Below are 72089 nucleotides of genomic sequence, written 5' to 3'. Positions count from 1 at the left end.
GTTTGATGAGTGTGAGGAGAGCTACTAAAATCTCAAGACTTTATTGACTACAATTCTTGTTTTAACCTTACTTAAGGAGAGTGTGGACTTCACAGTGTATTGTGATTCTTCCAAAGTTGGTTTAGGTGGAGTGTTGATGCAAAAAAGGGAAGGTAGTTACCTATGCTTCTAGACAGTTGAAGGCTCATGAGAAAAATCACCCCACTCATGATTTGGAATTAGCGGCAGTGGTGTTTGTGTTGAAGCTATGGTGACATTACTTGTATGGTGTGCATTGTGAGGTATTCACTGACCACCAGAGTCTTCGGCACATCTTTAGTCAGAGGGATTTGAAATTAAGACAGTGAAGATGGCTTGAGCTACAAAAGGACTATGACATGATTATCTTGTATCATTTGGGAAAGGCCAATGTAGTGGACGATGCTTTGAGTAGGAAGGCTCCCAGTATGGAGAGTCTCACAGCGATTAGTGTTGACAGGAGGCCCTTGTCTAGGGATGTTCAGAGGCTAGCCAATAGCTTCATCTGATTGCATATTTTTCAGGAGAGTGGAGGTTTTATTGCTAAATTAAGGCTCATGATTCACTAGTTGAGCAGCTTCGGGAGCAATAGTTTGATGATGACAAGTTATGTCTCATTCGATACAAGATGTTGAAGAGTGAAGCCAAGGAGGCTAGACTTGATTCGGATGGTGTTTTGAGGATTGAAGGAGGGATTTGTGTGCCCAAGGTTGGTGATCTAAATTAATTCTAGAAGAGGCTCATTGTTCTTGATATTCTATTCATTCAGGTGCACCAAAGATATATCATAACCTTAGCCAGTATTACTAGTGGTATGAGATGAAAAAGTATATCACAGAGTTTGTGTCCAAGTGTTTGACCTGCCAACAAGTCAAGCGTGAGCACCAGTCGCCTAGAGGTATGACTTAGAGGATACACATTTCTACTTGGAAGTGGAAGTGGATCACTATAGACTTTGTTGTGGGTTTGCCTACCACCGTCGGTGGTTGTTGATAGACTGACCAAGTCTACCTATTTCATTCTGGTTCAGGTGAAGTATATGACAGAGAAGCTGGCTAGTTGTACATCAGTCGAATTGTTCGGCTTCATAAGGTACCCGTATCTATTGTTTTGGATTGGGGTTCGTTGTTACTTTGTACTTTTGGAGGGCATTGCAGCATAGTTTGGGTACTAGGCTTGATATGAGTACAACTTTTTGCCCACAGACTGATGGGTAGTCTAAGATGGTGGTTTAGGTATTGGAGGATATGCTTCGAGCCTGTGTTATTGACTTTGGTGCTAGGTAGGATCAACATTTACCATTAGCGGAGTTTGCCTACAACAACAGTTATCACTTCAACATTCAGATGGCCTCATTCAGGGCATTGTATGGTAAGCAATGTTGATCTCCTATTAGGTAGTTCGATTTAGCTGAGATGGATATTTTAGACACAGAGTTGTTTAGAGATTCCATGGAGCAGATTTGTATGATTTTGGGTAGGCTCTTTACAACCCAGAGTAGGCAAAAAAGCTAAGCAAATAGGAGAGTTCAACCATTGGAGTTCATGGAGGGTGATTATGTTTGGCTCTGGGTGTCGCCCATTAAGGGCGTGATACGGTTGGAGAAGAAGGGCAAGCTTAGCCCTCGGTTCATTGGCCCATTTAAAATCTTGGTGCAAATGGGAGAGGTGGCTCATAGATTGGCCTTGCCACCAAGATTATCAGCGGTGCATCCTGTGTTTCATGTTTCCATGCTCTAGAAGTATGTTTTGGATGAGTCTCATAAGATCTTCCTTGAGTTGGTAGAATTGGGTCAAGATTTGACATTTGAGGAAGATCCCATAGTCTACTGGATAGGCAGGTTTGTAAGCTTAGAACCAAGGATATTAATTCAATAAAGATACACTAGGACACTATTCAGTCGAAGAGGCGACTTGGGAGTCGGAGGATGACATATGTGCCGATATCCCTAGCTTTTCGAGGTTCCAGGTACTTTCTTTTACTTTATGTTCGAGGACGAATATGATTTTTAGTGATGGATAACAGAATGATCCTTAAGGTTATTTTTGATAATTTATATAAAATGACCATTTTATCTCTCTTGATAGTGTCCTCGATTCATGTATGACCATAATTTGAAGTCGGCTTTGTGAAATTCTATGAAAAAAAGAGGTTTATGGAAAAAGTTGAGTTTTAGAAGCTTAAGTTGAGAAATAGTGGTTTTGGAGTCATTTAAACTTTCGAATCTCAGAATAAAATTCAGTTTTTTTTCATCAGCTCCGGAATATGGAATTTAGTCTGGAAGAGTTGACAAAATCGAATTTGGAATCATATTGAGGATTTGAAGTCCTAAGTTGGAAATGATTGAGTTTTTGTGTCTAGAGTTGACTTTGTTCAATATTCAGAGTTTGGGTATTCAAAATTGAATTCCGGTGACTCCATTGGTTTTTGGGGATAATTCTATGCCTAGGGAGAGTTTATGTGTATTTTTTGAAAGCTCCGAGGACATTTTGGTCTTTTTGAGGCTTAGAGTTAGTTTGGTTGTGACTTATTGTATTTCGGGTCAAAGAGACCTCTAATTCGAATTCCGAAAGTTCTATTGATTTTGGAACGTTGATATTAGTATGGTAGCATATATGGTTTTTTTGTACGAGATTTCGAACGAATTTTGAGGTTCAATTCGAAGACTTTTATGACTTGGTGAAATTTTGGGTCCCTGATATCTAGAGCCTTTGCTTTAGCGACCTCTGCTTTAGAGGAGACCCTTTGCTTGAAAGTTTTTGGCTTTGTAAAAGCGACCCTGATGTTATTTAAGCGAAGGTCGCGAAAGTGAATCCCACTTTGCTCTTACGACATCTGAAAGGGGTTTATCCAAGGTTTATGTTATTTCATCCATTTTGAGACCCAAGAGCATGAATAAGCAATTTTGTAGTAGATTTTCTTGGCTAATTGAATTGGGTAAGTGATCTTAACCTAAAACCTTCATTACCAATTAGTTATTTATGGATTTTAGCATCAAAACTATGATTTCCCCCCAACAATTATGGATTTTCTCAAGAACATGAACTTTTATGAAATTGGGGATTTTGAGTTATTTTTAACTCCATTTTAAATGGTTTTCTTTAATGGATTGCTAATGCGTTGGGAATTAATTTCATAAAAGAATCTCAAATTTAAACCCTATTTTCGGAATCAGATTTTTAGCTGTTTTGACCATTTTATCCGAATTTCATGATTTTGGTGTTTTCGCTTCGTAATTTGATTGTGAACCACTATTTGAATAGATTATGGTGTTTCTGGTTTAAATTTGAAGGGAAAGGCTCAAATACTTGATTGACCGGATATATCGATTAAGGTAAGTGAACTTCTAAAACTGTCACGACCCGAATTCAGGCCATAATGACGCCTACTATAACCCTCGAGTAGGCGAGCCAAGCCCAAGTGATACGGAAGTCAAATCTCAATTTAAGTAAATAAACAATAACATAAGAAGGAAGAAGCAAGACGAATATAACAAAAGAATTAGGGCTGAGGTATAGATATGTAAATACGATACAAAATATACAAAAGACTCGAAAGTGACCAAAAATAACAAACTGACACTGGACCAAACCTCGGACCTGGTGTCACCTATCCATGAGCTACTAAGTACAAAAGCTGATAATATACCTACAAAAATATACAATGCAAAACTGTCCAAAATACAAGATATAAGTCAGACCAAAAGAGGGAATGAAGCAAGTCTTTGAATGTCGAAAGCTCACAACAATCCGGATCTGGCACAACTACGGATGATCAGGCGCGCGTTGAGGGTGGCTCAAACTGGGAACTGCATCAAAAAGATATAACAGTGCAGTATGAATACCAAAAAATGGGGTACTCAATAGACATCATAGGCCGACCGAGCTCAGAAAGAATAAATATATAATAGGTAGCATGATGATACTAATAATAACAGAGAAGAAGCATACAACTACAGTTATGGGAAAAAAGGTATGGGAAGAATCATATAATAAACAAGTAAATCTCAGCCAAACAGGTAATCATATTAATAATCTCAACCCACAACAATAACCGAGGAATGCATCAATATAAAATAGTAGATACAGATCAATATTTCTTCAAAAGTATCAAGGGGAGCCTGGAATTCACACCTCGAATTTCTCAATAATAATAATAATATTAGTAACTCAAATATGTATCAATGGTCTGCCCGAAATTTATGTCTCGAGCTTCTCAATAATAGTAGTAATAAAAATAACCCAAAATATATATCAATGGGCAACCCGAAATATGTATCAATGGGCCACCCGAAATGCACACCTCAAGCTTCTCCATATAAAATTCCCTAAATAGAATATCGCCGATATTTCTTTAATAAAATCCTTACCCTTATTCATCAACCAAAAATCTTAATCTCATTATTTTGTTTTTTCTTTAAAAAAGGTTTTCAATACCGATACGGCAAATCAATACAAGTAGTATGTCAAAATCATATATCATTCAAGCCGACTAGAAAATCCATCAAGAATCATAAACCTGAGACTCTGGTGTACCAAAAGCACGACTTTGGGCCCAAAATTTCAATATCAAAAGCAAACAAGGCATAAGTATAAGCCAAAAAATCACAACAAAAGGCAATCGAAACCAAACAAGTCAAACCACAGCATCCTAAGTTCAACCACCTAGAAGCAAGTTTTAAGGATTCTAAATGATGCAACAAGTCAAGAAATTGCCTAGACTAAGGCTTCAACGACAAACCCCAAAATAGTCACTAACGATGATCATCGACTCCAAATGCTCAATAGAATATCGATCCCTAAATCACCAACCTAATCACACATTACACCTAAAATATATTAATTCTAACCAAGCCAAGTCTAACAAGAGCAAGTCATAACCTACCTCAAAGTTGAAATCGCACACGAACCACTAAACTTGAGTTTTTCCCTTCCAGGCCTCTTCTGAACGATGCCACTCTTTCAAATTATCGAAGAACACATCAAAATAAAGTCAACAATACCTATATTGCTATAATTAAACGAAACTAAAATTGAGTCAGAATTTGACATTGGGACCCACGTACAAAATAAAAAAACCAACTCTGTCATAAGGTTTCAAATAACTCAAGAAACTTGTGCCCCAAAAATGGGCACATTCTAACCACCGAAAGAGCTGAAACAACCCCACAAATTTTCAAGCCCTAAAATAGTCAAAAATACAAGTAAGCAACGAATTTACCCGAAACTTACAAGGTTTCTAGGATGAGGAAGGGTCCCAGAACATTCCCACAAGAATCTTGAACTCACTGGATTAAGAATCATTGAAATTGGTCAAGAATTGCTCTCAAAATGGAGTTTGATATGTGGGAAATGAAAGGAAAAGGGGGTGGCAACAGGTCTTAAAATACCTCACTGCCAGGCCCCATTTAGCCTTCGCGAACGCAGAGACAAACTCCACTAACGCAGAGGTTAGTCATCTCACCTACCATGAATGCGGAGAACAAACACTTAAACCTCCGCGAACGCAGAGAATAAGAAGCTTGACCTCCGCGAACGTGGCAAGGGGTGCGCGAACGTGGAGAGAAAAATTCAGGTGCACCAGCAGCTGTGCTGGTGCATTTCACTAAGGGGAAAAAGTCCCTTAACGGGGGCTTAAAACTCGTTCGGAATTCCATTGACACAAACGAACTATGCTACCTAACTGGAAATGGCGTTCCAGACTCAAGGAATCGACGAATTTCCCAATGAAGGTCATTTCAACGAAATGTTAACCAAAGTCAGAGAATTTCAAACAAAACACTTAAATAGCCTGTTTGGATTGACTTATTTTTAAGCAGCTTATAAGTTGAAAACTGCTCATAAGTTATATAAAAAAAATAGGTGCAGACCAACTTTTTTTTTTGACTTATAAACTGTTTTCAACTTATAAACTACTTAAAATAAGTTCATCCAAATAAAATCAAATATTTATTGGGGCTTATTTTAAGCACACAATGACTTTAAGTTGGCCGGCCAAACACTCAAAAAACACTGAAAACAGCTTATAAGTCAATCCAAACGGCCTCAAAATGCACAAATGGCCAAAACCTCATTCCGATCACCTTGGGAACCAAACCAAAGATCATTCTAAATCAAACTTGGCGTTTCAAAGCTAATCGCGTTAACAGAATATCTAAACGTTCTGGAACTAATCGCGCTAACGAAATATTCATCCGGAGCTAATCGCACAAACAAAGCCTAAGCATAAACCAAAAAATTCACAACAAAAGACAACTGAAACTAAATAATTCAAACCACGGCATCTTAAGTTCAACCACCTAGAAGAAAGTTCTAAGGATTCTAAATGATACAACAAGTCAAGAAATCGCCTAGACTAAGGCTTCAATGACTAAATTCCCAAACTAGTCAATAACAATGATCATCGACTCCAAATTCTCAATAGAATATCGACCCCTAAATCACCAACCTAATCACATATTACTACCTAAAATATATCAATTCAAACCAAGCCAAGTCTAATAAGAGCAATCCATGACCTACCTCAAAGCTGAAATCGTACACGAACCGCTAAACTTGAGTTTTTCCCTTCTGGGCCGCCTCAAATTATCTAAGAACACATCAAAACAAACCCACTCATATTACTATAATTATAATGGAACTAAAATTGGGTCAAAATTCAATATTGAGACCCGCACACGAAATCAAAAAATCAACTTCATCATAAGTTTCCAAATAACTCAAGAAACTTGTTCCCAAAAATGGGCATATTCCAAGCACCAAAAGAGCTAAAACAATTCCACCAATTTCAAGCCCTAGAATAGTAAAAAATGCAAGGAAACAATGAATTTATGCAAGACTTACAAGGTTTTCAGGATGAGGAACGGTGTCGGAATGTTTCCACAAGAATCTCCAACTCACCGGAATAAAAATTATTGAAATTGATCAAGAATCGCTCTCAAAAATGGAATTTGATATATGGGAAATGAGAGGAAAAGGGGAGGGCAACAGGTCTTAAAAGACCTCACTGCCAGGCATCATTTGGCCTTCGCAAATGCAGAGACAAACTCCGTGAACACAGAGGTCAGTCAGCTGACTTTCCGCAAACGTGGGGAACAAACACTTAAACCTCCGCGAACTCGGAGAATAAAATGCTTAACATCCGCAAACACGGCCAAAGGCCCGCGAACGTGAAGAGAAAAATCAAGGTGCACCAGCAACTTTGCTGCTGCATTTCACTAAGGGGAAAAAGTCCCTCAATGAGAGCTCGAAACTCGTTCAAAATCCCAATGACACAAACAAACTATCCTACCCAACTGAAAAACGGTGTTCAGGACTCAATGAATGTTGACGAAAGTCAAAGAATTTCAAACAAAACACTTAAAATGCATAAACGGCCAAAAACTTATTTCGATCACCTTGGAAATCGAACAAAAGGTCGTTCTAGATCAAACTTAGCATTTCGGAGCTAACTGCGCTGACAAAATTTTCATCCGAGCGCGTTTACTCAAAATGTTGACTAAAGTCAACCCTTGGCCAAAACTTAAAGTTAAAATGGCAAAATCACCTAAACTCAAAATGAAGAATCTAAAATCCAAACCAACCTTCCTTCTAGACTAAAATGAACCTTTCGGAGCTAATTGAACCGTGGGAATTCTCATACGATGCCTGAATCTCCAGATGTTGACTAAAGTCAACTCTTTCAAACCTTAAGCCTCAAAAATGGCCAAACCACCCCAAAACTAAATTAAACACCTTAGGAAGCATGTCACGCATCCCAACATCACATAAGAGCTATAAATAAATTATGAGAAGGGATAAAATAGTAAAAACATGCAAAAACACAAAAATAACCTTGGAGGTCATTACAAAAACCCCAAAAATCTTGTAGATTACTTGAACTTGCTTTCGTATATGTGTTAGGGTAAAATGGAAATAAGGTTTGGGATGATAATTGTTTGAATTGTGCCTAATGAAATATTAGGATAATTAAAAAGACTTGTGTGCTATGATTTGATCCGATATGTGAACTTCTTGACTTGAAATTGACATAAACTTGATGAAATTCTATGATAGCGTAAATAAGATTATGAATTGATGATGAAATTTTCATTTGTTCATTGTTGATCATGGAAATTGACTTAGATATACTTGATCACCGATTGATCCTAAGCGTTATAAAAGGGGTATTGAAATAGAGACTTGATGACTTATATTATGTAAATGATGTAATTGCTTATGTTGATATATTATTGATAGTGTGACGTGAATTGCATCGATATGAATTGCGTTGTGACTGTTAGTGTAACATCCCCTAAAAACGTTGTATACGATGTTTCAATTTTTGCCTAAACATGATACAGCCTCTGTATTTTGGTCATAACTTTTCATAGAAATATCCAAATTGAGTGATTCAAATTTCTGAGTAACCACAAGATCATTACCTACAACTTTTATGAAGACCATATTTTAAGATTCGGAGGTTAAGTAGGTCAAATAAATTAATCTTTGTAAGGTAGGATGCTGTTACGGAAATGAGTGTTTATAGAAGAAAAATCATATCTCACTGTAGGTTTATCCAAATTGGTTGATTCTTGAACGATATGAAACTAGACTTCCATATCTACAATTCTTATGAAGACACCAAATCCTAATAAGGAATTTATCTTATTCAAACGCAGCTTCCAAAAAGAGTATTCTGTCAAAGATAACTCATTTCACCTACCATAGAAAGATCTAGATACATTTGACATCACTCATGACATAAATTGTCCTCCATTTAACATCATCCATGACATCAATATATTCCACTAAATTTTCAGATTTTTATTTATAATTATTTTATTTATTGTTAGGTCATCTTTCCCACCTATAAATACCCACCTTATTTCCTCATTTTATTCATCAAGCTTTCTCAAGCAAATCTTCTCTCTATACACATTCTCAAATATAGTTTTAGTTCTTAGTAGTGAAGAAATACTATTCCGGTGATTCATATATTCCGGGTAGTACACAAAACGTTCCGGCAAGGAGAGAAGCTAGGACTCAAGAGTGTTCATTAAGTCTTCCGGTACCAACTAAAGCTTCGGTTTCCAGGTATGTAAGGCTTCAATGAGAGTATTCCTTCCACTCTCATGTCTAAATTATTTTGATTATATGATAAATTATAGTTATTTTCTTTAAGCTTTACTCTAAGTTATGTTGGTGTTTATCCATGAGTTATTCCATTCATATAGTCCAAAAACTCTTTCAATTAAGTCTCTTGATTTCAAATAATATTTTCTTATAGTAATTCTTATTTTTACTTAATAGTATGAATTATGGTTAAATTAATGATTATTGATCTATTTTGATGCAATATAATTTCATATATATGAATTGATAGTTTGCAAGTAATTCCTCTATTTATCTATTTAAAGGTTCTTGAAATTCATGGTGGGTTGTTTAAAGCATGATTTTTAATTAATGAATTTTAAAGTATTTATGTATATTTAATTACATACATATTTGCAAGTTGAAGTGATTTGAACCCACCTAGTTTTACTATATTTTTAATAAAGTTTGACTTGAAAGCTTTGACTCCAAATAAATGTTTATGAAAGAAAAATCTATGATCAAAAAGGGAGTCTTATGAAATGAAAGAATGATGAAATAATATGAATGATGAATTCTTTATGCAATAAGGACAATTCTTGCATATTTGAATTATCAAATGTTTTAATGAGCTATTCTACCGAATATGATGTTTGAATTCTCAAGTTATATGCTATGAATATTTTGAAGTATTAAACTATTCCGTGGGATTGACTTAGCACCGAATGAGGCATTGAGGTGGGATTCGGTAAGGGAATCCTAGTAGCAACCCCTTGTCTCATTAACTATGTGCCAACATAGGAGCCCTTGTAGGCTTAGGCTAATGGATCCATAAATAGCCCTTAAAGTTAAAGTTAAAGAAATGAATGAAGTTGACGGAGTTCTACCTGGCAAGTAGTCTCCCCGGCCAACGTAGGGGGTTATGTTGGATTCCATGTAATAGCTCGCATGGTCTTAAATGTCGGTTATGGTTAGCTTCCCACAAAATGAATGTTTTAAAGGATATCCATATGATTTATTATGCATGTATTACATTATGTTCCATATTACATAAATGTTATAATATTTTCTCAATGTTCATGCATCCTTACATACTTAGTACATTCAAAGTACTAACGCATACTCTTTTGCCTACATGATATCACCATGTAGGGATCGGTGCTCCTCCTCGTTCTCCTCCACGTGGCTAGTTGATATTCCATCGAAGACTACTTTTGGTGAGTTCCCATGTTCCGGGAACAATACTCCTTTGTCTTTCTAGCTTATGATATGTTAAGATATTTTATTATGGCATTTCTTCTATTATGATTGAGGGTGAGCTAGGAACTTGTCTTAGCCCCATTAAATCTAATAGTTAGAGGTATTGTTGGACATATGTAAGTTGAAGATTTATTATTATGATTTCCGCTTGTCTATTTATCATCATTACCTATGAAAGGCTAAAAGAATGCTAAGAGGCTTGTTTGAGGTACTTTCGGGTTCCTCATTCGCCATGTCACGTCTAGGCCCTAGGCTTGGGTCGTGACAGTTAGCCCTATCATTTTTTCAATATATGTGTGAACATACTTATTTGCATTGGTTCTGAAATATTATGATAAGACTCGATTGATACTATGCCGATAAAAAATGGTTTTGGCGGATTGATACTTATGCCGATGGAAAATGATTCCGGTGTATTTGTATTTAAAGGAAAATAGGCATCGGGCCACACGTCCGTAGAGGGAGTTATTTATGAGAGAGATGGGATTGGGCCACAAGTTCGTGGTGGATACATGGTCCCTGTAAGATCCCCGTGGGTTCCAATCTGTTATACAATAGATCTATATTATTAGGATAGACATGCATAATCTTACGTAACATCACATTGCATTTCAACTTATCTGTCATCGTGAAATTGTGTATATACCCCTGTGTTCTGATATTGATCTATTTGAGGCTGATATGACTTATGTGGTGATGATGATGAGTTATTGTTGGTCTATTTGCTATATGAACTGTGTAGAGTAGATTGGGTTGATTTTCGTGCATGTTGTAGTTGAGGAGGTTTACTTGGGATGAAAGGAGTTTTAGTTGTTAGATTTATCTGATTTTCTTAGTTGGCTTGTTGAGTACCATGTTGTTTAGTACTCACTTCTTTTTATCTATATAAGTGTAGGTCCCGAGTCCGAAAAGTGACTTGTTTTCATTTCTTTTCATCTGAGGCCGAATAAAGGAGGCTGAGAGCTAGTTGTTCGTCGCCGACGATCCCTTGGTTCTTTTTTGTTATACTTTGTTCTATTCGAGTGACAAAGATATTGAAACTTGTATTACTTCTATTTCACAATATTTAGAAGCTTGTGCATGTGACAATCAGTCTTGGGGATGTTTTAATTGATTAAAACTCCCGCTTTTGTTTATTTATTTTTCTATTTAAACTGTTTACGCTTTATTTTTTGTTTGTATTGGATTTTAGGTTGACTTGTCCGATGGAAAAAGATAAGTGCCATTACATCCAGATTCGGACCGTGTAAAATATAAAAAGGCGATACTTGGAGAATCTGGAAGATGAAAAACTTCATGAAAAAGCAGTGCTTAGAGAATCTGGAAGTTTTTCATCTAAAAGATTGAATATGTAAAGGCAATTTTTCATCTTGGAGAATCTGGAAGATGAGAAACTTTTACTGGATCACAGCAATCAGATGAAATTAGAGAAAGCACCCATGGATGACAACACAATAAAACGGTGGCCACACAACACGTGAAATAAGATGAAAGTAGAAAAATAAATTGCAATGACCAAAATACCATCAGCTAATAAAAAATTATCACAAGCACACATGTTGATATCAAGGAGCTTACTCACTCTTCTACTATAGTAGAAAAGAAATATTTAACTCAATTAATGAATTCTAAGAAATAAAGTATATTTTTTTGAAAAAAATTGGCATATCAATAATTTCATTAGCGAAAATTAAAAACTCTATACAAAAAATGAATATAAAATAAGACACAGAAGAGGAACTCAAATAGTTAATGCAATTAATATTAAAATGATATTTATTTAATATAATTATATTTTATAATATTTTATAAAAGATTGTTTTGTACTTATAAATCTAATATGATAATTTAAAATAAGATCTTATTACTCGTAGCTTACGTAATTTTGTGATAATTCGTCACTAATTTATTATTAAATAGGATTAGTGGCAGATTTTGGTGTTTAGTAATGAAAGTCTTTTGGCACTAACTTTTATATGTTTAGTAATGAGTTGCTATAATTTGGCATTGATTAAATTCCTGAAAGAAAGAGTACAAACTAAATAGAAATAATCAGTCAAAACGCCACTGAAATTTTAATATTTACTTTAGGGTTAAGTTCTGTATAAGAGAGTAAAATAATTTTTATAAAAACACTTGGTATTCTTCATTGTTTAAAGTGGGTCTACAATAATAGTTGGTTATTGCATCAAGGTTATGTGAACTGCTATATGCAGTTAACGTGTGACAATTAAATTGTAAGAGAAATTAAGATATCACATTCATCAGTATAATTTGAAAATATTAACAAGAAGACGTGTAATCAAACTTTTATTGAAATAACCAGATTATTTTGAGATAATTAACATGCTATAAAAAGGACAAATAATTAACAATTTTTTTAAAAAATTCTGAAGGCAGGTCATCAATGCACTCATTTAAAATTGTCATGATCCAAACTAATCCATAAACGTGACATGGCGAGTAGAATCTCGAGATACTCTAAACAAGTCACTTGACATAAGCAAAAAACTACTATGAAAGCAATATAACTGAAAGATAAGATAAGTAGAAGATAAAGTCTCGAGCATAATATCAATATAAGGATAATTTGAATACAAAAATTGACAATGCAAAAATTATACTAAGTCTGACATAAGCCTTACTATCAAGGTGTGTCATAGGACAATTCCTAGCTCACGAAATAATTTGAAAACTAAAAGAAGTCTGAAAAGACATAAAAAAAATTATAATATGTCTACGCCCTCGAACCATGAGGAAACAAAAGTAGTATAAGCTGTTACAAACTCGAACTAGCCATGGCCAGAAGAAGGAGCGTCGGAACTTATATTATGAGATAATATAGGCAAAAGTATGCATCAGTACTTTGAATGTATTGAGTATGGAGTACATGCAATAACATGACATGATATCAAAATAAATAAAAAAATATGATAATGCAATGACCAAACTAAAGCATGATGTACCTTTATAAACACGAGTTCAAAACATAGTACATGATCAATGCAATATCATGAACATCATAATCATAATATAAGTGCGAACATAGTCTTTTGTGGAAGATAACGTTAACCGACATATAACCATGTGAGTTATATCATGGAGTTCAGTGTTCTACTCTCACACCAAAAAGAGAGGGTTCTACTTGCCAAGGTAAGGACCATAACATCGCCTCAGTTAATCCACTAAGCTACCAAGGAATCAAGCCTCAGCTAACGGGTGATCCTTTCTAAGTCAAGCCTCCACTAACGTGTGGTGGCACTCTAGAACAAGGGAATTGCTTCTAAAGGTCTTAAGCCTCTACTAACGGGGTGAGCCTTCATCCCAACGTCCACTCGATACAAAGTAAACTCCCAACGAAAACATATATATAAACATATCATAGTCTTTGAAATGGTAGGAATCTAGTAATACTAAGTTCATCATAAAATACTTAAAATCATAAGAATAACTCCTTTCAATATATCATAACATACTCATAAGAGACACTTATCTAAAGCATCTAAATCATGAATCATGATAAGCTTTTCATAAAAGATCACACTTCAATCGGAAGTGGCTAAATTTGAAAATCTTTCATAATGAGACTTCAATCCGGAGCAACCTTTTTTTCATAAAAACCATATTGATACTTCATACAAAAGCATCCTTAAATCATAGTAATTTCTTTAATTCATGATACATGCTTAAAGTCTTAAAACTTAATGTCAAAATCAATGTAGTCATATAGTATGAGTTCATGTAAAAATCTTTAAAAACGTGTAATTAAGATCAATCATGCACAATAAGATCAATAGGAGTGAATAAAATAATAATTGATTGAACCCATAACGTAATCATAGAAACCCTATATTTTTGGATGAAATCATAAAGAGAACTTGATGATTCTTTGGGACTTCTGAATGAAGAGGGATCCACAAATGAAATCCCACAGATATTGATGATTACTAGCTTTGGGTTGAAAGAGGAGACTTACAGCTTGAAGAACCCTAATCCACCTTGAGAGATTCCTTAAGAAGAATATTTGAGAGTTTTTAGGGTTTTGAGTGAATGAGAGGGAATAAGAGAATTTTGAAGGGTAGAGTTAGTTAGAGTACTTAGGAATAGTCTAGAAACAACCTAATTTAGGTATTAAAAGGAGAGAAAAAGACTGAAATAACTATGAGGAATAACTGTCAGGGGAACTCTACAGACCCACCTATGATCCATAGGTCAAGATATTGAGGGTCAAAAATTCAGCCAAGTTCTATGAGCCACTCATAGGGACCTCTATACGGACAGTAGGACCCTCTCATACAACCCCAAAAATTCTAAAATTTCACCGAGCCTGGAATCCTGACTATGGACCACTTCCTAAGGGTCGTAGGTCCTCCTATGGACCGCATGTCCTCTTGTCCTATCGAAGCCCTGAACTTAACTTCTGAACCTCATCCACGACAGCCTTCTATGGACCGTAGGATTGTACGTTCCATAGATGGGCTCGTACATCATCTTCTGAGACTTGACATTTTCTCAAATTCCAGGACTCACCTATGATTGCCTTCTATGGACTGTAGGACCTTGTATGATCCGAAGATTGGTTGTACAAACTTTATACCGGCAATTATTTTTTGTATTTTTCTTTCCAACTCAACTTTTCAACTTTCGAATTGCTACAAAAATTCAGCAATAAGACACCTAAACGAAATCATATTGTTGACCTAATTAAAAAAAAGGGGCAAAAGATTTTTTTATGATAAATTGAAGTTTTGATAATTCATTCGATATTTTCTAATAATATTATTTGGACAAACATTCTATGAATTATATTTGACAGAATTATAGAAGATTGTAATATTAATATGTTGGACACAACGGATTAACAATTTAGTAGCATAGATTCTGCGAATAAATAATTTTATATACTATATATAATATTCATCCAGTAAATTTTTAAAAAGAAATAAGCAAAAGATTTATTATAATATTAATATTAACTTTGAGCATTATTAGAAATTGTTTCGAGTAACTCTTTAGTAAAAATGAAAAAATTGAAAGAGTTTTGTTGAAGTAGTACTTGTGTTTGGAAGTTTACCATATTCGAAAAATATTTACTATTTATAGCTATACAATTTTAATACATGTATAATTCACTTTTACTATATAATATAAACTTTTTACCAAAATAAGCCCAATACATTTTAAGATATGTATAATAAATCTATAGTGCATGCAAATTTACTTTTATACATAGTGTGATACATCTATATTACAAGCATATTTCGTTTTTAATACATAATGCAACTTTTTTTAACAACCAAATAAGTATAATGCATTTTTATACATTTATAATACATATATATTACATATATAATTCACTTTTAATACATATTATAATTGTTATAAATGGTAAATATTTTTTAAATATGGTATATCTAGGTAATAAATAAAAAATATATTTAAAAGTAGTAAATATTTGAAACTCAAAAAAGTAATTTTCCCTATATAAATATACTAGATACAGGAGCCTGTGCTAGCGCGGGCCCAGTCTATGTTATTTTTTGTGTCTCAATTTATGTGACACAGATAGAATTTGAAGAATTAACCAAAATTTTAATACGACTTTTTAGATATTTTAAGTTTGTTAATTATTGTGATTTATAGTACGTTTTACCTAATTTTTAAATAATATATTTTACTTCTATTGTTTCAATTTATGTGGCACTGATAGAATTTCGAGAGTCAATCAAATTTTTTATATGACTTTTAAATTTTTAAGTTGTTAATTATTGTAATTTTTAGTACTTTTTTACGTCATTTTCAAATAATATGTATATTATTTCTCTATCCCAATTTATGTGACATAGATAAAATATTGAGAGACAACCAAATTTTAAATATGTCCCATAAATATTTTAAATTGTTAATTATTATAATTTATAATACCTTTTACATAATTTTTAAATAGTATATATTACTCCCTCTATCCTAATTTAAGTGGCACTGATGGAATTTGGAGAGTCGTATACTTTTTTTTTGTCTTTTAAATATTTAATTTGTTAATTATTGTGATTTACAGTACTTTTTATGTCACTTCCAATAACAGCATAGGTAAAATTTTGAGAATCAGTAAAAAATTTATATGTTTTAAAAATATTTTAAGTTATTAATCATTATAAGTATAATACTTTTTTACGTAATTTTTAAATATATAATGAAAAAAAGTGAACAAATCAAAAGAGAAATATAGAAAATGACCAAATTGCACCTTATTAATGAAGCATGCATGTTGACGCGAAGCTCGTCAACTGCGGCTTTGCACCTTATTAATGAAGCAGGCATGTTGACGCGAAGCTCTTCAACTGCGGCTTATTAATAAGGACGATAAGGAGAGTAAGAGCTATTTATCAAAAAAGATAAAAATAAATTTACTGCATAAATCGTTCGACTAGTAATAACTTACCTAATTGTAATCTAATATATTACCTAATTGTAAAGTATAGATAGTGGCGAGAAGAAAGGACCAGAAATTGAAAAAATTATAACGTAAAATTTGTTCTGGAACTATAAGAAATAAATAAATTTGTTTTTGAATTATGCAAAAAAATTAAATTTATTCTCCGTTTAAAATCATTTAAAAATAAGCATAAATTTATTCTTTTTGCATAGTTTAAAGACAAATGTGATCCCAATTAATAACGACGAGGATATATTTTACCCCATTTATCAGAGGTTGTTTGGTAGTCGGTTAGAGTTAGATATGTATTAGTAATATATGGATTAGTTATGAGTCTTATGTATTATTTATGTAGGAATTAATTGTACATGTAGTAGTTATTTCACCTTCTATTCTGTAAAATATAATATATAAATTTTCTCGCGACTTATTCATGTATTAGTTTTGCGTGTTTCTAAATTGTCAATCAAACGTTTTATGCATGAATAACTTATTTTATATTTACCTACCAAACATCATATAAGTTATACGAAAAATAATACATAAAGAACTTGTTTCTTATCCTACTATCAAACTACCCATAGGGCTTATTTGATTACTGATTAAGAGTTATATAGGTATTAGTTATGTAGAAGATTTAGTTATTTAGAAATTACAATACATAAATTATTGTTGGTTGAATATTTAATTTGTTGTAAATTAATATACATTATTTACAAACAAATTAGACTAACTTGATCGATTTTTTATCAGTGTACAATAATATTAAAAAATGTGTAACTAATACTTGTATATAGTACAATTTAAACTAATCAGTGACTCGATTAGTTGTAGGTGGAAAAACTTCCAACTCTTCTTTAAAAAATAATTACAAAAAAGTAAATAGTATAATTTTTTTTAAAATACACATAATAAAAAAAGATTTTAAAAGTAAATTGATAGGGCTAAATATATAATTTTATTATTTTAATTCATACATAATTAATATCCGCATAACTTATTTCTCCTTCTATTTACATAAAATTATACATACATTTTGTGGAATTATTAAAACACAACTAAACCCCGTATAAAATTATAATTGGAAACATACCAAATGACCGTGTGTAATAACGGGGCAAATTTGACCATTTTAAAAAAAACTGTGTTGCTATTTCTCTTTTTCTTGGCAAAACAACAGAGTTGAGAGAGATCTCATCGGCTTTATACTTTTTGGAGGGATCTCATCTTTTTTCCTTTCAGTTTCAGATCCCTATATTATTTTTTTTCCAGAATTTTGAATCAGGTTTGTTTATTGGGCAGATCCAGCCATGGATTTCATGAAGGTCTTCGATCAAACTGTCCGCGAAATGTAAGCCTTTTCTTTTGCCAAGTTATCATCTTTTGCTTAATGCTGTAAATTAGTGGTATCCTCTTTAATTTTTTGAAATCAATATTAGCTTTAATTTAACTGTTTTATGTGTTAATTTTTACCAGAAAGAGGGAGGTGAATTTGAAAGTATTGAAGGTCCCTGAGATCGAGCAGAAGGTAAACAAAAAATTCAGTTTTTCTTAGTAATTTGGTTGGTATTAGCTCATTGTGATTATTCAGTGTAGATAAATGACTGATTAATTAAGTTAAAGAACTAATTGCTCAAGCTAAGGACTGTTAAATGATATCTTACTAAATTCTGATTGTATTGAGTACACTAGATTTTCTGAAGTAAAATTTGTGTTTTCCTAGTTGTTGAGTAGAAAATGTAGAGAATAGTACTACAGGGTCAAACCACAGAGAGAACCTAAGAACATGTAGAGAACCCTAAGGAGTTGAACCATAGAAATGAGATACAAGGCTATCAGCATCTTATTTGGCCCGGTCTCTGATCTCTGTATTTGCGGCTCAGAATTCTATCTGCTGTTTGCTAATGTTCTTAACCACTTACATAATTGATCATGTGTTGGAACCCTAAAAATGAAGTTTAGTGGGCTAAATGTCATCATGAAAGCATCATCATGGTTGTGCTCTTTGCCATGCGTTTTAACTTTGCATAGCTAGGGATTACTTTTTGGTCTAGGCATATGCTGGTGAGTATCCTTAAGCTAGGCTTTCTTATATGAAAGGAGGGGCATAGAAAGTAGATTGGATGTTTAGGACTTACTACTTAGGACTCTCTTCTATTCAGTTTCTTTCATTGGTTTGAAGGATGATTTGATTATTTCAACATGGTACTAGGTATTGGATGCTACTGACGATGAGCCCTGGGGCCCTCATGGTACTACTTTGGCTGAGATAGCACAGGCCACAAAAAAATTGTATGACTTGGCCATTATAATTTCTTGATTAATTTGAGTAATTTTTTTTTTGCGTCTTTTCTTCAGCTGGTTGATCTATTGAGGTATTTTGCAGCTCCGAGTGTCAGATGGTCATGAATGTGCTCTGGACAAGATTGACTGAAACTGGAAAGAACTGGCGTAATGTCTATAAGGTAGAGCTGTACTTTTTATGGCATCAACTTTCGTAGCTAAGAGAGTTGAAAGTTTAGCACTTCAAACAAAATAAAAAGATTGCAAAGAGTTAAGCTTCCAATGGTCAACTTTGTTGTCTCTTTCGAGTTGCTGTTCTTACAACTTTTCAAACAATCTCTTAATTAAATAGTTATGGAATTAATTTTTGTACCAGTCGTTGGCTGTTATAGAGTACTTGGTGGCGCACGGAGCTGAACGTGCAATTGATGACATCATAGAACATACCTATCAGATCTCTGTACGTAAAATTCATGTTATTTTCTCTTCATTTTTTCATTTGCCATCACCAATACATAGAGCTTTTTCCCAGTTTTACGAAACAAGTATGGTCGTTTACCTTCTCCCTTTACATCTTATGTATTTATTGTTTCAATTTTTTTCTCAAGTCTCTCACAACTTTCGAGCATGTTGAGCCAAATGGTAAGGATATGGGAATTAATGTGAGGAAGAAGGCGGAAAATGTTGTGGCACTATTAAATAACAAAGAGAAGATACAAGAGGTTAGGAGTAAAGCTACTGCAAATCGTGAGAAGTAAGTATATTATTTCAGGTCTGACTTCAATTTCAATTACTCAAGAGTTCTTGAAAACTGTAGTTTCATAATACACGCTGATGGTATCATATGCCACATTTTAGGTATGTTGGACTATCATCTTCCGGAGTGACATATAAGGCAAGCTCTGCCTCTTTTAGTAGCAGCAGAAGCGGCTTTCAGAGTAGTGAACGATATGGAGGTTTTGGAAATAAAAGCGACGGTGATTCATTTAAGGATAGTTATAATGAAAAGGATCGATATGATGACGATAAGGTTGATCAAAGTACTTATAAGTCAAAGAAGGGATCTTCTCGTTATGGCAGGTCTGTGCACCTGGCTACATCAACTTATTTATTTGATCATTTAATTTTCTGAAATATAGCTGACTTCCTTTATTCTGCACTGCCTTTATATGGTAGCTGATTAACCATGAGTTTTTTGCATGAAAAAGACTCACATTTGGGATTACACTAGGCATGTTGTTGTTGTTTTTGTAGACTCACATTTAGGGTTTGTGGGTCTAGGACGGTTCATGCTTTCACGTAATTGCTGAACCTGTTATCTGGTGATGCATAACCATTTAACTTGCTCTTTCAAAGCTGATTGCAGAAGAATGTAACATATATACCAGAAAAATGGCAAAAAATTACATTGCTGGTGGTGCATTAAACTGAGGATATGTGTTATTATGTTCTCAGAGGTTCATGTTGCTAGCAAAAACTTCTGCTCTATGTAGTTTCTACTTCTTCTAGAGAAAGAAAGTTCTCTATGTTATCACTTCTCTATATTTGTCTTGGAAGGACCCATGTCAAACAAGCGTGAAGGGTGCTGTACTTTTTGGGGGGATCAGGGAGGGAGTTAGGGTGGCGTGGGGTGGGGGGAATAAGGACGAGTGTTGCTTATAGATCCTTTAGACAACACTAAGAAGTTATAGACGTATCTTACGGATCCTTTTAGCTACATTGAAAAATTAGAGATGGAGTATGGTGGAATTATCTGTAATGGATATTCACACATGAGTTACTGCTAAAAGAAGATTAAATATTTCTATATGAGTCCACATAATGACGGCTCTTTGCACATTGATGTTCTTTTGTGTTTTGGTTAACATTTGCTCCATCTTCAGGAATTTGATTTTGATTGATGAGAGAACTACTTGCTCCTGTGGACCTCATTTATTTCTGGAAATGAAGATGTGTTGGCAAAAGTTAATGTTTAGGCCTAAAATTGTCTAGAATTAATATCAATTATTTGTGTAATTTGCTAAGCTCTGCCATCTTAAGGATTTGTTTGATAGCATAGAACTTTTCTTGTCTATTATCTGCATTCTTATTTGTTGGTGAGACAAATAGCAGGATTATGTGTTTGTTGTCTGTGGTGTGTGAAGGGTGATGTAGAATGAACAGTGTGTGCAGTGATGTAGTGATCTTGTAATATTAGAGAGAGTAGGTAGACAAGATTAGGAGGAACTTTTTGTGGGAAGGTAATAAGTATATGTGGAGGGCCTTCCACTTGGTAAAGTGGGACAGAGTTTTGAAGGATAAAAGAAGGGGTGGTCTAGGCATCAGAGAGTTGAAAACACACAACAATAGCCTACTAATGAAATGGTTGTGGAGATATGGTAAAGAAGTTGAAAGCTTGTGGAGAAGGATTGACTAAGACAAATATGTGAAAGTGAAACAAAGTCTTTGGTACACGGGTGCAGTTAATACTTCACATGGAGTAGGCCTTCGGGAACATATTTGCAGCTTGCGACAATCTTTGGAAATCAACATAAGGATTAAAGTGGGGAATGGTGGACATGCAAGGTTTTGGAAAGATGCTTGGAGAGGTCACAGACCACTGAAAAAAATATATCAGGACTTAAATGGATTTACCACTAACTCAGATATAGCTTGGTCTTGGACTGTTGGAATTGTAGCAGCTTGTTCATTAGCTTTAGAAGGAATTGCTCTGATTGGGGTATACATAGAGTGGCTCTTTTGTTGGAAGATCTGGACAAAGTGGCTTTAAATGTCATGGCACCTTACAGTTCTCTCTGACTAGGCAAAATAATGGAATTAGCTCAGTTAATTCATGTTACAAAACAATTAGTTGTGATGGGGGCAGCCCTTTTAGTTGACCATGGTAGCACTTGTTGAATTCCACGGTTCCTTACAGGTTTGTTGCTTAATGGGTTCAGTTAATCACGATGCGTTCCTGACTGAAATCAATCTACAGAAAAGAGGTTGTCATTATTAACTTATTCAGGATACCATTCACCATGCCTCATTCAGTGAGGGAGCTACTGACCAGCTAGAGTTCTGAAGGAACTAGGAAGCCTGGTAGGAAGATCTGTAAAACAATATCAGCTTGCATTTGCTGGGTGTTGTGGAAAGAAAGAAATGCAAGATGTTTTGAAGGGAAAACTAATAACGTGCATAAGATTAAGTATAGATGTTTATTGCTTTTGGCTTTTTGGTGTAATCTACAACATGTTAAAGATGAAATTAGCATGGTTGATTCATAGACTTGCTACAAGGATAGGAACTTGTATAGAAGGAATGCTTTCTTTTTGTTTTATGTAGGAGGATTCTTAACTTTGCAAATTGTACTAGCACTTTTTTTGAAACTGGTTAGGTTATGTTCTTCAGTATTAAGGGTATGCTGGCCACCTCCAAAAATTACAGATTTCCTGTTAGATCTATAATTTGATCAATATCCTCTATCCTCTATACGAAGGGGAGCCTTGGAGTAACTGGTAAAGTTGCTGCCATGTGACCAGGAGGTCACGGGTTCAAGCCTTGGAAACAGCCTCTGGCAGAAATGCAAGGTAAGGCTGCGTACAACAGACCCTTGTGGTCGGGCCCTTCCCCGGACCCTGCGCATAGCGGGAGCTTAAGTGCACCGGGCTGCCCTTTTTTTTTTTTTTATCCTCTATCCTCTATACATAACTGTTTACACCAAAAAAGTAGAGATAGAAGACAATTCCATTTAACTTTGTGAATGGAATTTCTACCTCCTCATCTGCGTACACTCTACCCTTCCCTGACCCTGGGTATGTTGTTGTTGTTGAATGGAATTGGACCTATCTTCAAAACATATACATGATAGAATTAGTTTCCACCATCTCTTCTGTTGCTTCCCCCATTTAATCCGCAGCTAAGGAGATCTGATGTGTGCTCAGGCATTTTCCAACTGGTTCCAGTAATGTTGCTCTTACCATAGTTGAGTACTGACCTTGCAGTACAAAAAAAGATATTTGTTAGTTTCCCCTGTCACATTATATAGAGAATACCTAGGTACTAGTTGCCTTTCTTTCCTCTGTAACACTTCCTGAGTTAGGAAAGGTTTTTTTTATAACCAACCAAGTGAAGCATTTGACGTTGGTAGGAATATTGCTTTTCCAGAGATTGTTCCAATGGTACCGGGATCTTCCAGCTGTCTCTCTTGTAGGCACTGTTAACAAAGAATACTCCATTCTTGTTATGCTTCTACAGGACTCTGTCTGCCTCTTCATTGCTGATGAAGACTTGGCATATCTTCCTCAGCAGTAGGGCCACTCTCTCTATCTCCTGGTCATTATAATATCTCCTAAAGGATATATCCCACACATATGTACCCCAACAATCATAGACTGTCACCTCATGATTCTCATAAATTAGGAACGAATCCGGGAAGACCTCCTTAAGAGGACTATGATCAATCGACCTATCCTTCCAGAATCTGGGTCTATATGCAAAACATATGTTATATTTATTTTGTTTAGCACACATATTAAGATTAGGAACGATGTTATTCGGGAGAAGGTGAGAGTGGCCTTTATGGCAGACAAGATGAGAGAAGCGAGACTGAGATGGTTTGTACATGTGCAGAGGAGGTGTGTCGACACCCCAGTTAGGAGGTGCTAGCGGTTGGATTTGGGGGTTATATGGAGGGGTAGGGGTAGACTGAAAAAGTATTGGGGAGAGATGATTAGACAGGATTTGGCCCAACTTTATATCACCGAGGACATGACCTTAGATAGAAAGGAGTAGATGTCGCTTATTAGGGTAGAAGGCTAGCAGGGGTAGAATGTTTTGCCCTGTGACGGTTTAGGGTTAGTCTTATGTCTAGGAGTGTCAGTATAATTGTGTTGTTATTGCCCTTTGATTATCACTTTATTTTTCTATTGGTATTGTTCTCGTCTTGTAGAATTTGCATGATATGATTTGTATATAAACTGTTGCTCTCTCTTTTTTGGGACTGATACTTTTGAGCCGAGGGTCTTTTGGAAAAAACAATCTCTCTATCTCCATGAAGTAGTGGTAAGGTCTACACACACTCTACCCTCCCCAGACCCCACTTGTGTGACTTCACTGGGTATGTTGTTGTTGTTTCGTTTTGGAGTGTGGTCCTAGCACCATTTCCTACCTTGAGACATACATTAGCTTCTAGTGATAACCATAAATTCCTAATGGTTCTTCACACCCCCATACCACAAGTATCAATGACATTTTCTGTGCACCAGGGACTAAGCTCACCATACTTTGCCATCATGACTTCCTTCCTCAATGTCCTATCCTCAGCAATGTCCTTTTGAAGCCATCATCAATAGGCTTTTATTCTGCAGACTTATATTTGTAATTCCCAAACCTCTTCTTTTTTGCTAAGCAACATTTTTTTCCAGTTAACCAGGCAATACCCCTTTCCTTCCCTATTTCGTTGCCACAAGAACTTTCTCCTAAGCGTATCAAGCTTTTTCACCACTTTTGTTGGGATTGGAAATAGAGACATCACATAGGTAGGCAGTGCGTCAAACAGAGTTAATCAGAATCAATCTCCCTCCTGGTGACAAATACTGGCCTTCCACTTAGCTAGCTTCCTCTCAGGTGCCTTATGTTTATAGCCCAAAGGCATTCCAAGATAAGTAGTAGGTAAATGTTGTATTCTGCACCCCAAGATGTTAGCCAACTCTTGAATCTGAGGAACCTCCTTGATTTGGAAAAGGCTACTCTTTTCCCAGTTCCCTCTCAAACCTTAGACTGTTTCAAAGAGAACCAAAATTAATTTGATGTACATGATCTGCTCAACTGCAGGTTCACAGAAGATGATGGTATAGTAGATGTCATATCTCCTTGTCCTCCCCCACTCTATTCCTGACCTGAAAGCCACTAATCCACCTCTTTTGACTTCCAATCCTCTTCATGCTATCAAACCCCTCCATGGCCAGAATGAAAGAAAAGGGAGAGAGGATCACCTTATCTCACCCTCTTTCTGATGCAAAAAAATCCACAGGTTCTTTATTCACCTGAACAGAGAACCTGACTGTTTGGATGCAGAATTCAATCCATTTTACCCATCTACTCCCAAACCCCATCTATCTAAGGCTATTCAATAAATAAGTCCAGTTCACATGATCATAGGCTTTTTGGATGACCAACTTACACAATATACCAGGGGATCCACCTCTCATTCTTGAATATATGCACTCACTGGCTATGAGCGCTGCATCCATGATCTGCTTCCCTTTTATGAAGGCTATCTGATGCTTGTTAACCAGCTTGTCCACCATTGTTGTAAGTCTCTCAGCTAGGATTTTGGATCTAGGCTCTCCATCCTTGAAATTTACATCAAAGAACAAATTCCTTGCCTCCTTTGGCACTGTGCTACTAGGATTTGGAGTCTTGATAGTTTCCCCCGGTCCCCTTTCCTTCTCTCTCCTTTGGTCTAATTTCATCAACAGGGCAAAAGCTTCTTTTCTGAACCCTGAACCCTGTACTAGCACTGACTTAGTGTTATTCTGTTTTTTTCTATCAATATAATCACTACTTACCTGTTCAAAAAATGATTAGAGAGAGTAGAGTGACAGGAGTCTATTGTCCATATAATGAGAAAGCTGAGTTGAAGTAGAAAGAAAGTTACGAAGAGAAAGTTGCAAAAGCCACAAGAGAAAGGTAACATCAGATATTGACACGTAAATAGAGTAGAGAAAAGAAAGAAGAATAAAGAGAGGAAGTGTAGAAAAGTTCTTTTAATAATTTCTTTGATTTGAAAAAAATAAATTTTCTCTATTTTATCATTTTCCTTTTTAAAAAAAATACTGGTCACATGTATTTGCATTTATTAAAGGTAAAATGGTCAAAAATACCCCTCTACTTTTGTCTATTAGCTAGTTATACTATAGAGCCAAATATAGGAATGGCAATAGGGCGGGGCGGGGCTGCAATTCGCCCGTTAACATTTTGACCTGCCCCATTTAGCATTTTTACAAAATTTTAACCCGTTCCGCCCTGCCCTGCCCTTCCCTTCCCTGTTTATGTTTTTTTTTTGTTGAAAAATTATCTTTATGCTTAGTTTTGAACTTAGTAGCATAAGATAATTTATAATATTTTCAATTCAAAAATTTGCAAGGAGAAGATTAAAAGTATGACAAAAGATGGACTGTGAATAAGATAACTTTCAGTTATTATTTTCATTTCAAAAATTTGCACGGAGAAGATAAAAAATATGACAAAAGATGGACTGTGATAAGATAACTTTCTTTAATTCACATAATATTACTGCACTTAGCCCATATAAAAAAGGAAAAATAAATGGTCCTTCAATAAAAGTAAATATATACTTGAGATTGTGAATATAATTTTTTTTATTTACTTGAGTATTATTTAACAAAACATTTAAAATATGGGTGTGTTCCTTATGTCTCCAGGAGTCAGTAATAAGATACTGAGTCTTGAAGAGGAGAAGACGTCGTTGTACACTAAGCGTGTCAATTTCACCTTTGCCAAATGAAAGTCTTGCCTTATCACCTGTCTTGCTCTATTTAAAATTTTGCAAAATATATTTTGACCCCCCCCTCCCCGCCTTGCTCTGCCCCATTTAATTACTCACCTGCCCTAGCCCGTTAAGCTCCCGCCCTACCCTGCCCCATTGCCACCCCTAGCCAAATATGCCCCTGCCGCCATTATCAAAGTATGCAACAATGCCCCTATTTTGGATGGAATCCTCCAAATTAAACAAAAACACCCGATTACCCCTAAATAACCCGACCCGACCCAAATCACTAAAATGAACAACCCATATCAAATTAAACCCAATTTTTAACAAATAGGTTCCATGATTCCAATAAGCACACAGCACAACCCCAGAGGCCTTTTACCTTCCCAATTTCTTGTCTCTTCTTAATTGTTAACTAACAGTACTCCTGCTCAATACTTTTCTGACCCATCAAACAAGAACCCGTGTAGAATTCCTGGAATCTCATATACAAAGACCAAAAAACAAATAATCTTGCTTGAAAGCAACCTCATGATCTTAAAGTGATAGCCTACTTTCTAAAAACAGTACAATGGTCTAAGAGATTATGCCACAAATCAAAGTCAGAGAATCTTTGGTTAATAAAGCTAAGTGCAGTCTAAATTTTTACTAGCTGAATCTTGCGCACAAGCTTACAGTTTCCTCTTTTCTCTACATTCTTGATCAATTCTTTGAACATTCCAAGAAACACAAGGTGGTGCAGAAAGAGCACAAATAATAAATAACTTGGCAAGAAATAAACATAGAATAAAGAAGGCTTAACTGTCACTCTTTGACTTTCTCACACTTCCTGCAAATTCCAAATCCCACCGCCGGCAACACCAGAATACCCACCACCCAACTCCACAAAACCCACCACAAACACCACCGGTGCGACATCCAATTCCAAGAAGCTTGAGCACAACCCAATTCTATTGATTTCTTCCAGACGAGATGCATGTAAAAATTGAAGAGAAAAATGGATTGGGGTGTTTATAATTTAATTTGATATGGGTTATTTAGTTTAGTGGACATCCACAAGGGGAGTGCGTTATTTAGGCAAATCGGATATTTTGATTGATTTGGGGGATTCCATCCAAAATAAGGGCATTTTTGCATGGGCATATTTGGTCCTATAGTATACTAGGGACAAACTTAGCTAATAGAAGAAAGTAGAGGAGTATTTTTTCACCTTTTTCCCTATATTAAATTTGTACCATAACAGCTATCTATAATTACAAAACCCAACCATGCATAGGACTACTGCTTCAAGTAACCTATCATATCAACTAGTGATTTAGTCTTCACTACACAATTTTCTTTACACCAGAAATGAAACAAAAGAATGCAATTCATCTCGACTTTCTGCATAGAATTACATTTTTCTTCAAAAACTCTATAATTCCTCTCCTTCCAAATTATCCACCAAATACAAGCTGGGATCATTTTCCACTTCTTTTGCCTCACTGCACCACCATTATAGTTTCAGCACTTCAATAAATCACAGCTGGTTGCTGGCATAGACCATCTTATTCCTACCATGTCCAAAAAGAGTCGCCACAGTTGTCCAGTGATAGGGCAGTGTAGAAACAGATGGCTATTGCTTTCTCTGGCTGCACCACACTGACAACATCTAGAGCATAGATGCCATCCCCTTCTTCTTAAGTTTTCCTGAGTGAGGCATGCTTCTCTTGCTACAAGCCAAGAAAAACATAAAACTTATTAGGGACCTTACTCTTCCAGATGAACTTCCATGGCCACTGGTCAGATTGTGATATTTTCCTAATCTGGCAGTTGTAGGCATATTTGACAGTGTAAACTCCGTCACTGCCAGATTTCTAGCACAAAGTATTATCAGATTCTTTGAGACCTTGGAATGATTCCAAAATCTTGAACAGATCCACAACTCTTTCCAATTCCCAATCATGTAATAATCTTCTAAAAGTGATTTTCCATCCTTTTACTTCTTTAGTTGATTGAAGGTCTGCATCTGGTAGAGTAGCAATGTTGTAGAAATCAGGGAATAAGTCTTTCACAGAACCATGCCCAAGCCAGTTTTCATGTCAGAGGAGAATTTTCCTCCCATTACCTACTTTAAAGCTGATATTTCTAGCAAGAGGTGACCACAATGATCTAATAGCTTTCCAAACTCCAACTCCAAAAGGGCAATTCATATTCTTTTGAGTAGGTTGCTCCATGGTCTACACCATGCTTGCTTTTGGCTCTCAAATTTGTGCTTTCTGTCCCTCATATTTTAAGCTGCAATACAGAGCTTGTTTGAACTTTAGTTCCCTCTTAATTTATATCATAGAAAAAATTATCACCTCATTGACTTAATTTCAAAACTTCAAATAAGCTATTTTTTCATGAATGAGTAGATTTCTTGTATGTTTTAACATGTGGCTCTTTTTGCTTAACTTGATGACATCTGCAGCAAAGTTCAAGATACTGTTTCTGCTAGTGGATCAAAGACGATTAAGAAGGTTGGTGAGCCTGAAAAAACTTCTATACGAAGCTCAACTGTACCATCAACCAATTACGAGGAAGATTTTGACGATTTTGATCCTCGGGGTACTTCGAGTTCTAGTAAGTATCTCTTGAGGTTTCAAAGAGATTCAATTGGTAGTCTTCTGTTTTGTGTTTTATAGGAGGGCCCCTCCTTGTGCAAAGTTCCCTTTAACATGTATGTACAAAAGATTATCTGTAAGTTCACAGATTCAAAGGTATGGGCCAAATAACTTCTTTAACTTTGTCCATGCATGGGCGTGGGAGTGCCAACAAATTACGCTATTGAAGGGGTTGTAGTAGAAGTCGTGTGGGTGTGCCAACAAATTATGCTATGGGTGTGTGTTCTTTTTGAATTAGGTAAAAATTTGTAAGTGCTTTTGGTTGGCCAAATGCTAAAAGTCAAACAAGTTGTGTTAACTAGCTGTCCTATTATACTAGTTACAGCGATGAAGGAATTAGAGCATATTAATATACTAGTCGCAGAAAACAACAAACTATTATTCAATTTCTAAGACATTTATTTGGTATAGGAGACATCTATTTTTACATTAGATCATTGTTTAGAAATGTAGGCCTTTTGGATGCTTCAAAAGTAAAATTTGTGTCATAAATTTCTTGGATGGGGGATGGGAGAGGGGTAATAAATGCACATTGAATGGGAGCACATATGTGTGGTGGAAAGGAAACCATTGATGTCCTAATCCAATGTAGAATGCAACTTACAGCTTGATTTCTATTTTTTGTTTCGAAATTTACCAAGTTATTTGGTTGTCGAGCAGAGCCTTCTGCAGGAAGTTCTAACCAAGTAGATCTATTTGGGCAAGATTTGCTCGGTGACCTCTTGGATGCACCAGCACCTGCTCCAACTGCTAAGTCTACAGTGAACAGTGATACATCGGAGGTCGATTTATTTGCTGATGCCACCTTTGTATCAGCAAAACCACAAACGGGTGTAACTTCCCAAACTCCAGTAAGAATCCATCCATCACCCTGTTAAAAATCTTACTCTGAATATTGGTTGGTTAGTTATAAAGTAGCCATTTCTATTTTCTGCAGATGGGTGTGGATCTATTTGCCTCCCAGCCTACCCCTTCAGCTGCAGCTTCAACAATAGATTTCTTCGCTGCACCGGATCCTGTTATACCGTCTGATAACAAATCCTCAAAATCAGACCAAATGAATATCGACATTGTTGATCCATTTGCTTCAGTTCCACTAAATACTTTTGATAACTCTGACCCTTTTGGTTCATTTGTTTCTCATAAACCTGTACCTATGCCCGATGAAAATGCTAGCAATGGTGGGAATCATGACTCTCGTGACAAAGTAAGCAAATCGTCTGTTGAAGCTAAAACACCACCAAAGGACACATTTCAAGTCAGGTCTGGAATATGGGCTGATTCATTGAGCCGTGGGCTGATTGATCTGAATATAAGTGCACGTAAGTTCTGAGTGCTGGGTAACATCACTTACATTTCTGTTTAGTGTTGATTATCATGTGTGCTGTTGCTATTCATATTTAGTGATGTGTGTTGTTTTTCCATCAGACATTGATTCTGGAGGTGTTATGCATTAATTTGAATCAGTCTTATATTTACTGGATTTCTGAAAACTACCCTTAGAAAACTGCATCTTGGTTTGCCCAATTGATTTCAACATTCATGTCATAAATGAGTTGGGGTTGGATGATCTTGGTGCAACTTTCAGTGTCCTGGTGGATGAAGTCAGATTAGCAACTTTTTTTTTGAGTCATTAATTGGATACCCGACAATGTCGATTACAAGGTCAGCACAATAGCAATGCTGACCAGTTGTTGTCTTGTTTCCTAACGCTCTTGTCGCCCAAAAGATGGTTGGAGTGGTCCCTGCTGAGCACAGATCCTTATCAGCTACATGCATTTTAGCTGATTGTGCTCATAATATTTGATGGTTTGACCACACCAGTGCGCATGTTGGAATGATTTAACATTTTGAACGAAAAAAACTACTCATAAGTGGTATACTGAAGCTTTATCTTTTGGTTGATCTTACTTTTCTAGTTACCTGATGGTATAACTACCTTTTTAACTTACTCTGTTTTCCCCCTAAACTTGCAGCCAAAAAGGTCAACCTCACAGATGTTGGCATAGTGGGAGGATTGACTGACGGATCAGATGAGAGAGAAAAAGGGCCATCTTCTTTTTACACTAGCAGAGCAATGGGTCAAGAAATCGGGCATGGCAAATCTAGTTTTCCATCTACAGCAACAGCTGGAGATGACATATTTTCAACTCTTAACACACAAAACTATCAGTTTGGCAGCTTTCAGAAGTGAATAATTGCTTTCTCGCCCTGGCAAAACATATTTGGTCACTCAGTTCGACTCAAGATATTCATTTGTGAGCTTTGACGATTGGAGATGCTATTGGTGATTGTGTAAATTAGGAAAGTGACCAATTATTGGGTAACCAGCAACTATTTGAAGTACCATGCAGCTTCTTCTATGCCAATAGTCTCGTCTTGGTGTTTTTTTCCCCCTACTCTGAGGGGCTTGTATCCAACTTTTCAAATCATATGTTAAAGCTTGTCATATAACATCAATAATCAGCACTAAAACTCTACATGTGACTGCACACTAGTTGAACCTGTGAGAGAGTGAGTCATGGCACTTTTGTTGATTTTCATGAGCGCAAATCTTCATTTAACTGCCTTCATTAAGTTTTGAGAAAGCTGCGATTACTAGCTGTAGATGAAACCCATTATATTTAAGATTTCTAATGCTTTAGATTTTTATGAAATGAATAATTTCTTCAAAAGATTAAAAGAGACATTGCTGAAATTTCTTATTTCATCCTTCCCATCCCCTCATTATTCTTAGTCTAGTAGCTGAAACAATGTCACTGGTCAAGCAAATCAAATTTTACATTGTAGCCACACCAAACTTCTTATTTATGATACAACGAGGGTCGGTATATGTTTTGCCTTTCCTTTTTCTTGGTCTAAAGATACAATGTAAGTCCTGCAAGAACTCCCTGATCAGAAATCTAGCAGTTTCCCCCTTAGAATGGCCTGGGCTTTTCTGGCTTGCTTTACTGGTCCAATGATGAAAACCTGCACCAAAGCAATCCTCAGATGAGACAAGTAATTGACTTGATGAAAACCTGCACCAAACAACTACACGTGTACTCTGGGACAGCAATTGGAACTGCTTTAAGAAAGAAAGAAAAAATTGACCTGTTTATTTTCTTTGTGCAAGTACTTAAAGACCTTTCCCCCTCAGGCCAAAAGTATCCGTTCAATATCATAAATTGAGCAACTCAAATGTAATTAAATTTAGTCAACAACTTTGCAGAAACAGTAGTTAAGGTGAAAAATCAAAACTATTTGCAATTTTGCATCTAAGATGTTTAAATCATGAAAATGTGACGAGGGGTTCACACACAAAGAAGCAAAGGATACAGGCAACCAACCACCTGAGGATCTAAAATGGTGCACAGTAAACTTGGTTGCATGGTCTTGTTTATGTTACCAAAAGAAAAAATGGCATGTGTACCAAATATTTTTGGTGGAAAGATAATTTCAAGAGGTACAATAGCATTCAATCTTTGACAACATAGTACTAACCTTATCAGGAGGACCTTTAGCACCTCCTATGAATATTTCAGCACTGCAAATGATCAGATTGTCAAAGTAAGCACCATGAATACTTCATTACTAATATACCTATACATATATCCCATAAGAGACAAAACACTAGTCAGTTTCTGCCCATCTACGTGTTGGAGGTCAGGGTTACCCAGTAGTTGTGCTAGTGGGAGGTAGCATGTAACCAGTGGAACAGTCGAGGAGGATGCAAGGTAGTCTGGAAACCACTGTCATAAAAAAGAAGAAGATAAACCTATAATTTTCTGAACTCTGTACTATAGGCAACTATAGATTGAGAGTCAGATAGCAAAACCAAAATATTCCAAGACTTCTAGCACAGGTGCTCATCTTTCAAAGGACTAGTTTCTGGTCACCAATTTCCCCTTTGAGATAGCTATATTTCTCTCTGTTACTCTTCCTTATTTCAAAATAATCTTTTCACAGAAGGACAGAGTGACTAAAGCTGTCAAAGCTCAATTATAAATGTGCAGGTATTATTGACTTGAAAATTATTGTACCAAACTCGTCAACTAGGTTAAAGGGGTTAACATTTGGCATGATAAGCTACTAGACATAATCAATAGATAAACAGAGCTTTCATCATTTCAATTAAAACTGATCTCAGGTATATTTTTAGACCTAGAGAAAAAGTCGGGAAATACGTTGTTCGACAAATTCACACTCTCACCCTCTCTTTCATTCTCTTTATGCAAGATACAGTTGTTTAATACTTCAATGACTGGTTGTAGAATAAAAAGAGGAAAGTTGTACATTGGAGCAAATGGGATTATCATATCATCTTTGTTGTTTAAGACCAAACGTTGAATACCTAAATAATGTTTGGAAAATTGAAGGAGAGTTTTTACCCTCGCATAGGCAATAAGGCACACATTAAAAGCTGAAGCAAAGAAACATACTTGCATGATTCCTTTATCGACAATATAGAAGCTCCCCTTCTGCCAATAACACGTCCCATTTTCCCTGGGGGAACATCAACAACAGACAAAGTTTCTTCCTCAAGGATACTTTCGTCAGCAATAATATTTTCTGCAATCACAACCCACCTAATATTAGTAAGTTCGCTCTATAGGTCCAAGCACAAGACTTTCATCTGGGATATAATTTCTTTAGTCTAAGTTCTGCACTCCAGCAGTGGCAGATTTTGATGTATGTCTGTGTTAGTCATATAAAACAATCATCCGCAAGGTTTTAGAACTGAACGAGACATAATTCATTGATTATCAAGTTAAATTTTTGTGACAACAATTAGTAGAGGTTTCACAATTTCAATCTCAGGACTAGATAATTTTAAAAGTGGTATTTCTTAAAAAGGTACTTGCAAAATTTGTGGCTTTGTGAAAGCCAATACAACTTTTACCAGCATGCTTGCTATAGCTGCCTATATGCTTCAAGCAATCAACTAGGCCTCAGTTCCAAATTAGTTGAAGTCGTCCATATAAATCCTTCATATCCACTTCACTCAATTCAGGTTCACTTCATTCCAATACTAAATTAGTTATCTTTTTAAGACAAACTAGAGGTTCTAAGTATCACATTTACTCCTACATACCTATAGGCTCAAAAGATTAAAATCATTTCGATGAGATAAACCATAGATGATTTTATATTTACAGCAAGCTTAGGGTTGAACCATGTAAAGCTAACAGAAATTCTTTCCGTCCTTTTTTTTATTTGACCTTTCATCTCATAGCCAAAGCAAAATCTTGTATTTACGAATAATAAAACCATTCAAATACACATATGCCTGAATTTACATGTAAGAACAACACCAGTCAATACTGAGAGAGACGGGGAAGAAATAAACCTGGAATTGGAGGTAAAGGAGGCCAGTCTGCAAAATGATTTTCATTGATGCAGAAACAGCGACAATAGAGGGCGCCACGGACAGCTAGGTGCCATAAGGACTTTTCATTCAACTTTTGCACCATCTTATGGTATATATGGAGAAGAAATCGGACATCATCTGCAGCAGCACGGATCATCTGTTCAGACAATGGTCTATATGTCCAATACTTGGGGTCCTGGAAATGTGCAAGACATAATTAACCAGAGAAAGTTTAAGTAGATTTAGTGACTGGAAAACTACAAAAACATCTATATTCAAGGAAAGAAAAAGACATGAAAATAGTACAGTAATTGTACTCCTATTTGTTTAGTTGCTGGTTTTAGTTGGAAAACAGGCCCGGACAAATATTTCATCAGCTGAACGATCTCGCAGTTGACCTACTAATTTATCTGACTCATTAGAGTTTCTTGTACAACCTACTATTTAACACTTACATAATGCCACTGGATGAAACGAGAAAAACAAAGTTGAGACAAATGATGACTTTTCCCAGTGTAATGAAGGGAATTCAGACAACATGACAAAGATTCTTCCATCTTTTAGCCACCATAAAAACTGACCAGGAAAGAGAGATCACAAAACAGAAGAAAACATAGAACCTCTTGCTTTTCTCCTGGCTTAGGACCTATGGCACAAGTAGCAAAATCTTACTTCTCAACATGTGAAAGAACACATCTCAATTATTTTCTTAGGCAAGTAGATAAAAGGAGACAATCTTGGGGTGTTTATTTCCTTTCCTTCCAATTTAGTAGTTGGCTCTCCAAATTGAGGAGCAAAATGTTGACAAAGCCCCCCGTTTTTCCCGTAGAGGCTGAAGTACTCATATTAAGTCTCTAAGACTCTAAAAAGGGCAGCCCGGTGCACTTAAGCTCCCGCTATGCGCAGGGTTCGGGGAAGGGCCCGACCACAAGGGTCTATTGTACGCAGCCTTACCTTGCATTTCTGCCAGAGGCTGTTTCCAAGGCTTGAACCCGTGACCTCCTGGTCACATGGCAGCAACTTTACCAGTTACTCCAAGGCTCCCCTTCTAAGTCTCTAAGACTCTAACTACGAGAAATGGATCCATCTTTTTCCTTGACATATCCCGTGTGAACGGGTGTGATTTGGTTATGAGTACTTCATGCAAATTCTTCGAAATACACTAAATTGGCAAAAAAAAATAAAAAATGCACATACTCATATCAGTTCCCTATGCACACCCAAATCAAATACATATCCGTAAACAAATCCATGTAACATTGGTCTCTAATGTACATATAGCTACAGAAGGACAATTTAATCCAAGAAGAGAAACAACAAAATAGAAGCAATGAACATGTTCAAAACAAGAAAACAGCTTTTCTTTGCTGATGGTGATGTGCAAGCAAAATTTTGACTAACCTGTCTTAGAAGAACTCTGACTTCTTCTTTCTCATCATAAGATACTCCTGTCCAAACAAGCAAGAAGTTCAGTTCCCAGTTTCCACAAATCAAATCTGGATCTGCTCAAAACTTACATCAGAGTAGAGAAGCACCACGTTCAAGACACAAACACAAGAGAATACTAAATACTGCACCAAACTCAAAACTGTTCCTATCCTTGCAGTTGTTTTAGCGTGGGTATAAAGAACACAAAGAGTAAAGGTTCGTTTCTGTGAACAAGTTGTACTAGGATAATTATTATGTGGGGATTAAAATACAGGGATCAAATAATGACGGGATTATTTAGTGGATACACTTTTACTGGTAGATATTTAGTTCATTGGACTAGATATGGGATATAAAAGGTATAACATATAACTAGTGTTTTGTTTTAACTGGATAAATTGGGATAAACCTTTATCTTAAATTTTAACATTTCCTTCCTTAAAATCTTAGGATAAAAGCTTTGGAGAAGGCAAATGTGTCATTTTGTTGTTTTATCCCAGGACTACTTTATTCCACATAGAGTGTAGTATAAAAATATACCACAGATGTGATGTAGACAATCCCGGCATTGCTAATCCCAGAATAAAAACGATACCACAAAATATGCTGTAGACAATCTCGGCATTGCTAATCCCAGAATAAAAAATAGTACCATACATGGGATAAAATATTCCCACTGTTTATTCGGGGATTATATTACCTTATCCCATCAATCAAACAACCCCTAAGAGTATTCCAGCAACTCCTATATAGAAAGTAAAACAGAAAGAACATTTATATAGTTGTCACAAGAGCCAAGATAATCTCTTTCCATAATACTTTTTCACAAGGCCTTAGAACTTAACATCAACTCATCTATGCTTTTCTTAAGAAGTTGCTCATAATAAACTGAATCCTTGCAGTTATTTGAGACACTTTTGTCTTATTTTTATCAGTAACAAATACACTTCTGATCGATCAGGATGAGGAATTACATTTTGACCATAATTGGATACAAAGAAATGAGTATCTATGCCACTCCTGTTAAAGAAAAACTGCAGCCTATTATCCACAAATAAATTAGAATTTATATAAAACATGTATTATGACAGTGCCAAAATAATTAAAGGTAGCTTGACGAACTGTGTTATACCAAATCACTTAGTCAGCCAAATCTATTCCAGATAATCCACAACTAAGACAGCTATCAGATAATTAATTATGGTCTTATTATAGATTTAAGACTTGTTATGCCTTCCATCAGGCGCTCCACCAAGCCAAAAGAACATAGAATACTCATACATCAGGCTTTCTCCTACAATATATTCACTCCACTGATGAAGAAATAACAAGTGTCTGTGGAAAACAATTTAGTATGAGTTGGAAAAAAAGTAAAGGAAATATATGTGTTCTTCTCCATTGCAAGGAAAAGATCCCATTTTCTACAGAAGTATGCAGAAAATTCACAGGAAGTGACTGCAAATAAAATGGATATGCCTACTCTTGTAAGCTGGTTGGTGCATTTGAAAGTGGAACAAACACAAAGAGCAGGAATGCTAGAGATCAGGGCCAAAATATCAAGATCCTCAAGCTCACAGATGACAACAATTTGAGTGAAGGGAAGAGAGTGAAATTTTCAAAACTGTAAAAAAAAAAATGTACTGAAAGAGTCCAAAAAACATTACAACAACAACATACTCAGTATAGTCCAAAAAAAATTAAATCCACAAAAAAAATCATAGGCAATAAAGCAACACAGTATAGTATTAAGGGATGCCAAACAACTTGAATACAAGCTCCAGTTGATGGAACTCATATGTTTCAAGAGAATTACATTCTTTTAGAAGGCGGCATGGTAGTTGTGACAATTTAGTTCTGCTTATGAGGTTAATATTTCTCCCTTAGAACTTGTTATCTAATTTTATAGAAAAAGGCATTCATATACATGATAGTTTCCACTAGATGTTAGGCTTCCTTCATCCTTGCTTTCAAGCTCATATCTATGCAGCAGAATCCACAGAACAGGGTTGCAAAATTTCAATCCATATGTAAGCAAGTAAAAGATTTAAAACAGAAAGATCAATACCACAATAACGTGGGTCAGCAAGTAGACCAACAAATGATATGTAGTCATCTGGGACCCGTGCATGTCCTTCTTGTTCATTGATCAAAGCATATGCAATCTGCTTGAGGAGAGAGTATAAACATTAACAATCCAAGTATATCAAACTGGTCATAACCATACTACTTGTGAGAAATACAGGAGGAAAAATATTATTGAATTGTGTCTCTATATTATTACATTGAGACCCTATTTATAGACACTACATTAGACTCCTTTTCCAATTAGGACATTACACTACAATCATTTTCTAAGTAGGATTCTATATACTATTTCTATTTCTATTCCTATTCTAAGTGGGATTGTATATATTATTCTTGTTCCTATTCCTATTCTAACACTACTCCCGATTTATCACTTCCAGACATATAAACCCCAGCTAAAGTCAGCTAACATAATAATCAATGTTGAATTTATAAAAAGAATGGACATGCAAAAGAACATATTTTGGGAAATAACAACAGAAAAGATAAGAGAACAAATGATGAAAGATGTGACTCATATAATCCCCAATATGTTTTTCAAAATTTTTGAATCAGTCCATTCAATCCACATAACATGCAACAACCATTAACCAGATCACCTACCAGTTGGGAAGAAGAAACTACCTTGAAACCTTAAGCATAAAGAAGAGGTTGAAGAAAGAAAACTAAATGAAGGACCCATGTGGTGAATAGGAACAAACCAAATATACTTGGATGGACTGAAAATCCAGGAGTATTAATTTTACCCTTCACATTACTTGGCAGTAAGGCAGTAATGCAAATTAAATAGCCCCCTCACAAAGCGGCCGGTATCATCAGATGCTTTGTCGAATTTAATGATTCCTGTTGGGGTCTTTTGAAAGATGAAGCAGGAAGGAAGTCGGTTGAGAATATGATTCAAAATTTTTTCTTACTTCTTTTGTTTCAATTTATGTATCTTACTTTCCATTCTAGTATGTTTCAAGAACAATGCCACTTTCTATATGTAGCAACTCTCTAATTTCAACAATCCCACATGACATGTTTAAGATCACAAGATTCAAAGGATATTTTGGTACATTATGTACATCTTTAGTTTTAGATCACAAGATTCAAAGGACATTTTGGTACATTATGTATATCTTTAGTTTAAGATCACAAGATTCAAAGGACATTGTGGTACATTATGTATATCTTTAGTTTAAGCCACAAGATTCAAGAGTCTCCCTGGCTTTCTTAAACTCTGTGCCTAGTCAAACTAAAACACAAAGTGAATTGGATGGAATAAAATTTTATTAACCATAGGGCTTTAAATAGTCACTTGTAAGCAGAAAACCTGCAGAAAATCTGAGTAAATCTTCAAACAATTAAAATGTCTCAACAACCTAAAATATCTAACAAAATTTAAAATTTTAACGAAGTAGTAGATTCCTCATACAACTAGACAACTAATTATTCTAGCAAAACTATAGCAGCAAACACAATATTCAAAACTCCTCCCTTTGCTTTAGTTGCTTCAATCTACAAATGTTGTTCTTCCTTAATTGGTGATCTGAGAAATTGCAAGGGGGTGGTAGTAAGAATCTATCTTCATCACATCTTTCCATAAATCATAGGCTTCAAAATAAGACTTCATTTCACAAATCAAATTTGATATTTTCACCATTGAAGGTTTGTGGAGCATTCAATGAAAAACTGTTGCTTGCCATGTTGAAAAATATGGTTAAAAGAAATAAGGTATTAGTTAAAATTGGTTTCAAAATGGTTCTTCTTGAGTAAACTCACACATCCTATAATACAAATTGAGGCTCTGCTATCGTTGTTGATTTTTTAAAAAAGATGGAGCAACAAGGAGGTTGAAAATATGTTTAAAACTGTCTCTTAATTTGTTTTCTTAACCATAGGATTTTAAATAGCCATTTGAAAACGGAAAATCAGCAGAATAATAACCAAACAACTAATATGTCTCCACATTATCTAACAGAAGTTTAAATCTATACTACTAGATTTCTAATGATGATTCTAATGAATAATCCATCAATGACAAAGTAATAGACAAAGTCTACAACTGAACAACTAATTATTCTAGAAAAACTGTAGCAACAAATACACCATCGAATAATTCCTCCTTCACAAATCATGTGACCTACTCTTTCATCATCCTCCAAATATTCTCGACCACTACCAGGATCAACAAACTTGTCTACGTCTGATATTCAAACTATATAAACGACCAATACATAGTATCAGTTCTAGTTTTGTCTTTCAACAAACATGCCTATCTATATACATCTTAACTATTATTTATAACATATACGACTAAAAATTGTATTAACTCTATTTTTAACATGACATTCTTTCAACAAACTGCTCCAGCTGCATACATTTCAACTATTATCATAACACATCTTAAACTGACGGCATGTGTAAATTAAGTATACTGAGACAACTTCAATTGAGAATTCTTGCCTGTGTATCCACGACATTGTGCAACTTTATGCCAAACTGAAAATACAATGCCTGAAAGAAGAATGGGCAAGTAAATTAAACATGCAACAATGCTTCATAATATAAAGAGTTTGAAAAATAGAAGAAATCAATAAGAGACCTCACTATCTCGTTTGCAATCATGAATAACTTTTGTGATGTAATTAGACTCAAGTGCAGGCTTACAGGCTTGGATAACAGTCTCTCCACCTTGAACAGCGTCAACCAAATATATTGCATCAGGAAAGGCAAGCTGCACAAACAAAAGTTTATCAACTGGAAGCTTCTCTTTTTTTCTTGGGTTGGAAGTGTGTTATCAACTGGAAGCATTATGAACACCAGGTTAGGTTGCAAATAGCATTTTTTTTTGTTTTGATCTAAAATAAGCTACAAGAAACAAGTAGGCAAATTTAATAGCAAATCTGAATATGCCACAGCCTTAGAAGCTCTTTATGGATGATGAAGCCTTTAATCCACCAGACAAGGAAAAAAATAAATTAAACATAAGGATTCAGAGTCCCAATTATTTAAAAAATCAATGTTTTGAAGGCAAGGATACAAGCACAAGGATTGAATTTAGCACAAGGAGCATTTAAAATTACTTTTAGAAACTCCCAAAATACACTTAGCGCAATCTAAATGACCCAATTTGACTAATATGAAGATTTAGAAAGTGTTAATATTTTAACATGTTGTAATTAGTTTGAGGTATGTCTAACAATAGCTTTGACTTAGTATGAAAGTCGGGTACTATGTTGAGAAACTATCACATCACATCAATACTAGAAAATCCACAGTATTGCCTATCAACCAATAAATACTGGCATACAGTAGATTTATAATGAATTCTTGGAGACAGTTAAAGAGGGGTCAAAGTCAATTGAAACGAACCAAAAAACAGCGGAAGTTAACTGCATTAGGAACAGTTGGAACTTATATAATAACATAAAAAGTAAACATTGGAAATGAAGGGAATACAAAAGTAGAAAGAGAAGAAGGAAACAAGTAATAAGATCTTAAAAAGAATACATGCTGCCACCACATCATGAGATTTTTTCAAATTTAGAATAAGAAAGTCAGACCAATGCAAACTGGCAATATATAAATGCTTAATAGCATCAAATTACACTTTTAAGGCATGTAGATACTCGAACCCCAGCACTTCACACTCCATCACACTCATGTAAGTTGAAGATTGACTTCTAATAATATCCACATCCCTCTTTTCTTCATCCACTAAATTTCCTCCTTGAACCTACTTTGGTCATAATTTTCGACATAGCAAGATTTTCTGAAATTCAGAAAATGGAAAGCCTGATGATTCCACTTACCAGCAATTATTTTTAGGTACATTTGGACAGAAAGAAACTGAAGAAGTTTTGATGGCTTATCAACTCCAACATTTTCATTAAAGGCTAGATGTTTAGTGAATTTATTTAGTTGGAACTATCTCACTCCTGTAAATAGTGCTCACTACTTTCTAGATTTTGTTAGCTCCCTGATCTTAGCTTAGATTTCCTGTACTGGAGCTATTATCCCACTCTTTGTGCTCACTGCATATTCTTAATGCATTTTAATGAAATTCTCTTCATCAATAAAAGAAAGGAGAATGCAAAGCCTAAACGAATTTAGACCAATGCAAATCTGGCTATATAAAAGCTTTATCATATCAAATACACTTTTTAAGGCGTGTAAGTTCTCTAATCCCACCAACTCTCCACATCACCCCATTCGTCAAAGCAAAGGATTGACTTCTAAAAATAGGGATCTCCTTTTCTCCTTCCTTCACTAAAAAGATCTTCCATCATCTCTCTTCGGTCACATTTTTCAACTGCTTACGCTTCAGTCCACAATTGGATCTTCCTTCAGTGCGGGTAGAATGAGTGAGAAAAGAAAGGAAGAAGATCCAATGAAACTAGCTGTGATATCTCAATGTTGAACATGCTGAAGATGTCTATTCTCATATTTTTCTTCGAATTCATCTGTTCTCCTCCTTCTCTATCAAACATAAAATCTCCTAAAGACACAGCAGATCGCAGATGAAAACAGCCAAAGCAGACTACTCACAGTGGCCACCTTAATTACATTGCCTGTGTATATCATGACCTCTTAGACTACCATGAGAGAATGTACGAGGTAAGAAAGCCAGCCTAATCATTCCCTCCCAAACTAGGATTACCACATACAGTAAACTGAAACTTTTGAGCAAAACACAAAGTCTGAACTCTACATTACAAGCTCAATTCTGTAAATGTGGCTTTTGCATGGCCCCAGTGCTTTCAATAGCAATGTTACCAGTTTCAGAAAAAAGAAAAAACGAACATTACAAGCTCAATAATTCTAAGGCTTACCGGGTCCATGAAAAGTATGACCATCAAATTGGATTAAGCTTTTCATTAATCTAGAGCTGTATGGATTACAACTTCTCCAAGGGTTCTTGGGACCTCTTTTCACTAACCTCAAAATATTTCATTATTACAGACCATGTAACACCATATTTCAACTTAAATGAGAAATCTAATTCAAAATTTTAAGGCAGAATGATATGATGTATATTCAGATTCTGGATTTACCTGCATAATACAAAGAGTCCCATGGCGACAAAGATCAACACCCTCACAATCAAAACCAATCACCAGTTGTGTCTCAGGAGAAGGTTCCAAGAATTCAACAGGTAGTTCGGATGGATTAGTGACAACATGGATTGGCACTGTAGAAAAATGTGCCTCTTCCCCTTGGATTTTGTCACCTAGGAGACCAACATCAAATAACTTTCAATTTTCATTTTACCTCCTCCTTTACTTTTCCTTTTCCTTATGAAAATTTTTTAGGTCAAATACAACATGCCATAGCTACTCATATACAAACATGCAATATTCATGGCTCGGCGGCATATCTATACAAACAAGAACACACAAACATAGGAAGTACAATGGTTAAACAATGTGCTGCGTCTATACTAATGGACACAAAGGGTTATAACAGGAAAACAACCAGAAATTCACAAAATCCCAATTGTGTCGAACTTTCGAAAACATTAGAAGGAGAAGAAACTTCGCACTTGCCTATGTCCATTGATGCAAAACCTTCAATACTAATGTCATCATAAAACCTGCCCCACAAAAAGTACTAGAAAAGCCCAGAAAGCATGAAAGTAAAAACCTAATTTCATAAAAATGGAGAATGTAACGCCCAAGATATCAAAACCCCACAAAAGAAAAAAGAGTTTTGATCAGAAATTATACGGATTAGAAGGGATGAAATTACCAGGGTCAGGAAGCAAAGTATTGTGTGTTTGTTGAGTAGACGCCATGTGATCGGACCATCCAAGCAGATCGGCAAAAGTTTCAGAGGGAAATATTCATTTCTTTTGTTTCTGTTGATGTGTAAAGTTGGTTATTTATTGGCACAGTCTTGGAATCTTGAAACAAGATTTGTCTCGTTACGAATCTGGTTGAAATTTGGAGGATGGTACTCACTCTTTCCTCATTAATCATTATTAGGTGCTTAATTTATTTATCGGAAAAGGTTAAAAACACTATTATAAATAATTCAGAAATATCATCCTTTCAGCTATTGAATTAAAAATTCTCTTAACATATAGAAATAATTTTAAAATATTCTGCTTTCACATATTGAATCAAAAATGTTCTTAACCTATTACAAAGGGTTCAAATTTGCCCTCTTTCTACCTAAAGCAGGCTTATCGACTATTAAATACTATTTAATATGCCCGTATTTCATGCGATCTTAATATATTTTATCAATAAATATAATATTTTTATAACATCAAAATATTTTTAAAAATTCTTTTTAGCCTTCAAATTTGGATAAATTAAGACTCAACTTTTTAATTCATTTTACTTCAATTAGGATCTTAGTTATATATTTTTTCCATTGTTTAACAATTTTAGTCTTTTAAAACTACTGAAATTTTTCTATAAATTGTGTTAACTGATACTGTATTTACACTTAGAAAAAAAATCAACAAAAATAATCTTTTTATGGGCATACATAATGAAAATTTTCTTCTCCGTGACTAAGACAATGTTTTTATATAACAAACATTCAGGTTAATTCACACGTTAGTTCATATATTTTATTTAAAATAAATACTTCTATTAGGGAAGACAAACAAGCAAGAATTTTTTTTTTAAAAAAACTAAATAATTGTCAAAGTACTGTTAAAAAAATTATTGACATATATAATTAGAATTAGTAAATTTTTGAGTCATCAAATATTTTAAGAGAATTTTTTATCTAATAGGTAGAGGGAAGGGCAAATTCAAATCATTTCTAATAGGTTAATGACATTTTTGATCCAATAGGTAGAAGAAGGGCATTTTTGAACCATTTCTAAAATGTTAAGGACATTTTTGACCCAAAAGGTGGAAGGAAGGGCAAATTTGATCCAATAGGTGGAATAAGTGCATTCTGAATCATTTTTAATACGTTAAGGATATTTTTGAACCTTTTTCCTTTATTGATTCATAAACATAATAAATATACAATTTAAATAAAAAATTAATCAAATATTAGAAAAAATATAAATTTAGTAAAATAAAATCAATCATTTGTTTTAAAAAATATATATGTTTGCTAGCGATGGATGGAGATGATTTGTAATGGTGTTGGTGTTGATAATTATTGGTGTTAATGGCTAGTAATTATGATGGTGATAGTTGTTATTGCGGAGGTGGTTAGTATTGTAGTAACTGTTGTAATGGTGGTAATTGATAGTGGTGGTAATGGTAGAGGTTGCGCCAATCGTGATGAATGTAGTGGAGGTAGGCGCGGCTTTGACGATGGTGATGGTGATGTATAAAGAATGTATAGTGGTTGACAATGTGGTGGTGGTGGTATTTAGCGACTGTACTAGTTGTGATGGAGAAGTTGGTTGGTAGTAGGGACTGGTCATAGTTGTGGCAGTGGTTGATAGCAATGTAGAGGTGGCTACAGAAATAATGGAGGTGGCGGCGTCGATGAATATAATTATAATAATGGAAGTGGTAGGTGTGATAACAATTGATAGTAATGGTTGACAACAGTGATTGTTGTCAATGATGGTTGTGATGGCAAAACTGATTGGTGGTTAATGATGGTAATAGTGGATAATAATGGTGGTGGTGATGTGATAGCTGAGATGGTTAGCGGTGGTGGTAGGTAGTTAAGGACAATAATAATGGCTGACAATGGTGGTTTTGATTGTGATATCAAAGGTGATTAGTGATGGTGATTAGTGGTTGTGAATAAAGAGATGATGAATATTATCCACACAAGAATAACTCTTAATGGTATTAAGAGTTGTTTTAGATCTTAATGATTAAGACATATTCAGACCAATAACTGCTTAAATATTAATGAAAATAATTGTACTTCATAACCTTAGATCTTAATCATTTAAATTCAGACGTCCATTAAGTGCAAACAAATAAAGCCTTAATTAAAGTTATTTTTATCAAGTACTTGATTTGTGTTCAAATAGTGCCTAATATCTATTACACATATAACATATCTAACACACAACACCTAGCACACTTCTTTTAAGAGTGTATAATTTTTAGATTATTTTCCTCTCTCATTCCTCCCTCTTCTCCCCTCCACTTTCTCCTTTAGGCTCCTCTCCCCTTACTATCATCGCTACTACCATCTCACCCCTTCCTCTTTCCTCTCTTCTCTCTCCTCCCTTCACTCCGATTTACCACAAACTAATAATGTTCAATTTTGGTAAATGAGGACTGCGTATTTCTTTGTTCTCTCTTCAAAGTTTCAAAATAATATTTCAGTTATTTGGTCAAATTTCTTCTATAATGACGTATTCGGTCATTTTGAGATTTAAAACTCTTTTCCCTATTTTATATCATCCGTATGTTTATTTGGTAATTTATGACTTGCATGTATGAGTGATACATATCCCGAGGAGCTCAAAAGCCTTTTTTGAAATACTTAAACCTAAATGATCTAAAGTTCATTGGATTGAACAAAGTCAAAATTTGGATTAAACGTATTTAGGTTCATAGTTTGAAGTAGGTTCATATGATGATTTGGACTTGTACATATGTTTGGACTGAAATTCGATGGCGATTCGGGTTTGAATTAATGCAAATCTCATTTTAGTTATATCAGATTTTTTTCTTCTTTTGGTGAAGTAGTTCTTTATTTCGTGTTTGTGAGAGGGGTGTCATGATCACAGAGACCTGAATCAGACGCTTAGCGGTCGTGTGAGAGGACCTTACAATCTCACACATAGCTCAATTGATCACATATGACGATTTCGAACATGCTTATTGCGGTCGTAGGATTAGGCTTCCATGTATAAATTTGAAAAGTCGATTTGTATTTCATTTCAAGATATTTGGAGATTTTGATGCTCAATTTAGGACTATTTTCAAGGGGATTTTCACTATTGTTAGGGGTAAGTATTCTTACCTTGGAATTGAATATTGTACTTGATAACTCACTAAAATTATATGTTTAAGCACAAATTACTATTTTGATAAGCACATCTTCAAAACTTCTTTTAGGGTAACTCTCGATTGATCAACTAGCTGCATAGTGATGGTAGTAGATCACAGTTCTCCCAAACCAAGTGTATTGAACACAAAAAGAAGAATATAATTAATACTCACTCTTAAATCAAACAAGACTTGCCCAACATCACTTTCATCAATTTGTATGTGAAGGATGAAAGTCCTAAAATCCTTTAGCGTTTGAGGGAGCTTATTTAGGACCCTCGAACTACACTCTTCGATAAGCGTCACTGTTCAAAACTCCACTAGACATCTCTTGTATTCCACCACATATTTGTCTGAGGTATTTAGCATATTTTGGCATATATCTCATAGCATCAATCAAAGAGATGCTTATATGTAGTTTCTTGAATATATCAAAGTACCTTTTGAAGCTAGCATCCTATTTATTCTTTTATAAACTTTGTGGAAAGAGCGGTGGAGATCTCTCAATCATGAAATCAGGTTGCTTAGAAACTTTTTTCTCAATTACCTCTTTTAAAAAACATCTCTGGTGCTAATTTTGATATTGGTGTTAGAGCTTTATAGGAATTAGTCTTTGCAGAAAGAGAGGTGGAAGCTTGCAATCCCAACAAACAATCTTTCTCTTTATAGGATTTGGTGCAACTAATTCCTTTCCACTCCTCAGTGAAATTTCCATTACCTATTTTGAGTTATTTACTTTATCACTCGATAATGCACCTATAAGTCTGGCATATCACATAGTAGCCAATTGCCCCATCTGATGCTCTAGCTTATGGATGGACTTCTTCATCATATTTATTACAAGCTATTTTAGGATGCAACTTGCTACTGTTACACTGTTATTTTTTGTTGTTATACCATCATTTTCTTTATGATTTCGTCCAAGGAACTATTTGCTTACTGAAGTGGGGGTTTCTGAAAATTCTGAGTGATTTCTAAACCACACTTGATTCTTGTAGTACTGATTGTAGTTGTTGCTTATTGGTGTTCTTCATTGCCAATACCTATGTTTTAATGTCCAACATAATACATGGATTCTAAATTCAATTGGTAGTTTGTATATGTGTCACAACCTAAACCGCCGTGAGTGATACCCACACTAAACCCCTAGTGGAAGAACTATTTACTAACCAATTTGTAACCCATCAAACAACTAAAATAACATATTTAAAACAATAAAGATCAAGTTAGCATAAACAAAACTTTTATCAAAAGCATTTGCACAATAAAACTCCCCTAGAACTTGAAAGTCCAGGTACTAAAACATCTAAATAGTCAAGAGTAGGGGATGTAACCCCAAAACAAGAAAATAATAATCTAAGATAGTTTAAATACGAATAGATGGACCAAGAAACTAAGAGAAATCCATGGCATTTCGAAGGAAGTAGCTCACCCTTGGATTCAGATGATGGAGGTCTCACAGTTGAGGTTGTGAAACAACTGCCTGAATATGTGCTGAACTCAACAAAGAAAGAACAAATGCAGTATCAGTACACAAAGTCCACAATGCACTGCTAGGATCAAAGACTAATTCCAATGATATGAATGTAAACAAGTAACTAAAGCATACTAAATACCAGACAACACATGTATAAACAAGTTATAAACTAAGTCAGCAATACAAACAGACCCCCAGTCACCAATATCCTGACTTAACCTTTGCATGAAAATTTTCCACATTATCACATCAACACATACCCAATCCACTCAAGAAACCAACTATCATGCCCCGAGTTTATACTCTAGGCGTGACCAGCACTCAAAATCATTGATGGTTCCCAAGCGAATCCTTGTCATGTCTAACTCACTAAGCAAAAGACTTAACTCATAGAAAATAAAGCTCAAATGGGCATAAACAAGTACATTAAGTTTAACTTCTCAAGAAAGTGTCAATACTAAAATATATAGATAAAGATGTTTAAAACATGAACTCTAAAATTGAAGTAAACTCCAAACCCTATCTATATCTAGTCTATGAAGCCTCTAAAACTATCTCTGAAATGGGTATCAGGACAAGCTCATGGCTACCTTAAAAAGACTAATAATGAAGACTGAAATAATGACTTAAAGAGCTCCTCCATATACAAAGAGGTCTCACCAAGAGCTGAGTGGAAACTGATCTTCAACGATGTGCCTGTTGAGGATCTCTATCACTTGTATCTGCATTATAAAATAATGCAGCGCCTAATAGCGCCAGTACATAAAATGTATAACATGTAAAATAACTGAAACGAAACTTACTCAATAATACTCAATGAAACCAACTCTGAAATAACTCAACTCGATAAAGCATGCAATACATATATAAATAAGACAATTCTTTACAAAATATGAATAAATGCATGCAACTTAGTATTTAAAATAGTAATTTACTCTTTTAGGAATTTTTCTAACCGACAACCATCACTATGAGCATTGTGATGATACAACGAACTATTGTCGTTACCATAACTGCCCAATACCTTGCCAAGGTAAGGAACACAACTCATCTCATAAATCTAAATAAGTTTGTATCAGGGACTGAAAGTGAGGAGTTTCCCAAACCAACGATACGATTTTATCCTATGTTGGCTATGTAGTTTATGGTGTTCGAGTTATTCTAAACTCTTCTCCAAATCCATGCTCAATACTACTCCCAAAATATATGTATAATTCTCATGAACTCAAGTGAGTAAAGGTACTCAAATAAAACTCATTTAGTCTCATTGGAATTTTCTCAATTAAACTCAACTCTACTCACTAAAATAGTTATACTCTCAACTTAATAAATGCATAAAATATAGCTTTACTTTCTCAACTCAGTCTCAAATAAATATTTAAATGTACAATTACTCATACTCATTTATACTCATAATGATCATGCTCAAAATTAGTGAATCAAAGACTTCTCAAACTCTAATCCATGTTCAAACTCTTTCTCAATCAAAGACATGAAATGTATTATTCTTTTATCTTAATATAATGCATAGAATTAAATAATGCAAGTACTCAACTAGGGTTCATGTGAGTGTGAATATGAATGATGTTTCAAGAACTCAAATCATGAGAATTATTGAATTATATATATACATACACATACATACAAAGAACTCAATAAGAAATTACATTGATAATTCAAGAACTCAATTTAGCGGGATCAAAACTCAAATGCAAACTTGACTGAACGAAGATGTAGGTGTAAGACCCCGTAATTTGAAGAGCCAAAATAAAGGGAAATTCTGGAAAATAGACTAAAAATCGAGTTCTACAACTCTGTCCATGAGTCCTAAAAGCTCCTACGAGTCATAGGAGTGACTCGTAGGTTTGATGATGAGGTTGGAAATTTTGGCTAAGGGAAGAAGTGGGTCTATGAGTCAAGTTATGACCCGTAGAAGTTTAGACGAGTCGTAGAAATGACTTATCAAAAAATTTGGAGACATTGAATTGCAGGTTTTCCAAACCCTACATGACGATTCGAGTCTACAACTCCTCATCAAGTCTATGACTTGTAGAGAAACTTCTGAGGGTCAGTCCTCAGATCCCGCAGGATGAGTCTCTTCTACAACAAAGTCTATCACTCGTATAGACGTCTATGACTCGAGAGACAATTCGTAGGGGAAGTCCTAAGTTTGAATTCTCAGGGTATTCTCAGACCCTATAGAAAGAGTCGTTCCTACAACTCGTCGACCCTTCTACGATTCGTAAGAAGGGGTCATAGGGTCAGTTCTGTCCAACTTTTAAAGGGGTATTTTAGTATTCCACATTTTAAATCAAAGTGTGGTCATTTTGGGGACTGAATTGACCCCATCTAAGGACCCTAATCTACCCTAAATCCCTCATTCTCACACTTAGACTCAAATACACAAAATTCTTTCCTCTCAAGCTCTCTCAAGGGTTTCATCTTCCAAGTTTAGGGTTACCCTTCAAGTTCTTCAAGTCTCCATTTTCAAAGATGCATTAGGACTTTATTCCACAAGGTATGTGGGTCTCATTCATGGGTTCTTCCATCTATGGAGTCCAAGTAATTTTCTAAACCTAGCAACTCAATTTGTGAATTTTATGGATTTCATAGTACGATTTCAAATGTATAGATTATTGAATACTTAAAAGTTTATTTATCTATATTAATTTATATTGAATCTAGATTTCATGAGGTGGTTGATTTATCAAAGGTTCTCATATGAAAGCATGAAAGGAGTTTTAAACTGTATTGGTGGGTCATTTTAAAGATGTCTTAATTGATGCATTCTATTACTCTCATGCTATCATTTATGTTAACAATTTAAAAGTTGAATTGAATAGAACCCACCTAGTTTCACTATATTTCAATGGAGTTTGAATTAAAAGATTTGAATACAAAATGAATGTTTATGAAAGCAACTGTCTATGATCGAAAGGAATCTTATGAAATAAAAGAATGATGAAATGGTGTATTCCACTTGTGAAAGGCAAATTCTCACTTGTGTGAATCAAAGAAGAGTTTTGATGAGCTATTCTACCTAATGATGCTTTGATGATTTAATCTTTGTAAATGATTATTTTCTTATGTTATATTAAACTATTCCGTAGGATTGACTTAGCACCGAGTGGGACATTGAGGTGGGATTCGATAAGGGAATCCTAGTAGTAACCCCTTGTCTTATTAACTATGCGTCAACATAGGAGCCCTTGTAGGCTTAGGCTAGTGTATCCACAAATAGCCCTAAATGTTAAAGAAATGAATGAAGTTTGACGGAGCTCTACCTAGAAAGTAGTCTCCCAGTGCCAATGTAGGGGGTTATGTTGGATTTCATGTAATAGCTCACATGGTCTTAAATGTCGGTTATGGTCATCTTCCAGCAAAATGAACATTTCAAGTATTATTCACATTGATTGCTTGTGCATGCATCTACTTACGTACTTTATCTCATAATGTTTTAATGTTTCATTGAAATGCCTACATACTTAATATATTCAAATTACTAATGCATACTCTTTTACCTACGTGATATCACCATGTAGGGATCGGCATAGATTCACATTCACCTCTACATGACTAGTTGATTCATTGAAGGCTACCTATTTAGTGAGTCCTATGTTTCGGGAACAATATTCCTTTCTTGTCTAGCTTATATATGTAGAGACTTTTGAATACATTTCATAGTACTTATTTCTATTTTGATTAAGGGTGAACTAGACACATGTCTTAGCCCCCGCCAAATCTTCTAGTAGAGGTATGTTTGGATGTAAATGTATGATGTTTGAAGTCGATGACAACTCTTATTCTATGAGTTCTCCCTTTGTCACTCTACCCCTATTTATTTCCGCTTATTATTTATGTCATTACCCATGAAAAGCTAAATGAATGCTAAGAGGCTTGGGTGAGATACCTATGAGTGTCTCATTCGTCGTGTCACGTCTAGGCCCTAGGCTTAGATTGTGATAGTAGGGCACTAGGGAGAAATTAGTCCAATATAATGATTAGCCTTACATACTGGTAAGATCAATGATCTACACGAAGCTCGAAGAGTTTGATTAAAATGCTTGCACCCTAGATTTTCTCCTCTTCTTCAACCCTTTCTCTCAATATATTTTTAAGTGTTAGTGAGAGAAAAACATCATTGGATACTGATAAGGGAATATTTTAGTCCCAAAACATCAGAGTTTTGGTTTGGGTAAGATAGAAAAAGACCAAACTACTCTCACTTAAAACTGACTCTGGCCGCTACGGGTCATTCTACGGACCGTAAAACCTTCTATGGGCCCTAGAAGAACTCCCGTAGAAAGTTGCAAACAAAATTGGGGTTTATTGGTTTGGGTCTCATTGGGTCTAGAGTCCTTTTTATGGGTCGTAGACCCTTTAACGGCTCGTGGGAGCCACTCATGAAACTAAACAGGGGTTTGGTACTTGAGGTCTACGGATCCCTCTATGATTTATAGAATTCTCTACGGTTCATAGACTCAGCTCGTGGAAAAGGGTACACATTGACCTTGGGTCTACGAGATGACCTTATGGGTCGTGGAAGATTTGATGGCTCGCAGAAGGTTTCATAGGAATAGGTCTTAACACTAGAATTTTTTCTAAGTACAGGGGGACCCTACGAGTCATCCCTACAGCTCATAGAACTTTCTACGGGCCATAGGTGACACTCATGGTCCACTTAAATAGTCCACTTCCTTATTTTCTCTTGGTTCCTCAGGATTGATCCAAGTTAAAATAGTATGGGGTGTTACACCAACACATATGTAAGCAATCACACATGCAAAAATCAAATATGTACTAAGTATGATACCCGAGCCAACCGAATGATATCCCGTACCAGGCGTGGTACCCCAGTCAACCGAGAGATATCTTATATCAGGCGTGGTATCCGAGCCAACCGTTAGTATTCTGTATCAAGTGTGGTACTCGATCCGATCATTAGTATTTTGTAGCAAGCATGGTACTCGAGCCAAATGTTGGTATTTCATACCAGACGTGGTACTCTAGCCAACCAACAATCACAAACAAAATACACAATCACAATGACAATGAAACAACCACACTTATTAGCCACAAGTAAAATTAACAGGTTCATTGCATGAGATTTACAATATAAATATCATTTCACATTCATCCTTATTTTTTTCCCAACATCATTGTACAAGTACTACTATAAAATAGTTAACATGCACACATTACATAACTTGGAAAACAAACAATCATCACCTAACTCGAATTAAGCCTTGGAAGCTCTATTGAACTTGAGTCTTCCCCCTGTTTGAATTTTGGCTTATTCTTGATTTAAAATAAATATAAAATAACATTATCAATGAACAATGGCCTAAATATATTTAGATTATAACGTAATCCTTACCCTAAGCCAATTTCATGATCATTCCATTTAAACTAGGGCTTTTTCACTTTTAATTCAAGTCAAAACCCTTGCCTAAGATTACCACCATAGATTCCTAGACTTAAGAATCAAATTACTAAGTTAGGGGATTAATTAACTTACCTTTATCAATGAAAATGGTGGAAAATAGGTAAAAACAATTTACCCTAGGTAGCCTCTACAATTCCCCAAAATGTGTTTGCAGAATAATAAGCGGTTTTGAAACTTTTATGCATAAAATCACAACTAACCCCACTATAGCGGCCTCCAACCTACTATAGTGACACTGCCAAAGAGGGATCCCACCCATTATAGTGGCTTGCACGGGACAGAAATTTAGAAATCCTCCCAAAAGTCTCCATTTCGCAATACACTTTCGAACTTTGATGTTCTAAATTAACCCTTTCACGCCAAGTTTGATATCGAGAGTTCTACTTACCCAAATTTACTTACAAAAATTCCTACAGATTCCTTAATGTCTTAGCTAATAGAAAATCTAGCCCAAGTGTATACATTTTATTCAATCCTTTCTCGAATTTTCCTAGACCTCACTTTGCTAAGATTTGACTGGCCTAGCCTAGAATTTTTAAGTCACCACACCAATAGTTTTCTTACCCAATTTGTTTCACCATTGACATACCCATAACAATCAGAGGGGTTGTTACAATAGATAATTTACCCTTTGCTCATTCCCGAGTGATCAAACATGAAAAACTGGGCTAAGTCAATAATAAGGTAGTACCCGAATCCTCAAACAAGTGAGGATACTTGTATCGCATGTCCTTCTCATTTTCCCAAGTGAATTCCTTAATTAGATGATACTTTCCTTGAGCCTTTACTTATCTGATTTTCTTTTTCCTTAACTTTCGAACATCCCAATCAAGAATAAAAATTGACTCCTCCTCATACTAAAAATCCTTGTCTAATAATATCGAGTCCCACTTGATAATGTGGTCCCCATACCTATAGTATCTCTTTAGAATGGACACATAAAACACTGGATGGACCCCAAACAAGCTAGGCAGCAAGGCTAATCTTTACGTTACTAGCCCCACACTGTCAAGAACCTCAAATTGACCAATATAACAAGGGCTAAGATCACCCTTCTTGCCAAACCTCATGACTTCTTTCATTGGTGACACTTTCAATAGGACTTGCTCACCAATAAGAAATTCCATGTCCCTTACTTTGCGATTCGCTTACTCTTTTTGCCTGCTCTGGACTGCCAAAAGCTTGGTTTGAATATCCCTTGCCTTTTCTTGAGCGTTTCTTACAAAATAAATGCCTAGAAGCTTCACATCACTTGCTTCAAACCACCCTATGGGGGATCTAAATCCCCCCTCCCACAGAGTACCTCAAATGGTGTTATATCAATGTTGGAGTGTTAACTATTATTGTAAGTAAATTCACACAAGGGTAAAAATTGATCTAAATGGCCTCCAAAGTCAATCACACATTCTCTCATAATGTCCTCCAATACTTGAATTGTCCTCTCTGACTATCTATCCATTTCAGGGTGAAAGATTATGTTGAAAGTGAGTTGAGTGCCCAACTCTTCATGTAACCTTCCCTAAAATTTTGAAATAAACTGCGTACCTTTGTTTGAAATGATCGAAAGGGGCACCCCGTGCAACCTCACTGTCACCTTGACATAAATTTTTGCCAATTGTTTAGATTTGTAATCCTCTCTGATTGGAATGAAGTGGGTTAATTTAGTCAACCTATCCGCAATGATCTAAATCGGGTCATACTTCCCCAATGTCTCAAAGTCCATGGCTATCCTTTCCCACTTCCATTTTGGAATAGGCATTCTCTAAAGCAAACTTTCAGGCCTTTGGTGCTTATATTTTACTTGTTGACAATTCTGATACTTAGCCACAAACTCAGATATGTCCCTCTTCATTCTTGAACACTAATAAAGTCGCCTAAAGTCCTGGTACATTTTGGTTACACCTGTATGAATCAAATACCACGAACCATTAAATTTTGTCAACATATTCTGAACCAAGTCATGAACTCAAGGAACAAAAATTCGCCCTCTAAAACCGAGAACTCCACCTGCATTGAGTATGGCATCTTGGGTCTCCCCAGACACTGCCTTGATCCTGAGCTTGTTCAACTACTCATCCTCAAACTATTTAGTCTTGATGTCCTTAATAAATGTGGGTTTGACCTCAATCCTGGCCAACACTCCACCCTTTTACAAAATTCCCAATTGCATCAACTGAGATTCTAGAGCATGAATCTCTCTGGCAAAGAGTTGCTTAGACACCCCAAGCAAGATAAACTGCCCATGCTAACTGTCTTTCGGCTCAATGCGTATGCTACCACACTGGCCTTATCCAGATGGTACTGAATGGTCGTATCATAGTCTTTTAATAATTCCATCCACCTTTTCTACCTCAGATTCAAATCTTTTTGAGTGAACACGTGTTGCAGACTGTGATGATTTGTGAATACTTCACACTTGACACCATAGACGTAATGTCGCTAGATCTTAAGAGCAAATACTACCACTGCCAACTTCAAATCGTGTGTTGGGTAGTTTCTATCATGAATCTTCAACTGCCTTGAAGCATAGGCTATGACATTTTTGTCCTTGTATCAACACAACACCCAAGCCCCAATGTAAAGCATAAAAATAGATAATAAAATCCTTACCTTCCATCGATAATGTCAAGATAGGAGTTGTGGTCAAGAGCATTTTGAACTTTTGGAATCTCTCTTCGCCTTTTAGGTCAACCTTGTTGGATGGGTAGCAATCAGAGAAGTTCTTGAAAAATCTGCTGTAGTAGCTAGCAAGACCCACAAAACTCCTAACATTTATCACAGAGGTGGGCCGAACCTAGATTTTTTACTGCCTTAATCTTTTGGGGATTTACCATACTCTTTTTTTAGATCACATGTCATAAGAAGGATACTGAATATAACCAAAATTCATACTTTGAAAATATAACATACAATTTCTGTTTTCTCGAGAAACCTAGAATAATACGAAGGTGATCTGCATGCTCATCCTTAGTGTTGGAGTAGATCAAGATATCATCTATAAATATGATCAGAAAGAAATCTAAGAATGATTTGAAAACTCCATTCATCAAGCTCATAAAAGATATCGGCACATTGGTCAACCCAAACGATATTACCAATAACTCATAATGCCCATATCGAGTCCTGAAGGCCGTTTTAGATATATTTTCAAGCTGAATCTTTAATTGATGGTACCCTGACCTGAAGTCAATCTTAGAGAATACTAAATCACCCTACAATTGGTCAAAGAGGTCATCTAGATGAGGTAGAGGGTACTTATTCTAAATAGTAACCTTATTCATATGTTGGTAGTTTATGCATATTCTCATGCTACTATCCTTTTTCTTTACAAACAATATCTTAGCACCCCAAAGAGAAGCACTACGACGAATGAATCCTTTATCAAGAAGTTGTTGAAGCTGAGTCTTGAGCTCCATCAACTGTGCCAAAGCCACGTGATAATGAGGAATAGAAACTGGGTGAGTACTCAACTCCAAATCAATACAAAAGTTAATGTCCCGATCCAAAGGCAAACAAGGCAGATCCATAGGAAATACCTCCTGAAATTCCAAAACTACAGGGATTGACTCAATAGAAGGAGACTGTACACTAACATCCTGAATATGAGCAACATAGGCTAAACAATTCTTCCCCACTAACTTTCTAGCCCAAATGAATGATATGATCTTTACCGACTTAGACTTGTACACACCTTCCTACTTTAATCTATCCCTACCCAGGATGTCTAGAGTTACTATCTTAGTGTTATAATTTAGCAAAGCATAATACGGCGACAACCAATTCATACATAGTACCACATCAAAATCTAGCATATCTAATATGACCACATCCACCTAAGTCGAAACACCCAAAATATAATAGATCATAAACGGTTCACATAGGTCACTACCACCGATTCTCCAATCGAGGTAGAAACATGAATAGGAGCATCTAGAACATCACATGTCAAGTCAAGACTCAAAGCAAACTTAATAGATATGTAGGAATAAGTAGACCTTGGATCAAACAATCTAGTAGTCATCTAATCAGAGACAAGAATAGTACCTATTATCATTGCATTAGACACCTCAACCTAAGATCTACTAAGAAAGGAATAACACTAAGCTCTATCATCATTATGGGCAACCCCTCTACCTAGATGCCTCATGCCTTTTCCTGTATTACTGTTTCCTCGGCTTCCACGAACTCCCTGATTATTGCCTCACCTATCCTATTAACGTCCTCTTCTATCGCCACCTCCTCCTGCTAGTACCTACTACTGCATCTGGCTACCCATATGCTTGTGAGGGAATTCCCTTTTAAAGTGTCCATGCTTACCACAATTAAAACATCCTCCATCAAGTGAGGCCTGCTGGTTGACGACTAAGAAGCAACTTGACCACCCGAAGACAAAGACTGTTATGGGACCCCTGAATAACAACCCATAAAAGCGGTCATAACTGACTAAATCTGACGGGCTGAATACACCTGCCGATCAGAACCCTTGGAATATGAACCACTAAAGTTTCCCACATTCTTGGACTTCTTAGCCAATGCTTTGGCCTGCCCAACCTGTCAAACTCCTTCAATTTTCTTCACATAGTCCGTTACCTTATTAAGTAAGCATTTGTTTGGGAACTAGTATTTGTCCATATAATTTTTCGTTGGCAAAAATCCCAATTTTCCAAGTTCTAGTTTTCTAGAACTTGGGAAGTTTTAAAATTTAAAAATTATCCAAACTTTTATATTTTATAAAAACACCCATCATTTATTAATTTCAACTAAATATCATCTACCAACTTACTCCATTGCTTCGTCTTCTCGGTCATCTGATCTAGAAATAAAAGCTTATCGGGAAGAGATTATTCTTACAATGTGGGAAGATTTTATAAAAAAAATAGTTTGTTATTACCTCTTCCGAAAAAGAATAGTTTAAGTGACAAGATTGGAAAAAAAATAATTTATTTTTAATTCAATTAATGTATTTTTCTTGTCCATATTGTTATTTTATTGTTGTTAATTGTTATCAATTTTATTCTAAGTTTTTTTAACGGAACATATTCATTATAAAATGATAACACAAACTTATGGGTATTTTTAATAATTTTTAGAACTTACAAGTATAAAATAATATTTTTTTGAAACTTCACCAAAATTTGCAAAAATTTATGGTCAAACGCATGGTGAAACTTTACCAAAAAATAACTTGCCAAGAATATTTGGGAACTTGGGCCAAACGACACCTAAAGCTCCTACTAACTGAAGTCATGTGCACAGATAAGACCTACAAGTCAGTGTTCAGTCCCTTCACATAAAGACAAATTCTCTCCTCCTCAGTGTCCACAAACTGAGTAGTATAGCAACAAAAGGCGTGAAACTTAGCCTCATATGGTGCTGCAGACATACTACCCTACTCAAGAGACAAAAATTCATCCTTCTTATTATCTCGGAGAGTTCGAGGTACATACTTATCCAGAAATAGGATCCAAGTCAATAGAGGTAGAACTAATGAACAACGCTCCACATTAACCCTCCACCACTATTTTGCTTCACCATGTAACTGGAAGGTAACAAATTCAATCCTATGTTGTTGCACAAAGCTCAACTTATGCTACATTTCATAGAAGTACACATTCTTATTCTTTGTATTGTGGAACACTAGAGGCTTCAACTTTAGAAACTCAGTTAGCATCTCATGTTCTGTGCCAGTCATCACAGAATTTAGTAACGAATGGAAGAAAGCATCAGTACCAAAAGAATTATGTATCTTGGGGTCCATAGTAGCAATAAGATGAGTACTTGGAGCCTGAGTAGCCGACACAGTAGGAGTGGATCTAGTACCTTCCAATCCATTCAGAAATGTTAACACCTGCTGAACCACCTCAGAAGACATAGGAGGAAGACCTGCACCCCGAAGTTGTGTTTCCACCTCTAGCTCAACATCCTCTTTAATTTCCACCTCAACCTCATCTTCAATATGATCTTGGGATGGGGGAGGGGTCGCTTTTCTGGGCTCAGTCATTTCCTGAGCTCCATCTCTAGCGGATGTTGCTCTCTCTCTACCCCTGCCCATACTTCTTCCTCTACCTATACCTTTGCCTCGTGTTGTTGGCTACGCAGCTGGAGTCACTGCCCACGGGCTATTGCATCGAGTATCAACTATCTACAGAAAGAAGAGTGAAGGAAGTTTGACACTAATTTGGATCGCTAGATATCAATTAGAATCAAGTTATAGCACGAAGGAAGAAAGAAGAGATAATTTTCTAAAGTCCTGTAGCCTCTTGCTGAAAAGTACAGACGTCTTCATACCATTTTGCAAGACTCTAATTAACTTGTTTTGGTATGGCAAGATCAATGAACCTAGGGCTATGATACTAACTTTCTCACGACCTGAACTTTTATGAGTGACACCCACACTAAATCCCCGGTGAGAGAACTATTTAATAACCAACTCGTAACCTGACAAGTAACTAATATAATAGTTTTAAAGAAATAAAGATTAAGTTACCATAAACAAAACTTTTATCAAAAGCATTTGCGTAATAAAACTCTCCCTAGAACCTGAAAGTTGAGGTACTAAAGCATCTAAATAGTCAAGAGTAGGAAATACAACCTCAAAACAAGAAAATAATAATCTAAGATAATTTGAGTCCGAATAGATGGACCAAGAAACTAAGAGAAATCTGTGGCATCTCGGAGGAAGTAGCTCACCCTTGGATTCAGATGATGGAGGTCTCACAGTTGAGGTCGCGAAGAAGCCGCATGAATATATTCTGAACTCAACAAAGAAAGAGCAAGTGCAATATCAGTATACAAAATTCATAATGTACTGATATGAATGTTAGGATCATCAACCAGTTCCAATAATATGAATGTAAACAAGTAACTAAATCATAGTAAACACCAGGCAACACATGCATAAACAAGTTATAAACTAAGTTAGCAATACAAACATGACTCCCAGACACCAATATCCTAACATAACCTTTGCATGAAAATATCCCACATTATCACATTAATAGATACCAGATCCACTCAAGAAACCAACATACATGTAAGCAATCACACATGCACAAATCAAACATATATCAGACGTAGTACCCGATTCAATCGAATGATATCGTGTACCAAGCACGATATCTGAGTCAACCAATAATGGTACTCAAGCCAATAGAGAGATATCTTGTATCAGGCATGATACCCGATCCAACCGTAAGTATTTCGTACTAGGAGTGATACCTGAGCCAACCATTAGTATCCCATATCAGGCATAGTACCTAAGCCAATCAAAAATCACAAATAGCATACATAATCACAATCACAATAAAACAACCACACTTGTAATCCACAAGTAAAATTAATTAGTTCATTGCATGAGATTGACTACATAATATCATTTCACATTCATCCGTATGTTTCCCCAACATGCATTGTACAAATACTGCTATAAAAAGGTTAACATGCACATAATATATAACTTGGAAAACAGATAACCATCACCTACCTTGAATCAAGCCTTGGAAGCCCTATTGAACTTAGTCTTCCCCTTGTTATGAATTTTGGCTATAAAATAACATAATCAATGAACAATTGCCTAAATATGCCAGGATTATAACATAATCCTAACCAAAGGCCAATTTCATGATCATTCCACCCAAATCAGGACTTTTCCATCATTAATTCAAGTCAAACCCCTTTCTTAAGATTACCACTATATATTCTAAGGCTTAAGAATCAAATTAATAAGTTTGAGGAGTAATTACAGTATGCATAACGATCGGAGGGGTAATTACAATATGCATAGCAGTTCTCTATACTACTTTTACTCTCTATTAAATCTTTTTACTCTAGTTATTTCTTTCTTAAGTTATAGCTTTTTTGAATAGGTCCTAGGTTTTTAGTAGATTTTCTTTCTTACTTTGTAAGGGGAAAGTCTCCATTGTTTATGTGTTTCCTAGATGCTATGTATTTGATAGGAGTCCTCTCCTCTTAGGTGTTTATTATTTCTAGGTTTCTTTTTATATTGGGGATGAGTTGACGATCCTTAGTAGGAGAGTCAACTTATGAACCACCTTAGGACTGTCGGTAAGGTTTTATGTCCCCCTTCTTGTACTTTTGCTTTGTTTTTATTTATGTTAAGGCCTGGGGGTGTTGCACAGCCCCAGAACCTCTCAAGGGTCGTTAAATTTTTTAAAAAAGTTAGAGGAGTAATTAACTTATCTTTACTGATGAAAACGAGGGAAAATGGTAAAAATTGCCCTAGGTCGTCTTTGCATTTCCCCAAAACCTGTTTGCAGAATAATAAGTGGTTTTGAGACTTTTCTACATAAAATTGCGACTAACCCCACTATAGCGGCCCCCAACCCGCTATAGCGGCACCGCCATAGCCGGATCCCACCCACTATAGTGGCTTGTACAGGACAGAAACTCGAAAATCCTCCTAGAAGTCTCCATTTCATAAAACACCTTTGAACCATGACCTGCTAAATTAACCCCTTCACGGAAGTTTGATATCAGGTGTTCTACTTATCCAAATTCACTTTCGAAAAGTCCTACGGATTCCTTAACATTTTAGTTAATAGAAAATCCATCCTAAATTAGACATTTTACCTAATTCTTTTCCAGATTTCTCTAGACCTCACCTTACTCAGATGAAAGCCTAGCCTAGAATTTTTAAGTCACTACACCAAAAATTTTCTTAATTTCTTTTACCATTGATTTACCCATAACGATTTATGGGGTCATTACAGTATGCATAACTCTCTCCACAAAGGTTGTAAGTTGTTTGTATCTGATTAATGTGATGTACCTGTGGTGTGGCAACCTAGTTGTATATTGCATTCACCAGTTGACCAATGTCTGGTTGTGTAGTTCCAACACTCCTAGAGTTTTTTTGGACTATAAATTCTCGACTTGGCTCCATATAATTGTGGCTACTTCTAGACATCAAATTTGATAGAGCTTCAACCTCATCATTGCTCTTAGACAAAATTTGCCCTTAAAATGTAACATCTAATAATGCTTTATATTCCAATGTCAACCCCTTAATAAAGTTGTGCCTAATAATTCCCTTGTGTTGCATGTGATGAGGACAATTCCGCAAATAGCCTTTATATCACTACCATGCTTGAGTGACTAATTCACAATCCTTCTGAATGAAGTCATATATTCTGCCTCTTTAACTCTTTTGTCTTCTTAGATGAGAATAATCTACTGAGAAACTTATTTGACAGAATATCCTAGGAGGTGAATTATCCAAAAAGTTCATTATGTAACCATTTTTTGCTTCCCCAATTAGCGAGAATGAGAATAATGTTAATTTGGCATACTCGTTTGAGACATTCTGATAATGGAAGTTCTCACTCAGCTTGATGAACATTGTTAAGTGCTTTAAGGCTTACCCTGATACTAGCACATATTTTGCACAAGTTGTACTGTTACTTTTTTTAGTTCAAAATATTCTATGATATTAGGATTAACAACAACCTTTGATCCTGATATTTTGAGATTTTTATTTTAGTCTTTTTTGTTATTGTGTTGTTATGCTTGTGTCTTATCAGTTTTACTAAAAATATTGGTGATGTTTTAATTTATTTTGTCGATTAATTAAAGTATGATATTTAAATTTTAGAGTTGATGGTCAAAAATATATTTGAAACATCTTGAATTTTATATTTGAACTATCAGATATGTAAGTTTTCTACGTGAACTATCACCAAATGTTTATGAAGCACAACTCAACTATCAAATAAATATGTTCTTAAGACCTTTCACTTTAAATTTTATAGAATACATATGGGATTAGTCTATTAACTTATATGGTTGAAAGAAAATTTAAAGGACTTTAGATTTCACTAAATATATTTTGGGATTACTTTTTATTTTTGAATGTGATCTTTTTTTTTTAAAAAAAAAATCTAATATAACCCACACACGCAAAGCGCGGACAAATTCACTAGAATTTTATTAACTTGAGGCTTACTATTATAAATAACAAAATTAGTATGTGAAGTGCAATACTACACTAAAAACAACAGTTATGAAAAAACAAAAAAAAACAAAAAAAACGATGAGAAACTCTATTCACCAATAATTAAAGTAGACAAAATTCAATTAGTCCACATTCCTCCAAGATGCATTGAAACACAAACATCTACTGGAATAAATCTTAGATGAATTACTAACTTTAACAATTATATCAAAAAGGATGTTACAATAATCTAAAAGATACATGAATAAAAAGGTAAAAATTACAATTTCTTGAAAGAGTTATTGAAAGTAAGAGAACAAATTACAGCTCAAAATGACAACTGGCAAAACAAAATTGACTTCAGTATACAACAATTGGACTAAGCAATCACCGGGCAAACATAACCGGGCAAACATACAATGTACTTTGTAGGTATGCTCATCTACATAGTGGCAAAGCAACCAAATTAAAATACAGCTATAACATGCTCTCTGTAGAAAAGATACAACAAATTGACCGAAACTACGACATTTAGTTTGGATGAGCAAATGGTCATATTCACAAGGTAAGCTATCTATAGATGTGCGAAACCCAAGTCATATTGTTTTCTCTCTTGTTGTATAGACTGAAATATGCGAGCTACGGATTCTGTGGCAGACCTTGCATTGTGAGGTACAACCTTGATAACTCTTGCTGGATGATCAGGCACACAAGCCTGGGGGCTACCATCACAGTTGTCAGTAACTGGAGATGTGGGGAAAAGAGAGAGCATGTTTCTTTCTCCTGTGGCTGTTTCATGAGCCCTCTCAATAGGACTACTTGCAGTGCTGGCTTGTAGCTCATTATCTTTGGTGGTTTGAAACCTCACAACATCAGGAATATTTCCATTCTTCTCATTCAGAACATTACTTGAGTCCTGATGTTGAATGTTAAAGTTATCAACCACTCCAGATAACTGGTGTTGTAAACCAGGCAAGGTAAACTGGTTTGATTCTTCAGTAGCAGATGATGAAATTGGTGGATTCACAACTGGCATGCCATATTGTCGAAAGTAACCATGACCAGACGGAGGCACAAAAGGAACTCCCATACCTTGATAGTGAGGATGAGGAGCAGGGACTCCATATGTTGGAGCAAAAAAGTTCCCCACCGTTGGAGTTGATCCTGGAGGCCCACCTCCACAAATAGAACTCGGGAATCCAGGTCCAGGGAATGGCTTATATACAAGTCCCTCAGAAGGAGACATCACCGGGATCAACCATTGCTGCCCGGGAGGTTGTTGGAAGCACCAAGGACCCGCATAAGAATCATTTGTTACAGGCGTTGGCAATGGATTTCCTGAAAATGGTTTGTGGCTAGAGAGTTGACTACCATTTTGCACAGTAGAGAGAGATGCCTTTCCCACAGTGCTTTCGGCAGAGCATTCCATCCTGAAGTTCGGCTTCTCAGAATCATTCTTGCGCTTCAGAACACTTTGAGATTCTGTAACTATACAGTCCAATGGAAGTCTTTTGACAGACGAACTCTTTAAAGGTTTGCCTAAATAAGCAGAATCTTCGAGTGAACTATTTGGTGACCCAGCAATGAGCCTTTGGACCTATTAAAATAACAGGTAAAAATGCATTAGTGACGTAGTAATGCACGAAAACCAGTATATATAGATTATATTCAGCCACTGGAGTTGCTTTACCTTTATTAGTCGATGCAACTCGAACACTTGGACGGCAAACACTCTTTGCTGGCTGTACCATAACAATGGAGATGGTGTCAGATAAAAAATAGAGCAAATAATAAATGGAAAGAGATTATCACTTCAAATGCGTGAGGCCAAAAGTATCTACTACATTAAATATAACAAGACAGCTGAAAAACCATTTTGAAGAGCCAGAGAAACACAATATATAAAGAGTGTCTACACAGTTGATAAACACCAAATGGTAAGATCATAATCTACAAAGAGGCAGTCCTCAATACATGAGCAAAAAGATAAGTTCTGCACTAGTCCACTACAGTAGTATTATCTTAAAGTTCAAACCGAAAAATGCAACCAAAAACATGTCCTATTCACGTGAAATGATGTCAAAGCTTAAAATCCCATCTAGCAGAGCCTACACCATGACTTAGATATGTTTGGAGACTCCTCCTACTTCTTTGTGGATGATCAAAATATAGCGCATATAGTCTTCTTTAAAGTCACTATCCTTCATAGTTGATTCCCAATTAACATGCTAGTTGCCAGAGCTATCTTCTTATCACACCACTGCCACCGCTATAAACAGGTTAATGTTCCCAGCAAGAGTGGTTTACAACCCAAGAATAAGGAGAAAGAGGAAAAAGAAGTTCCAGTAGAATATATCAAATCGACAGTCAATACTCAATAGAATGATCCAATGCCAGCCAGCTCACCTTGCACAAAGTATACGCTCTAACTGACATGGTCCCCACAGTGCTATCTATGAAGGTGATCCACCGCTGAAATCCTTCAAGGGCTGTTGTAAACGATAATGGCCACTTGGTGGAAGCCATCAGACTGCATCAAGAGAGATACCCATACAACTCCTACAATCATGCCATACGTTTCCTTCAAGAATTAGTTCAGCCCCAACACATGAAAAGCGTGATACCAGGGACAGCCTTAATTCAGCATTTATGTACTCCAGCAATAGTATCCCACTGACATCTCTAAGAGAAGATAAAAGCTACCCAAAGTAGTATTCTAAAGGCTGTTATCCCACCCAATTGTGCCTAAATATAGCAATACTCGGTCAAAGCTAGATCACAAAGACAAACTCCTTTTCCCCGTATTTTTTTTTTGCTGGATAATAGATTGTTAAGACTAACAAAAATGAAATCAGGCAAACAAATAGATGAACAACAAATGCTATGCAATTGTGGAAGTCTAAGAACTCCAAGGTAGCCTACCGGAATCATGAAACAAAAGAGCAATTATTTTTTAAACGTTAAATCATAAATATAGAAAAAAATGAAACAAAAGCTTTTCTTTTGGGAACTTCTAATAACATGGTACTACTCATTTGCTGCTCTTCTACCTTCTTCATTAACATTTAATACACAAAGTTCAAAATTGTTATTCACGGCCATTTACACACCAAACATTTTTTTTATAAAGATTTACATACCTAAATGTGTCACTCAAAATTCATCAATTGGCAAGATACTACCACACAAAAAGATCATCTGGACTCTGGAGATATTGATGGACAAGTCATGACTTACTTGACAATTGTTCTTCTGGCTTTCCAGAAACGCTTTAGGCCTATTATTCCCACAATGCCCTCAGGAGAGATGTTTGCTCCAGATATAGATTCCACTATGGAAGTCTCAGATATGTCGTCACCTCGATCCAAAATTCCTTTTTGTAATGATTCCCGTGCCCTGTCTTCCTGGGATTCCGTATCATTAATAAGATCATTAGCGATTAGCTGCTCTTCTGATACAAATTCTTCCATGGGATACGAATTGCCATCATTTGTACCCTTAACAGGTTCAGGTATGATGGTACAACCAACCTGAGGATTCAATCTGCATTCTGGTCATTAAAAAAGGTTGGTCTTAGTTAATGTATGAAAGTCATTAGAAGACTCACATATTGATGTGAAAGGCAAAATTTACATCAGCTTGTAATCAGAAGACATTCTAGATAGCTTACCCTTTGATGCAGAGTTTGAGGTTGTTTTCTCTCTACAAGCAAGAGTACATTTGGGATTCTCCTTGTTTTGTCTATTGTGATGTTGTCTCAAAGTTAGATCTGTAACTCCTACCAACTCTTTATTAGGACAAAACACTGGACCAGAGGGAGAGAGCTTTTCCATATCCAGATTATGACTCCCATTGGCCTGACCAAGCTTGGAGTTAACAAAGATAGGGACCGTAAAGTCATCCTCTTCTGTTCTCTTTTTCAATTCATATTGTCGCAAGAGAGTACTGGGGTCGGAACTGTGGCCAGGTGGTTTATCAGCTAGATGTCTAGATGGAGGGTGTTGTACAGGGAAATATCCAACTCTGTCGTGCCCACTCCCCTGCAAGAAGTAGTTGCTTCAAGTCAGCTTACAAATTCAACCAACCACTAAATGAACAGCTATTGATGAACTTCAGAGTCAATGAATATAGCCCAAACGGAGATCGTTTAACATCAAGAAACCTCTAAAATCCAGCAGTAACATCACTACACAGTTTAAGAACATAAATACATGGGACTGTAAATGTCATACCCACATTTTCGCTGACCACAGTACAAAAAGGGAAAATACAACATTGACACGCTAATATTACATCTTTCTGATGGAAATGAACTTCCCAAAGATTTTAAAAAGTCAGGCACATCCAGATGATGACCAGCATGTGTTAATAAAAAAAGAGAAAATACTTGTACTCAAAACAGAGAAGACATTGACCCTTTCATGATATATGTCAAGCGATGCACTTAAGTTTAACCAAGTGAAAATTACTACACTAACATATACACCACAACAATAAACTACAAGATTGTCTTTCCCCGTATTCTCTAATTTTTGAAACATAAGCTAAAAATTCAAACAGCAAACAGAAACCAACTGTAACACGAGATATGCTAAATAATTAACACCCAAAAAACAACTCAGAACAACAAATCAAACTACAGAAAATTCAAAGAGACCCTTGCAACACATATCATGTTCACATAGGTGTATACAACAAGAATGTTGAGAATTATTCTACCTGGCTAGAGGAAGGAGGGCCCATCTTTGAAGTGTTGCTGGGGTCAAGAGGCAAAACCCCAGAGTTGAATCTCTGAGAAGGTATGCTGAGCTGCTCATATAGAGCCATCTTGTTCCTTGGAGGTGCTCTTGGACCTCCTTTATCTGTATCATTAACATGAAGTCTTGGAAACATAGGCCCCATAACTTTCTCTTCACCTTTCCCTCTCTTCATTTTTTTTCCTTTTCTTCCTCTCCTAATCTTCCTACAGATTCATCACACGCTCCAAATTTAACTAATTTACAAGTAGCACCTCTCAAGATTCAAAGATCAAACTTCTCCTAGCATATAAACAGCCAAAACCCACCAAGAAAATCTAATAGATCAAAACAAAAAGTCGGCTTCTTGACTGCAAAACAACACAACAGAGAAAGCCACCAAATATTTCAAGCGAACAGAAAAAACCCACCAAGGAAATCACATAATTCCACCAACCCAGAACCAAAACCGACTCTTATCAAAGTGATTTCTGAAATATCCTCAAAAGACATGTACTTTGAACAGTAGAAAAAGTAGCAGTTGGGAAATGATAAGAAGCAAGAATAGCCAAGCAAAATTAAAGTGCCCCAAAAAGAAGAACTGATTCGAAGAAAAAGGGAAAAAGACAGGAATTAGGGATTCCTAAAATATCAAACAAAAGATCAAAGAGGGTATTGAGAATGGGTACAAAAGTGCCCAAGTGTGGACCCAAGTTTATGGATAGAGCATACAGAGAACCTAAAAAGATTTTATAAAGAAATTGTTGGAACAATTGATAAGGTTTTCTCACGCTTTTTATTGCAACTTTTGTCCCAAATCTATAATAACGAAGTCATTAGGTCTCTTTCAAGTTCAATTTCCACACGTCAATAAGAGTTTGCTTTTGGTAATAAACAATTGGCCAGTTAAAGGGTGTTTGTTAGGAAGTATTAGAAAATAGGGAAAATGATTAAAAATGTCTTTTAACATATTATAAATGGTTTAATTTTTTTTTTTTTTTATTTAATAGTTCAAAAATGCCTTTAACATTTTTGAAGGTTCAAAAATGACAAATCAACTTAAGAAGAAGAGGAGAGAGCAAATGAGTAATCTTATTGTTTTCTTCTCTTTTGTATGTCCATCCATGCTTATAAAAATGCCTATTTATAGACCTAAAAGAAGAAACAAAATGTGGTGGAAACACATAATAATGGATATAAATTATAGTGGAAACAAATTATGGTGGTGGATAAGATATAGTGAAAAAAAATTGTGGTGGAGAATAACATGGACATATATTATTTTGTAACACTTCTCTTAGATGTCCATGTAAAATAAAGATTTTAATGAAAGAATAAAAATATATATATATATTTATTCCTGATATGCATTATTTGCTGCCTCATTAAAAATCTTACCAAGAAAAATTCATTGGGATAAAAACATTGGTTAAGGAAAAAAGAGTGTAGCGCGTATTTACTCCCCTTGATGAGAACATCACTTAATATCACAAAGACAACGCATTCCAATTTTGTATCTTATTTTCTCAAAGGTTGAAGTCGGCAATGCCTTGGTAAACATATCTGCTAACTTGTCACTTGAACAAACTTGTTGAACATCTATTTCACCCTTCTTTTGAAGATCATGAGTAAAAAGAATTGTGGTGAAATATGTCTTGTTCTGTCTCCTTTGATGTATCCTTCCTTCAGTTGAGCTATACCTGCAACATTGTCTTCATACAATATTGTTGGAATATCTCTTTTCAAAGAAAGACTACATATTTCTTGAATGTGTTGAGTTATTGATCTTAACCAAACGCATTCTCGACTTGCTTCATGAATGACTATTATCTCTACATGATTTGAAGAAATGGCAACCATAGTTTGCTTTGTTGAACGTCATGATATAGCTGTACCACCACATGTAAATAAATCGCTTGTCTGCGATCGATTTTTTTATGGAGATCAAACAAATATCCTATATCTGTGTAACCAATCAATTGTGGCATGGATTTATTTGAGTAAATCAATCCCATATCAATGGTCCCTTGAAGGTATCTGAATATATGTTTAATTCAATTTCAGTGTCTTCGTATTGAAGAAGAACTAAATCTTGCTAACAAGCTTACAGAGAAAGCTATATCTGGTCTAGAATTGTTGTCAAGATACATTAATACACCAATTGCACTAAGATATGATATTTCAGCAACAATAAGCTCTTCATCATTTTCATAAGGTCGAAATAGATCTTTATTAATATCAAGAGATCTCACAACCATTGGGGTACTCAATGGATGTTCTTGATCCATATAAAACCTCTTTAAAATATTTTTAGTATATGTTGACTGATGGACAAATATCACATTTAAAAAATATTCAATTTATAAATCAAGACAAATTTTTGTTTTTCCGAGGTCTTTCATTTCAAACTCCTTTTTTAGACATTTTACTTCCTTTGAAATTTTTTTCGAATTTTAATAATATTCAAATCATCAACATATACTGCTATTATGACAAATTCATATCCAAATATTTTCATAAAGATGCAAAGGCAAATTAGATCATTTTTAAACCCTTCTTGTAGCAAATATTTGCTATGACGATTATACCACATGCGCCCTAATTGTTTCAACCTGTATAAGGATTTCAAAAGCTTTATTGAACAAGTTTCTCAAGAATCCTTGAATGCTTCAAGCACTTTGAATCCTTCGGAAATTTTTATAAAAATATTGTGGTCCAATGAGCCATGTAAATAGGCAGTGAGCACGTCCATTAGGTGCATTTCAAGCCTTTCATGAACTGTCAAATTCATTAGATACCTGAAGGTAATTGCATCCACTTGCATACACCACGGGGGGATGTGTTTCCATATAGTCAATGCTAGGCCTTTGCAAAAAACTCATTGGGATACAAGTCGTTCTTTATGTCTTACGACTTCACCTTTTCCATTTCGTTTATGCACAAAAATCTATTATAACCTACTGGTTTGACACCTTCAAGTGTTCGGATTATTGATCCAAAAACTTTACGGTCTTCAAGTGAAGTTAACTTTGCTTGAATTGCATCATTCCATTTTGGCCAATCATTTCTCTATCTACATTTATCGATAGGTTTTGGTTCAAGATCCTCATCTTGTTGCATTATTTCAATAACAACATTATAAGCAAAAATATTATCGACCATAATTTTATTTCGGTTCCACTTTTTTCCTGTTGAGACATAACTTATTAAAATTTATTCATTCTCATTATTTTCAGGTACTTGGACCTCCTCGGTGGTATCACCATTTGTTATGTCTCTATGCTCTTCTTGAGCAATTGCCTCTAAATTATGATCATCTTGATAATTTATTCCTTTCCTTTTTTGAGAATTTTTATCTTTGGAACCAATTGGTCTTCCACGTTTTAAGGTGGCCTAGACTAATTTGCCTGAACAAGTTGTCCTACCAGAACATCAACTCAAACTTGAGCATTAACAGCTGGGATATGCGATTTAGTTTCTCGTGGAAGG

At 35.5% G+C, this 72089-nt stretch overlaps 3 protein-coding genes across 5 annotated transcripts; 1 reads left to right on the top strand and 2 right to left on the bottom strand.

The window, feature by feature from the left end:
- The first annotated feature begins 17911 nt into the window (after positions 1 to 17911).
- LOC129889260 (clathrin interactor EPSIN 1-like) lies at positions 17912 to 31785 on the top strand. Of its 2 annotated transcripts, none has more exons than XM_055964492.1 (11): positions 17912 to 18136; positions 18262 to 18313; positions 18998 to 19077; positions 19172 to 19250; positions 19445 to 19528; positions 19677 to 19822; positions 19927 to 20148; positions 29016 to 29167; positions 29881 to 30059; positions 30146 to 30530; positions 31185 to 31785. In XM_055964492.1, the coding sequence occupies exons 1-11, from the start codon at positions 18096 to 18098 to the stop codon at positions 31400 to 31402; spliced, it is 1638 nt and encodes a 545-aa protein (XP_055820467.1). In that variant the 5' UTR covers positions 17912 to 18095; the 3' UTR covers positions 31403 to 31785. The 2 variants fall into 2 exon arrangements, with proteins under 2 accessions (XP_055820467.1, XP_055820466.1); XM_055964491.1 differs by having other exon boundaries at positions 29869 to 30059.
- Positions 31786 to 31872: 87 nt separating this feature from the next.
- Positions 31873 to 44041, bottom strand: LOC129889261 (uncharacterized). Of its 2 annotated transcripts, none has more exons than XM_055964493.1 (10): positions 43805 to 44041; positions 43111 to 43286; positions 40659 to 40790; positions 40520 to 40570; positions 38052 to 38148; positions 35960 to 36006; positions 34538 to 34754; positions 33579 to 33759; positions 32692 to 32734; positions 31873 to 32178 (listed from the first exon to the last, which is right to left on the bottom strand). In XM_055964493.1, the coding sequence occupies exons 1-10, from the start codon at positions 43848 to 43850 to the stop codon at positions 32104 to 32106; spliced, it is 1065 nt and encodes a 354-aa protein (XP_055820468.1). In that variant the 5' UTR covers positions 43851 to 44041; the 3' UTR covers positions 31873 to 32103. The 2 variants fall into 2 exon arrangements, with proteins under 2 accessions (XP_055820468.1, XP_055820470.1); XM_055964495.1 differs by having other exon boundaries at positions 33630 to 33759; positions 43805 to 44038.
- A 20089-nt stretch (positions 44042 to 64130) lies between these two features.
- On the bottom strand, positions 64131 to 69326 carry LOC129889259 (protein EARLY FLOWERING 3-like). Its single transcript, XM_055964490.1, has 5 exons — positions 68584 to 69326; positions 67535 to 67904; positions 67102 to 67414; positions 65555 to 65606; positions 64131 to 65461 (listed from the first exon to the last, which is right to left on the bottom strand). The coding sequence occupies exons 1-5, from the start codon at positions 68794 to 68796 to the stop codon at positions 64439 to 64441; spliced, it is 1971 nt and encodes a 656-aa protein (XP_055820465.1). The 5' UTR covers positions 68797 to 69326; the 3' UTR covers positions 64131 to 64438.
- Between the last annotated feature and the right edge of the window lie 2763 nt (positions 69327 to 72089).

The sequence above is a fragment of the Solanum dulcamara genome, chromosome 5 (assembly GCF_947179165.1).
Source record: "Solanum dulcamara chromosome 5, daSolDulc1.2, whole genome shotgun sequence".
In the NCBI taxonomy this organism is placed as follows: Eukaryota; Viridiplantae; Streptophyta; class Magnoliopsida; order Solanales; family Solanaceae; genus Solanum; species Solanum dulcamara.
The sequence above is the reverse complement of the archived record's forward strand: the minus strand, read 5'-3'. Positions and strand labels throughout refer to the sequence as shown.

Coding starts and splice junctions, on each gene's coding strand:
- LOC129889260 (XM_055964491.1), top strand. CDS start 18,096: ATGGATTTCATGAAGGTCTTCGATCAAACTGTCCGCGAAAT. Junction 19,078..19,171: donor GCACAGGCCACAAAAAAATT/GTATGACTTGGC, acceptor GGTATTTTGCAG/CTCCGAGTGTCAGATGGTCA. Junction 29,168..29,868: donor TCGGGGTACTTCGAGTTCTA/GTAAGTATCTCT, acceptor GTTGTCGAGCAG/AGCCTTCTGCAGGAAGTTCT.
- LOC129889259 (XM_055964490.1), bottom strand. CDS start 68,796: ATGAAGAGAGGGAAAGGTGAAGAGAAAGTTATGGGGCCTATGTTTCCA. Junction 67,905..68,583: donor GCCCTCCTTCCTCTAGCCAG/GTAGAATAATTC, acceptor TACTTCTTGCAG/GGGAGTGGGCACGACAGAGT. Junction 65,607..67,101: donor GCCAGAAGAACAATTGTCAA/GTAAGTCATGAC, acceptor GTTATGGTACAG/CCAGCAAAGAGTGTTTGCCG.
- LOC129889261 (XM_055964493.1), bottom strand. CDS start 43,850: ATGGCGTCTACTCAACAAACACACAATACTTTGCTTCCTGACCCTG. Junction 40,791..43,110: donor GGACTCTTTGTATTATGCAG/GTAAATCCAGAA, acceptor TTGTTTGTGCAG/CTTGCCTTTCCTGATGCAAT. Junction 40,571..40,658: donor ATTGCAAACGAGATAGTGAG/GTCTCTTATTGA, acceptor TTCTTCTTTCAG/GCATTGTATTTTCAGTTTGG.